Consider the following 72,089-nt stretch of genomic DNA (forward strand, 5'->3'; position numbering starts at 1 on the left):
ACTGAATCTACATACTTAATGTGTTTGAAAATTTGACACTGTGAGTGCGTCTACACTAGCCGACTACTTTGAAGTAGCCAGCATGACGTCGAAAGAGCATGCGTCACATCTACACTCGCTGTGCGCTATTTCAATGTTGAAATCGACATTAGGCAGCAAGACATTGAAATTGCAATTCCTATCCGAAGATGGGAATAGCGCCCTACTTCGATGTTCAACGGTGAAGTAGGGTGTGTGTAGACAATCCGTGTCCCGCTACTTCGAAATAGCAGGTCCTCCATGGCAGCAATCAGCTGAGGGGTTGAGACGTTCTGTCCAGCTCCTGTGGGGCTCTATGGTTCCCGTACGCAGCAGCCCTGAAAGCACCATGGACCCAGATTTCCTGTGGCAGAAAGCTGAGAGCGTGCAGGCAGCAGCACACAAATATGCTAGCCCTGCACGCTCTCCAGAATCCCCGAACATCCCAACCAGCACCATGTAATCCAGCCAGCTCCCAGAGCGCCCCCAGGGCTCCCCCCCGAAGGGACCTAGGCACCCCCAGCAGCCAAACTGGGGGCCTGAAAGAGGCAGGGCCCCTCCTGGTTGGAGGCCGAGCTCCGAGACCTGCTAGGGCTCTGGGATGAGGAGGAGGTGCTCCATGTGATGGGGAGCAAGAGGCAGAACACAGAAGTGTTCGCCCGACTGGCCGAGGGCCTGGCCACCCGGGGTCACCCTGCCCACACTCCAGATCACATGCAGAGCAAGGTGAAGGAGTTGTGGCAGGGTTACGCCCAGCCCGAGATTCGGCCAGCCGGTCTGGGGCCACCCCCGCCGCTTCCCCTATTACAGGGAGCTCAGGGCCTTCCTGGGCCCCCGGAACACCTCCTCCCCCACCCAGCCACCCTTGACACCATGGCCAACAAGCCCCAGCAGGTCTCAGAGCTGGAGTCCAGCCCAGAGGCCAGCCCCACACCCTGGGGCAAACCCAAGGAGCCCCGCCTCGGGACGGCGGAGGAGAGGTCCAGCAGTGAGGAGGGGAAGCTCCTCATAGACCTCCCCTCCTGGAGCACCAGCCAGGTGTCTGCCCACTGGGGTTCCCCCGACCACAGCAATGGATGTCAGGTACATACCCCACAGGGCACACACCCCCGGGCCACAGGGCAGGGGCACCAGACATGACTGGGAGCCTCACACACCCCCAGTGGACCCCGACCCACAACTGCCCAGCCACAGCATGGTCCCACGATGGCAGCATAGCCATCAGTGCCCATCAGCACCCACACTCATGGATAGCACTGAGCCCTAACCCAGGGGGCGGGGGGACCATGCAATGGGGACAGACAACAGGGACATCACACCCACCAATGGGGATGGAGACCCAGCATCCAAAGGGGGGCGGGGGGAACAGGCCATGGGCCAGGGTACAGTACTAACAGCCTTTCCTCTCCCTCTTTCCCTCTCTCCAGCTGCACCATCTGAGGCCCCAGGCAGCCAGGCATCCTCTGTGGTCCCCAAGAACCCACCAGAGATCAGCCACCACCAGCACCCAGGGACACCCTCAAGGCCAGTGGGACAGTCACACCACCACCAGACCCAGAGGATGGCCCCTGTGGACCCCCCAGCTCCTGGCGGCTCTCCGGCAGTAGATGGAGGTGGCTGGAATGAATGGGTGTATTCTGGGACATAGCTGGGTCGATACGGGAGGCTGTCACCTTGCTCCCACCCCCCACTGCCTCCCATGCTGCCCTCCCTGCTGCTCCACCTTATGCCCCCCTGGCACCCCCCCACCTCGCCACCTGCCACACTGCCTGCCTCCCCACCTGCTGCGCTGCCTGCCGTGCCGTCTGCCAGTCCCCCAGGACCGGAACCCACTGGGGCTGAAGACCAGCTGGTGGAGGCATCCTGGCCATACCTGCCGGTCCTCCTGGCCCCCAGCCAGCCATGCTGGGGACCGCGGACAAGGTGGGGTAGTGACCCATACCCGCCGGGGGTCGCGCCCTTCTACACCCACCCTGGCCTGATGGACCGATGGCCAAGCCATCCACTGGGCCCCCATTATATAGTTGTCCCCCTTGTGTATAGTTGTTCTCCTAGTTGTCCTCCTTTGTATATTGGTCGCAGTTTTGGTTGTGCACATAATACAGTTACCAGCTGTCAATAATACACAGTTTTATTTTCCAAAGAACCTGAGACGTGTGCTTGGTGGGGGGATGGTGTGCGAGCAGTGGGGGCGGTGTGCAGGCAGTGCAGGCAGTGTGTGGGGGGCCTTCCGGGGAAGGCTAGGGAGGTGCTCAGGGGTCTCCCTGATCAAAATGGGCCCACAGGGCCTCGCGGACCCAAACCCCCTTGCGGTGGGCCTTGCAATTGGGTGTGGTGGCCGGCTGGGGAAAGCCCGTGCCAGTGTTGACTGCCCACCCTTGTACAAAGGCCTCCCCCTTGCTCTCCACGATGTTGTGGAGTGTGCAGCACACGCCCACAACCTGGGGGATGTTCTGGAGGCCAACGTCCAGGCGGGCAAGGAGGCACTGCCAGCAGTCCTTCAGGCAGCTGAAGGTCCTCTCCACCACCTGTAGGACCACAGAGTGGTAGCCCCGGCGCTTGATGTATCTTTCCCCGCTTTGTCCGGGGCGCGGATGGGGATGTGGGTCCCGTCCAGGGCCCCAAAGCAGTTCGGGAACCCCATGGTGGCAAATCCGGCAATGGCTGCATCCAGGTCCCAGAGTCGGATGACCCTCTGGAGCAGCATGGCACTAAGCACATGGACCACCTGTGGGGAGGGAACACAAGCACCCATGAGGGTGTGCAGGGAGCCTGCCGCCCAGCCCCTCCGTTCCCAGCACCCCTCCCTCCCCAGTCCCACACCCAACCCCTCTCTCCCCCGCACCACTCCCTCCCCAGTCCCACCCCCCAAGGGGTGCTTGCCCAGGCCTCCTTACCTCCATGACGACGGCCCCGACCGTGGCCTTTCCCACTCCAAACTGGTGTCCCACGGAGCGGTAGCTGTCTGGAGTGGCCAGATTCCAGATGGCTATTGCAACCCTCTTCTCGACGGGGAAGGCGTGCCGCATCCGGGTGTCCTGGTGCCTCAGTGCTGGGGTGAGCCACTGGCAGGGGTCCAGGAAGGTCTGCTGGCGCATGCAGAAGTTCCGCAGCCACTGGTCATCATCCCACTCCTGCATGACCAGCTGCTTCCACCACTCAGAGCTGGTGGGGTACCTCCGGAGATGACAGAGCACCCAGCGGGGGAGGAAGAGGGGAGCCCAGTGGTCTGGGGCATCCCCGTCTGCCCCCCGGGAGGGTTCCTCTGCCAGGAGCTGATGGGCGGCCTCCTGTGCAGCACCTAGCTGGGTGCTTGCTCCCTGGAGGGTTTCCAGCTGCTGCTGCTGCTGCTGCTGCTGGGAGTCTATAGCTGCTGTGCGTCAGTCTGCAAGAGTGTGGCTAGCACTCCGCAGACCTCGTGCTGTGCGGGCCGGGTGTGTCTGGGAGGGGCCCTTTAAAGGAGCGGCTTCCTGTTGCCCCGGAAGGGCTAGTCCAGCCTGTGACCCCATCTGAGGGCTTTACTGGCCCCTTATTTCAATGGGGAGTGCTTGTGTGCGTGGACGCTTCTCATTTCCTTCCAGGGCGGCTCCTTTCGACGTTCCCCGTCGCTACTTTGATGCTGAACGTCGACGGCACCAGCCCTAGAGGATGTGTAGATGATACACGTCAAAGTGGCCTATTTCGATGTTCTTACTTTGAAATAGGCTACTTTGACGTAGTGTGCTAGTGTAGACATAGCCTTGTGTTTTTTTAAAATAATTAGTGTGCTTCTGTCATTCAGTCTTCTGTCTCATAAAGTCATCCAATAAAAACACTACCTCAGAAAACATCTCAGTAATGTCTGAGTGCTTGTTTATGAAAGTGCACTATACATATTGGGATAGGTTGTAGACAAAAACAAAGAGATCTCTTGCCAAAATAAAAATGAGCGTTGGCTTAAAACAATGCATTTCAATTTGTAGTTTGCAGGGGTTCACAAACTGGGAGCAGGGTACAACCCTGGGGGGCGGGTACGGGTACGAACCTCAAAAGGGCAGCACAATAGGCTCTCCTTCCCCTCCCGCTGCTGCATCCCCTTATCTTCTGTGCACATCTGTGCTCTGCTCTTGTGCTGCCTGCCTTCCTGCCTGCAGAGAACCAGCTTCATTTCCAGTCCCCCACTCCCACAGTGATCCTTGGTTCCCTTCCTGCAGCTTCTCTTGCCTCAGCTGCCCACCTCCCTGTTCCCTGTACTCTCTACCATCATTTCCGGTCCTATACCCACCTCACGTATTGCAGGGGCAGTTGAGTTGGGGTAAGCTTTTTACTGGCACAGCCACGGTGTCAGTTTCCTCAGGAGAGTCCAAAGCTTTTTTTTTTTTTTAAAAAATACAGTATGTTGATCATTTGTTTAGTTCTTTTGTTTACTTTAAAAGGCTGCCCCAAAGGGCTGGAAAAGGGTGGTGGTGGGCGGGGGAGCTCTTTGAACAGCAGGAGCTGTTGTTACTCTTGATAACTCCCTTGAACTGCTGAAGTTGGGAGGGCTTTTTAAACATTTTTATTTTTAATAGCTGCTTGGGAGGGCTGGGGAAAGTGGTTTTTCAAACATGCTTTGCCTCCATCTGCATAGAGAGTATCCTCTCTCCAATTGCAGTTTATGTTGCTGCCTCACATGGACTGGCAAGTGCCAAAATATTTTTTTTTCTTCTTGTTTGAACACAACAAACATTTCAGTTGGTTTTGATTTTATTAGACTGGTTGGGGGGAATGGGGCAGCTAATTGCAGGGACAAAAAGTGGGGCCCGATGTAAAAAGCTTTCTCACATTGGTTTAATACACAGTAACCTACACAAATATGTGGGAGACAGCAGTATAAAATGTAATATTATCATCATGTTATTTACTTTTTAAGTGCATCTCCACTTGGAACTAACTTTGAAATTAGGCACTATATTGAAGTAGCCAGCAGAAAAGCTACACACATTTTCCCTTACTTTGACCTTCGCTTAGAAATAGGGAGGCTGACTTTGAAGTCTTTACTCCATTCCCAGGAATGGAGTAGTGCCCTACTTGAAAGATATTTTTGTAGTGCAGACACAGCCTTTATGTTTTACATAATTTTCTTTGCCTATAAAACAATGATTTTGAAACAAAATTAATTCCTTCTTTTTCTTCTATTATAGCCTGCACTGCAGTAACACTACTGGGAACACTAACTATAACTGTAGACAGAAACTGTAAGAATAGGCCAGTAGATTTCTGAGGGAAATAAGAAAGATATAAAAAAAGAACTCTGTTTGTATGTGTTGTTTTGTCCTCTGCCTGCTGAGTGTCTTAATGATCATTTAGAACTATCAATGCTGTGCTTCTCTTGGTTTTTTTGTTTTTTAGTTTGTAAACTAAAATGGTAATTCATATTAAAGTATTGATTATTTTTGTCTAACACACCATGGCCATGTCTACACTAGCCCCAAACTTCGAAACGGCCATGCAAATGGCCATTTCGAAGTTTACTAATGAAGTGCGGAAATGCATATTCAGTGTTTCCTTAGCATGCGGGCGGCCATGGCACTTCGAAATTGATGCAGCTCGCCACTGCGTGGCTCGTCCCAACGGGGCTCCTTTTCGAGAGGACCCCAGCAACTTCGAAGTCCCCTTATTCCTACGAGCAGATGGGAATAAGGGGACTTTGAAGTAGGCGGGGTCCTTTTGAAAACAAGCCCTGTTGGGATGAGCCGCGTGGCGGCGAGTCGCATCAATTTGAGAGTGCCGCGGCCGCAGGCTTGCTAATGAAGCACTGAATATGCATTTCAGTGCTTCATTAGTAAACTTCGAAATGGCCATTTGCATGGCGATTTCGAAGTTTGGGGCTAGTGTAGACAGAGCCCATGTGGAATAACTCTTAACATATGGTTGTTTCAAACCTTATCAAATACATTACATTGCCTACACACTACTAAGACTATGTCTGCCCTACAAGATGCATTCAAATTGACTTTGTCACCCTGTGTTTTATATATTTGAATTGGAGTACCCTCACCTCCCCACAGGCTCCCCACAAAGTCAACATTGCTGCCACACTCAGTCACCAAATGTTGACAGCTGCAGCAGTGAATTGTGGGAACCTATCCCACAGTGCCCTCAGCCCCATAGTATTCTGGTTATTTCCACTGGTGCAGCATGGGAAAAAAATGCCCCACACGTTGGTGCAGGTATGTGATGGTCATCTTCCCGCATTGCATTGCTCTCATTCCCCTCGTGTGAAGAGCAAAAGGCCATTTTTCCAGTAGGAAGGAAGAAAAAGTCGGGCATCAACAAAGATCACCAAATTAACTGAAATCTCTTGCTTGTAAAACCTAATTGCTTTTTATAACTGTAGCTGCAACTGAATTGTCAAGGCTGTTACAAAAAACAGCAGGTGTCTGAGTCTTCCCAACTGATCCTCCAGCCGCCGTTCCTCCACCCCGATTACATATGATCCCTGAAAAATAATACAGGAACAATGCCAACCTTGAAGACAGAGTAGGATAGTAAAGGTTTTAAAAAAAAAAGAGATGTTGGAAAACAGGGATTTTGGCTTCCCAGACCATTACACAGCTTCTGTCCCCTGGGACTACCCAGCACTCTGTGTCTTCTCCATTGGCCCTCCACCCACTCTTCCCTGTGGGGAAGAGGGATAGGAAAAACATTTTGGGCTTCCAAAATGGGATGGAGCTGAAACCTCTATAATTTATAACTGAAATATCAAAAATTTTACAAAAAGCAACAGGGTCTTCAATGGGCTTACAGTGAAGCAAGGTATCTGTCCTGTGTCTTCTCAACTGGCCCTCCACGAACTCTTCCCTGTGTTAAGAGGTGCAAAGCTTGAAGAATGATGATTGGAAAAGTTAGGGAAAAGATTTTTGTCTTCCCACTACACTACACAGAGTTGTCCAACATGGGGGATGGGGTTCACCAAATTTCAACAAGTGGTGGTGCTCAGGTGTGGTGGGGGCATCACCGACTGACTATCAGGGTGCTGGACCTCCTCATTCCATGGGGGGTTAGGTGGATTGGAGGATGATGGGACAGTTGAAATTGTTCCCTGAAAATATTTTTCAGTGGGGGGATGTGGGGTCTGTGGCTGCAGAGGCAGCTGAAATTGTACCCCAGTGGCAGCAAGCCCCCAAAAATCTTAGCTGCTGAGGAAGTCTTCCTCCCAGCAGCAGCAAGCCACCCCTAATATTTTTTGTAGAGTTGGGGGGCCAGTTGAAGCAACCCCCTGGGGGCAGCAAGCCCCTCAAGATCTTTCCCATCTTTGGAGCTCTCTCTGCGTGAGAGCCAGGATATGGTGTTGCCTGGCAGCATGGGCCACACTAAACAGTAGGCACATCCTTTTGTTTCGTCAGGGGCTAACCATGTGATGTGGTTGGGCGCAGGAAAGAGCCCAACTGCATGGCACCTGGGAGGGAGGGAAGGCCTCTGCACAAATGTAAACCACAGAAAAGAAGTTTCTCCACCTCTCTTTCATGCATGACATCCCCCCATCTCCCCCTACAGCCTAGCTGCCACATGGTACAGAGGGGCAAGGGCTGGCACCAGCACTGAAAAAAAAATAATCCAAGTGCTCAGCTTCCAGAAATGGAGACAGAACCATGAACTCTTGTGTTGGGGCTATTTTGAATGGGTAGATGTACTCACAGCCTGATTGCAAAGAAAGAAAAAAGGTTCTCAGTCTCTCATACAGGCCTGACTCCACAGCCACAGGCTTCCTGGTGACAAATTCAAATTTGTGAGCTTCCTGTTACCTAAATCCAGAGTACCTGGGCAGCAGCAGAGAAGGAAGCAGCCAGAGCGGAACACTGTGGGGCCTTGCAAGATACATACAGGACACCTCTGGAGGCTAATGAATTAACTTTAAGATGAAGCACTTCCACACTGGCCTTTGTTCAGACTTTTAAATTCAAATTGGACTCTACACCCAGCTGGTTTTGATGATATTATATCGGTATTAGTGCTCCCTAAATTGAACTAATGGTATTTATTGAAGACAGCAATGTTGTAATGTAGCAATAATGACGTAAATTCAAATTTATCACGTATTGTAGATGTGGCCTAAGTAAGTCAAGACCCCTGTGTTATCTAAAACATTATAAACTATAAATATGGATAGCAAACATCCTATTCCAACATTTTTGGTTTAACAAGATGTTTGTAGAAATCAAAATTTTGATTTTTCTCCCACACCAGTGTAAATACAAAGCAATGCTACTAAAGTACAGAGTTACACCAGTATGAAACCAACCTAAAATCAATTAGAATAAGGCTCAGTAGATGACAAGGCAAGCCACTGAGATGTTACTTGGCATCATTTTACTACTAGCTTCAACATCATTAATCAGCCACTGAAATTTTACTTTGGTATTTGGTACAATGGTAGCAAAGCTTCCAGAGCCCTCAGCTTTTGGACCTCATCCCCCAGTGCCAGCACTATAGTCCACAGAAAATTGAAAACATGTGGAGTTTGTTAATTTTTATGGCATATTGCAACAGTATGTCAGTGATACTCACAGCTTGAAACGGATGTTCTTTTCAGTATAGTGCAAATCTGAACAAATAATATTTATATTCTGAGAGTTGCCAATGTGGAAAATATAGTTTCCAGAGTTTACAATCTCGAGAGATTGGTTCTGCTTACTGTCAGATGACCAGATCTCAAATTTTAATGGAAGTCATTCTTACATTGAAAACTGAGTTCTGCATTAATTTGGTGGACTCTCCTTTACGAGCCACTTAAAATAACAGATTTCAGAATGATAATACTTGTTGATGTCCATATGTGAAGACTTAGGGAAACCAGTCTGAACCTGCTTTAAGACCTTAAAAATGTGAAAAAAAAATTCAGAGAACTCTGAAAAATGTACTACAGGATTAAAGTACATACAACTAGTTGAGGATGTAAAAACCTATCTTGAAATTACACCAGTTGTAGTTTTATGACTCTGGTACAATAACAATTTATAAATTTCCTTTCCACTTGAAAGGCTATCAGGTGTGATGTTGTGGCTGTTTCACAGTACACTGCAAATCAGTATACCACATTGGTACCTTATCTCAGGGTATGATGAGGCCCAATGCTGGAAATCAGAGGTCGAAAAAGTAACTAAAAATTTACCTAAGTAAAGTACAGCTGCTTTCACTTTTACCAAAGCAGTTTTCTAGAGGGACTCCGGTGACTTGCACTTAATTACATTTTCCCCAAAGCAGCTGTACTTTCACTCAAGTAACTTTTAGAGTACTTTTTCCACTTCTGCTGGAAATGCAATCTGTGGTGTTATTGAACTTCTACGGTTAGGGCCTTATGCTACTGGAGCTCCCAGATTCAAACTACAGTGCAGGTGCCCAAAGGGGGAAGGGAAAGTATAGTACAGCAGACTAAGCATGTGGCTGAACATCAGGAGACCTGGGCTATATGCTCCATTGTGCTTCACTTCTTTGACTAGGGACATGCTTCTTTCTCAGCTATATCTTAAAGATTGTGTAAAATGTTCAGCCACATCAGATTTCAGAAGTCTATGTATACCACTGATTAAGTTGTCTATAGCTGTGTATGTTTCGTCCTTGATTCATTTGAAATTTTTAGTGACTGGATGTGCAGCAGAATTCACAGATTCATAGGAATCTAACAAAGGCCATAATATGAATGTTTCTCATATGGTGAAAGAGAAAGATCAGAGCACAAGGACAAGGTGCCCAGTATACAGTTAAACAGGAATAGACAAATGATTCAAATCACAAAGGGCTTGTCTCACTTGTTTTGGGAGTAAGGGCACTTTGAAGGGGCATGGGTATTTCCAATGCCCACAGCTACACAGCTTGCTAGAGCTCTAAAGTTATCAACTTTGAAGTTCATGTGGCAAATATTAGCCTAATGAAGTGCTGTATATGCATCGCAGCACCTCATTGTATTCCCCACTCAGTCTGATTACCATGCCCCCTTCGAAGAAGGGGGCTAGTGTAGACAGGCCCAAAGGATATGACTTCTGGCAAGGAATGACTGAGGTTATGGAATGAAAGATTATGTACAGTCAGTCACACTGAAATAGATCTGGAGCCCCAGGTGGAACTTCCTGGAGGGGACAAACTAGACTGGTCAATGAAGAGATGCTTGGGCTGCTTACACACACAAAGTGGCAGATCCGTTTCTACTGATCAAATGACCCTAATTACATGTAAACATGCGAATGCAAGGAACTGCAAATCATGGAGCACCTGCTCATTTGCCAATTCCTTGGGAAGACTTGTACAAAGAAGAACCTTGCTGCAGGACAGAAAGAGGCATTGCTTGTGTGTGGTTCTCCAAAAATATCAAGATGTGAGATGAACATGGTAGGAAGTCCTTGACTGAACCTTATGTCACTTAACTGTGTCTTTTAAATTCCTTCACTTACCAGGTTAAAAAAACCCCCACAAATGTTGAAGTGATTGAAATACAATGGTAACATCACTCACAATCCAAGTAAGAAAAAAGGCTCATTATAAAATCACACACATTTGCTTGGTAATTGAAATGATCATTTCAAGTCTAACTACTGCAAAAATTTTCTTATGCCATACATAGGCACAGAATTTTACATCCGTGGTTGGTTTATGCCAGGATGGACTGTTAGCAACTGGGGCAATCATTTACACATAGGGAGAGAGCTGGTGAAAGAAAGAAAGGGATATTAACAAAATATTTAATCTATTGCATGTCTACTCATCTAAAAAGTTTCTATTAATTAATTGACTGTAGCTGTGCCAATATCCACCATTTAAAATATGAATACAGAACGCTGTGCACTATTGAACCTAATGGGAGTCTCCTTCTTCTCAGCACCATGCAGGATTGGGGCATAAATATGGTGTAATCATTCTATAAACACAGTTCTGTGTAGGAAATGGCAAGCCATCTCCAGGTACTAATGAAGAAATGTTATATATTTAGCTATTTTAAAAAGCCATTAACCTTTTCATAAAATCTAACTGAAATTTTAATTAAATAATATGATTGTAAGGCAGACTTACTAGAATAAATTAAAGTGACAAACAAAATAGAAGACATGTATAATGTCCAGAGCATTTGTTCTTAAAATATCACATATGACTGAAAACATCTTTAAAAACTCAAAGCTTCTAGGAAGCTGAGTGTCTTTTCTCGTTCTTGGCTTGATTCTTTTATGTGATGCATGCCCATGCTTTCCACTAAATCCAACATAAGTTGCAGTAGCTAGCTGCCTCTCAGGACCAGTCCTAATGGCCAAAAACCAGCAAAACATTAAAGTTCATACTTACACCTCATTGAAACTGATGGCACCTCATCACATGCATCCAGCTGAATGAGTGTTTTAGTGCATAGCTGAATAGAAGTGGGTGGTTGAATCTAGGTCTAGATCAGGAACCATAGTTCAAAATACTCCAGTGAAAACTTTTGAAAATAGCTATATTTTAGTTGCACCCAAACTACTTAATTAGACAAATGAAGAATTGAAATCTTTAGAGTACCCTGCATTTATACAAATAAGAAATTAAAGTTCTAATTTTAGTTTAGTAAATAAAATTGACTGAAGACTAGATAGTCATGGGAGTTATAGATGAACCACATCCCCCCCTCCCAACAACCAAGAGCTGAAAATGTGTATTGTAGCTTCTTTAAATATCCTAGGGCTTGTCCAGATCATGAGGTAACAGACATTATGGGGATATAATTTCTAAAACACACTAATTCTTTAACATATCTCTGTTTTTTCATGCTAAAACACATTACAGAACCTTCAGTTTGTGCCAGCAGGGTCTACATGAACTAATTAATGTGAAATATAACAGAATACTTTAGAAACTATACCCTCAGAGTGTGCACTATCTGTCCCCTATCCAGACCCGCCATAAGTTAAAGCCTGCCTATGTAGTAACTATGGATCATTCACAATAGAAACCACACAGATGAAGAATTAGGTGTTACAAAGTGTTTGTGGTCTGCATTCATTGCAATACAACTTTCTATAAAATGGCTGATGCACCAATGCTATTTGACTGTGTTAACATTTTGAATTTGTTGTGTCCACTAACTTCTATAATGCAACTCCAGCTGCTTTGAAACAAACAAATTTGTCAACTCTACATTTAGCTTTTTAGTAATAAAAGCTGTCCTAGGCACATTAATAATACTGACAAGAACAGATGGCATTTTCCACTTTTAACTATTATTTTTTGTTAGCATTAATTACTTCAGCTTAATTTCAGTTGTGATGTCCACCAGGCATTTGAGAAGGTAAGGTGTTCAAGATCTGCCTGTATATTTTCAGTTAATGATAGCAATGGGATGCTTATTGAAACTCAAGCTCTGCTGTCACTGTAATTAACACATTAGGGATGCATCCAAATTCATCATTATTGATAGCTATTTCAAAAGGTTTTCTAACACTGTAAAATGAGTAGTGACATCATATCTTTATTGCTAATCATATAGCTGTATTTAAAAGTAGACATCCATAAAGATAAGTAAAATACCTGACTCACATAAATCATGACCATGTCTCTGGAGCTTCTTAAATGAGCTGATAAAACCCTAAACTATTTTTTTAATATAATCTTTTGCCTTCAATTTCACTCTGATGAGCATCTGCAGTCCAGAGTACATGGTTGATAGTTACTGCTCATTTTTACAATTTTTTCAAGTTAATTTGTCTAGTAATTCCTGAAAAGGATGCCTTAAAGACTGAGGCTGTGGCTACATTACCCTTCCCTTTCAGAAGAAGCATGTAAATTATGGCCATTTGAAAATGCAAATGAGGTGCCAATATGAATATTCAGTGCCTCATTTGCATGATTCTAGCCACCCGGCCCAGTGAAAGTGCTTATTTTGAACTAAAAACAACTGTGTTGCCAGGGTTCCTTCGAAAGGGTGCTCAGATTTCAAAAGCAATCTTCTTCCCTCAAAAAAAATGAACTGTAATACTTACCAAATGAGTAGAGTGATAAAGAAAGTAAACTATAGCAATAGAAGCTTCAATTAATATTTCATTAGCACAAATTTCAGCAGAGGTTGGAAAGTTGCCAGAGCAATATTTTTATTTTTAAAAAGAGCCTGGAGGCACAGTTCAAGCTTCTGACTAGCAAAATATTCCCCTCCCACTTGCCCAGAAGAATGGGAGATATGTTTTGTTGTATGTGTTCGTTTTACAACGGAACTTTTTATTCAATTCAGGGTGAAAGTTAAAGCTCTTGAACTGTATAGGACAGGGTCAGCAACCTGCAGTTCCTCTTAAAGGAGTTAGTTGTGACTCTGGGTGCTCCTGCTGCTGACTCCTCTTGTGGCTACCTGCCCTGCCACCACTGAAATAATGGAACTAAATACAATTGGTTTAATGGGCAGCAGGGCAGAGCGAGGGATCCGTCTGTTAAATTAAATTAAATTTAGTTCCATTATTTGATCAGCAGCAGGGCAGGGAACCACCCATGCTGCAGGTGGGGGAAATGCTTCAGAAGAACTGTGGGGGGTGGCGTGGCTGAGTCTGCTCCTGCTGGAGCCATGCAGCCCTGCTGAGAAGGAGGTAGCAGCCAGGGAGGAGCAGCGACAGCGTGTGCAGCTGGAGGATCTCGTAAAATGAGGTGAGTTAATCCAGGGGATGGTGTGGGGAGAGTTTGGGGATAGATGAGTTAAGCCTGGAGATGGGGAAGTGGGTTTACAGGATGTTGGGGTAAAGCTTGGGGGTGGGGGGGATGCAGATTTGGGGGCTGAGGCGGGTTAAGCCTGGAGATGGGAGGTCGGTGGGTTTGTGGGCCAAGTGGGGTGGGAGTGAGCCTGGGAATGGGGTGGGCATGGGGGTTGATGCAAACATTGCTCCTTCCTACTTAAGAGCCTATCCTCAGGCACAGTGTTTCCATTGTTCCCATTTGCTCTCCAATCCAGGGGTGAAAATAACAAACTTTGTAAATGGTAAAAATCATAGTGTGTGCGCTGCTCTTAAAAATAGGGGCTACAAAAAAGTAGAGTTTGACTTTGTTTCTTAAGGATTGTCTCATATTCACATATTCTTGAAGTTTACAAAAAACAAAAGATGATTAAAATGAACTCTCAGAACTTGAAACTCTCATCAACAATCAGGCATCCACACAAGATCCCACAGAATGAGACTTTACTAAAACTAAACAAGAAATCTATAAAACACATTTCCAGTTCCTACAAAAAAGAAAAGACAATAGATTATCTAAATTACTTCATACCTCGAGATATTACAACTATAAGAACCACAGGTCAACTAACAATATTATTAACCTTTCCAGCTATCAACTCAGCCCAGCAGAAGAGTCTCTCTTATCCCAGGGTTCTTCCTTCTGTCGCACTTCTGGGGTCTTTCCTTCTGCCCCACTTCCTCCACAAACTTCATACAACTGTGCGGTGACCTTGAAGCCTTTTTCGCTACCTCCATCTGAAGGAATTCCTCCAACACACCTGTGAACAGCAGGCTGACTCTCTTGACCCCCCACCCACCAATACCAAAATAAGAACTCTATGTGGACCCCCCCCACCCCGACGGTCGTAGTGAAAGTCTGGATTTCTACGTAAAATGTTTCCACAACCATGCTCAGACTGACATTATATGCAAACAATACCAACTGAGACAACTATGAGTTCAACTATGCTGAACGCTATGCTGTTTAGAGTCTCAAAAATAACCCAGACATTATAATCAAACCAGATGACAAAGGGGGTGCTGTTGTCATCATGAAAAAGTCCGACTATGGACAGGAGGCAGCCAGACAACTCTCCAACACCAAATTTTACAGACCTCTCTCCTCTGATCCCACTTTGTAATTCCAAAGGAAATTACAACAACTACTTGAAGAACTCCCTCCTTCTACTCGGGACCTCATTCACTCAGACACACCATCTGAGCCCCAACCTGGATTATTCTATTTACTTCCCAAAATCCACAAACCTGGAAACCCTGGACACCCTATCATTTCAGGTATTGGCACCCTTACCACCGGACTATCCAGTTATGTGGACTCCCTCCTCAAACCATATGCCACCAACACTCCCAGCTATCCCTGAGATATCACTGACTTCCTGAGGAAATTACAAAACGTCGGAAAACTTCATGACAATGCCATCCTTGCCACCATGGATGCAGAGGCTCTCTACATCAATATTCCACATGGAAATGGATTACAAACAATCAGGAATACCATCCCTGATGTCACCACAGCCAATCTGGCGTCTGATCTCTGTAACTTTGTTCTCACCCACAATTATTTCCGATTTGGGAACAATTTGTACCTCCATATTAGTGGAACTGTTATGGGAGCCTGCATGGCCCCATAATATATTTGCTAATATAATTATGGCTGACCTGGGACAACGATTCCTCAGCTCTCGTCCACTATAACCCCTCCTTTACTTATAATACATCGATGACATCTTTATGATTTGGACGCATGGTATAGAGACTCTAGAAGAATTCCACAGAGACTTCAAAAATTTCCACCCCTCCATCAACTTATGACTCAACTATTCCACACAAGAGATACATTTCCTGGACACTACAGTACAAATCAAGGATGGCCTGATCAGTACCACACTCTACTGGAAACCCACTGACTGTTATACTTACCTACACACTTCTAGCTTCCATCCTGCACACACAACTAGATCCATTGTTTACAGTCAAGCCCTTAGGTACAATCACATTTGCTCTGATCCAACTGACAGAGACTGAAAACTAGAAGATCTCTACCTAATATTCATAAATCTGAATTACTCACCAGGAAAAATAAAAAAAAAACAAATCAACAAGGACAGATGACCAGAGTACCCAGTACCCAGAGACCAGCTACTCCAAGATAGGCCCAAAAAGCCAAAAACAGGACACCACTGGTCATTACCTACAACCCCCAACTCAAACCACTGCAACGCATTATTAAAGACCCACAACTTATCCTTAACCAGGATGCCACACTCCAGAAGGCCCTAGGTGACAGGCCTATTCTCTCCTACAGACAACCTCCCAACCTTATGAGGATTCTCACCAACAACCACAGCCTATACCACAGGAATACCAATCCTGGAACTTTTCCTTGCAACAAGACCATTGCCAACTTTGTCCACATATCTATTCTGGAGATACCATCACTGGACCTAACCAGGTTATTCACAGAATCACGGGCAGATTTTCATGTTCCTCAACTAACATCATATATGTCATCATGTGCCAACAATGCCCAGATGCTTTGTATATTGGACAGGCTTCAAACTCTCTTAGACAAAGAATTAATGTGCATAAAACAGACATAAAAATTTTCCTGATTCACACACCTGTCAGCCAGCACTTTAATGGAGTGGGCCATTCTGTTAATGACCTGAAAGTCTGTGTTTTACTTAAAAGGAACCTTATCACCCATTTGGAAAAAGAGGCTATTGAACTCACTTTTATATTCAAATTCAACACATCAACACATTGTTTGAACCAAGATGGCAATTATCTGTGTCATTATAAGGACTCTTTTACATACCTTACTTTATCTAATTCTTGACTCCCCCCACCCTTCTGCCTCTTTGCTCTCTGATTTGCTCACCTTGATAAAAATTTTTCTGATTTGTCAACCTTGATTACTATTTTTGGTTCTCTGTGCCTTAAATGTTGAGTCTGTTCTGGTACAGCTAAGATCTAAAGAAGTGGGTCTGTCCCACGAAAGCTCATCACCTAATAAATTATCTTGTTAGTCTTTAAAGTGCTATTGGATGCTTTTTTGTTTAGATTTTATCACTGAAATTGTAAAAAAAATGGCTTTCCTCGCTATTTTGGTTGCAGACCCCTAGTATAGGATAATATCACTTTGATGAATGTTTCTGAAACATCGTTATGACTTTATACTTCACAAATGTCATTTGTCTGGCATAAAATAGGTAAAGAACAAGTTAAAATTACTTAAAAAAGTTAGATGTCTTCAAGGCACCTGGGCACCTATACAGAGAAAATCCTCTGCTGGGTTATTGAGATAGGTTTACATATGATATTTTATAACAGCTCTAATACAGTTAAAATATATATCCTAGAATACTCAAGGTGCTGACTGAAGAGATAGCTGAGCCATCAGAGATTATCTTCAAAAAGTCATGGAAAACAAGATTGATTCCAGAGGCCTGGAAAAGAGCAAATATATACCCATCTATAAAAAGGGGAATAAAGACAGCCTGGAGAATTACAGATCAGTCATCTTAACTTTGGCCCCAAGAGAGAGAATGGAATAAAGCAACCAATTTCTGAACACCTAGGATATAATAAGGTGTTAAGTAACAATCAGCATGGATTTTCAATAACAGATCACATCCAACTTACTGAATAGCTTTCTCTGACAGGGAAACAAGCCTTAGGGATGAAGGAAAGTGGTAAGTGTGGTGTACCTTGACATTAGTAAAGCTTTTCATATTGTCCTGCATGACCTTCAGACTTGCTGCCAGATCCCATGTTGAAGGCAGTTGGGGGGATATTTAGTAAGATTATTCACATACATACAGACTCTTCTATTGTTTTTAATATATGTTCCTGTAGTGCTTTTACCCTACAATAAATATAGTTATATAGAATGTGCAGTATGGTGACATAACTGTTGGCAATTATTTTATTTTTGGATGCTTAGGCAGACTATCTTTGGCTGGGAATAACATAGGGAAGTATATAGCCTAGAAACACTCTGTTAAGGAAGGACAGAAAGCAATAGTTGGGTAGCTTTAGCCTGAAGGCTACTGTACTTTCTGCCAGCTTCCAACATACCCAAGGGGTCAACCAAATAGACAAAGCGCTCTATGATGTAAGTATACCCTAACTACCACCTCCAAGACATACCCCTTTTGTGGACACAGGAGACATAGGAATCAATATGATGCCATGTGCTAAGTGAGAATTTCTCTGTATAGAGAAAATCCTCTGCATGATTTCTATAGCAGCCCTAATATAGTTAAAATCTGTCCCTTAGTGCTAATTACACTCACTACTAATGTCTTAGGGAGTTTAACTCAATGTAACTTCAGGCTCTAAACTTACTCCTCCATATGCTCCTTGACAAGTACCTTAGACAACATCAGTAGAATACCTATAAGTAGCTCAAAGGGGTCTAACTTTCAAATCATCCCCATTTTAGTCCTTTACCTAGAAACCCCAGAATAAATGATGACAGGCACAGCAACCCAAATAACTAAGTATTATGCAGTTATTTATTCAGCCATTCATTTGTTGTTGAAGAAGGCAACAGTGTACATTTTTTGCAGTGGAGGGAACATATTTCCAATATGTTTAAGTTAACAAATTTTCTTTTGCTCATACTCAGCTGTTTGTTTTCAGACTGGATTACAGAAGGTGCTGCTAATCAGAAAGTGTGGTCCAGTGGATCTGATGCAGACTTCTTGATGCAGAAACTGCTAAATTCTCTCAACAATAGCAAAGCAAGAGAAGGAGTGGCTTGTCTCTGAGAATACTTTGCTATTACGGCAGCCATCTCATGCTGTACCCTTTGTAGCTTATGCATGCATAATTATAAACCACAGGAGTGGTTTTCTGAGATTATGCAGTTAACAGTGGATTGAAAGTGCAATCATGGTCTATGTCTACACCAGAGAGTTTTGTCAACAAAACTGGGGCTTGTTAACAAAACTCGTGGAGCATCTATACACAAAATGTGTTTTGTTGACAAAAACTCTCAACAAAAAAGCCCTGTCAGTGGTCCAGGGGCTCTTTTGTCGACAGAAGTTTTGTCAGGACATCTCTTCTGAGAATAACTTCTGTAGACAGATGCTTCCAGTGTAGACATAACCAAGAAGAGTCCACAAAGCTGTTATTAAAATCAACATCCATTCACTAACCATGTCCTGATGAAGATCATGAAATTTAGCTCATCTAAAAAGGAAGTACAAATGTTTTTCCCCCATGGATTGCCTGACCTTTCACAGAAATGTTTGGGTTCACCCCCAAAGCACCATACAACCATGATATCAACAGAGCTATGACTATAGATATCAACTAAGGATCTGTCCCCATATGTTTAAACATGAGATGGGGGTTAAGTCATATTATAATTCTAATTTTTGATGATGATGATGATGATGATGATTTACATCCAACTATGTAAAATATGACAGAACAATATTTCATAATACATAAAATAATATCCATTTGCAATGAACTGGGGACATTCAGAGATGAAAGCATGTGTCTCTATAGACAACTAAAGAGAACAGAAACAGACTTACATTCTCAGTGGCTTATGGATGCTTGAGACATACTGACTGGAGGCACTTAACTAACTGATCTACTCTACTGTATTGCCTCCTCCTTTTCCTAAAATAGAAGTCTTGTTTCTGATCAGTTCATGTCCAAGTACTTTTCCATCTCAGATAGTCTGGATTTTTTGAGTGAGGGTGTATGTGTGACTGAGGTTTCATATGAAGAGATACAGAGGACTATGGATGTTTGGGAATTCCCATTTAATTGCTTTGGGGAAGGCTTCTATACTTTTCAAAACCTGACTTAAGACTAACGATAAAATAGCTGTATGCGGAAGAAGAAAATAGCACTTGAACAGCAAAGAAGTTGTGATTAGAAATGTGGTTCAATCTGCAGGAAAACAGAGATGAAACCCTGGGTATGGCTGCCAAGCTGTGGGGGTTGGTCAGAGAAAGGAAGGAGGAAGTCAGAGAAAGACAAATTCAATCTTTACATGAACTTGCAGTATAGTAGTTTTAGAAGAATTGCCATGTTTGACACCACCCCCCTCTTTATTATCACTGCTCCCTTTCTTCCACCCAGGATCCTATGAGCAAAAAAGTATGATGCTAAAATACATCAATGTAGGCCAATACAAATGCCACCAACCTGCTTCAGTAGGTGACACAACTTGTTGGGACCCGGAGGTAAAAGCATCAGGGGAGGAAGACACTCACTAAGGGACAATAGGTAGTACTGGAATCCATTGACAATCAGAATAGCATGAGTGCACATTGGACAGCATTTCCAGTCTCCCAGGACTTAACCCATCGCAGATGCCATACGGAACCTCTGACAACTCAGTTCCCGTAGCCCCACTCTATCCATGTGACCCATGAATAGGAATCTAGCTTGACAGATGCTGTGGAGCCAGCCCTTTGCCTGGATGGAAGTGTTCAAGGACGAGACAGGTCTTTCTCCTCCATCACAGCACCTTCAAGCTGAAGTGGGACAAGTGGGAATGCACTTAGTACCTAACTGAGGTCCTTGAGTGGAGTTATTCATTGCAAATTGCACCTGGTTTCCAGTGTGCTTAAGATAATAAAAAGAAACAATTCCCAAAAGTAAAAGAACTGGAATTTGGAGCTCTTTGGATAGTTTGAAAATCTGTAGAGTTTATGGGCCAAGGTCAGACTCTGTGGCCCTTCCAGATGTCCTTCTGCAACCACTAGCCTCCTTGCAGGGTATGTCTACGTGCATGAGGATTCAGAATTAAATTTTACAAGATAGGATGAGGAGACCATATGCCAAGTTATAGGTCATATTGTAAAGAGCCCTGTAAACTGTACAGAAATCAATCAAATGCCCAGTAGAGGAGAATAAGGGTGATGGCAGGTAGTGATCATCCTCTTTGTTAACACTTAACAAAAGTTGCAGTCTGTTACTTAAATCTATGCATATGTGTATTCAGCTTGCTGCTGTGTCCACAGCAGTATGCATGAGTATCAACCCCACCCCCAGGGTATTGAAGAATTTCAATAAAGTATCTCTGCAACAGATATGGGCTCCAATATCACAGAGAGGAAGATTAACCCACTCTCGTCCTGTCCTGTTCAGCAACTCTGTATAGCTTGCCAGTCTATCTCCTTTTTAAAAGTTGTGTACTTGTGTACACTATTTTTTCTCCACTTATCTCCTCTGCTGTGTCTAACCACAATCATCACAAAGTTTCACTGTAATTTCTGAAAAGTGATATTTATTTTTTAAGTATCACATATTTTGGAGTAAGGGCAGAAAGTGCATAATTTGGACATTTTAATGACTTGTGCCTGAAAGAGCTTCCACACAGTGAGTGGTTTGAGTCATTAATTGACCTGTTCCTCATCCAGATAGTTCTGATGGAAGAGGTGCTACTTCCATGATCAGGTCTGACATGAAGGATGCTATGTAGACAGAACATGTGAATATGATGGATTCCACATTTCATCCCTAATTGATTACATAACTAATATATAATTCCAACAACTAAATTTCTAATCAAAACTTATTTGCTGTTATATTACTATATTTCTACTTTGTGTAGCTCTTCTATGAATGTCTCAAATTAGTGTAGGACACTGATGTAATCTTGTCCAAAAGCAATTAAATTGGGAACTATCTGTGAATGTTCTAGAGTCTACATATTTTTGTATTATCAAATGTCTTAAAAGTACACAGAAATAAGCAACATTGCACCTGAGGCAGTCTAGCATTTAGCAGATGTTCCTGTACCCTACTGTATGAATCCTATTTGTCCACTGATAATACAGCACTAATATAAACACATGCTTTCAGTACTGATGAGGCTGTGTGAACAGAGTAAGAGTATGTCTGGCCAGACAGATTAGTATTCCAAATGAATGAAAAAGCCTATACAGTTTAAACTGGAGACCAAGTTTTAAAAAGGGATTTAACTTGATTTCTAGTACTGAACATAAAACCATATGCATGTATAATTATTCAGGAAGCATTCCCCCAATGTCCATCAGGGATGTTTACTTGCCAGCCAGCTATGCACCTACCACAATGACCCTGGGGCAGTTGACTTTGGGTGTAATACACTTTTAAAAACTGTACCCGCTAAAACACATGAAACAGAAACACATGAAACCTTTTCAGAATCACCTGCTTGATCTCCTCTTCAGTTCCACAGGGTCAGCAATGAATAAAGGTACTTAAAAGATGAAGAGGGGTCAGCCAATAAGGTAAAGAGGGATGACATTTCCTATCAAAAGGAGGGTGGTGAGGGATGATGGTGTGTGTGAGAGAGAGAGAGACAGAGAGGAGAGAAAACAGCCTCTTAAGAACTGAGAAAGAGGGGCAATAAATTTGTGCCCTGGGGCCCATTCACATTTTTTTACATTTCTGTATAAAATGTCAGAAAGAATCTGACAAACCGTGACATACAGCATTGATGTAATTATAAAATCTGTAACTTTGCTGTGTATGCTACATAGGCCTTAGAACAGTAATTTGTAAATAATTATATAACTAACATATATATATAAAATAAAATGGTTATATACCTTCTTGGAGACTTACTATTCTACCTCTTTGACAAGGGAGTGTTTTATTCTATTACTGCAGACATTTGAAGTATTGTTGTAAGGATAGGTATAAAATAAACTTCAATCTTACAGACATGCTAAGTGATTTTAGCCTCATGTTCTGTTTCTGGAGCTCAGAGACATCATGGAAATTAAATGACTCAGAGAATGATTAATTGTGAGTGCAGTTTCTCAGTTTTTCCATCTCCATTGTGCCCTTTTTGTCCCTCTCTCAAAGGCTTAATGGTTAGGTTATTCATATCCCTTACCAGTCCTCCTAAGAAGCAGACAAGCTCTGCTGATTGATCATTTGCAGATTCGGCATACCATGGTCATATACAGGTTGACAGGGTAGCCGAATCTGCCTTCTGCTTAGTTACATTATAATACATTTCCTCCCTGGATAGCATAAGAGCTCTGAAAGGATCCTATTGTTGAGTAGTTGTTAAGCTATGAGTTCAATGTAAAGATTGTATAATCAGTAGCACACAAGACACTCAAACTTGTACATGTTAAGAATCCCTTTGACCAAAGTCATTATGAAGTTGTTACTCAAAACCTTTACGCTAACTGAAACAACTAATTCAAGGGGGAAAAATGGATTCTGACCCACTTTTTATTTGACTGTGACTAGAAACCAAATTAGATTTAATTTTTAATTTCTCATTACAAATGCAATTGAAGAGAAAAAAAATGAATGTCACAAGATCAATGACTAAAGTAATCCCAATTTAACTGAAATACCTAAAATCCCTTTTCATGTTGCTTATTATAGAAAGACGACTTCCAGAAACTACAAATTCCAAAATCTTGCAAGCTATATAACATTAAAGGAGGAAAGCATCAAATATGTGAAGGAGTTGTAACATCTGAATGACTGTGAAAAGGCAGAAATAGTTTATATAGATATAAAGGGTTTTAATTATCTTTTTCTCAATTATAGAAGAACTATAAAAAGACCTAATTTAAAACTCACCATATTCGTTATTCTTTGGTATGGTTCTTGAAAGCTGGGATTATAACTGAATTTTAAGAGTCTAAAGCCATTCTAATACTTATGAGTTTGAGAGGTGGATCCCCCTGGTATCCCTACTATAAACATGAATGGGGCAATCAGTGGTATCAGTTCAACTACTTAAGAGGATCTTTAACTCTTGGTGAGGCAAGGCTTTCATCCCTGATTTATTATTGTTGAAATCAATGAAATTACAGAAAAGATTAACTTAGATTCACCCACCCTCTTACATTAAGTACAGCTCACGCATCACCTTTAGGAAAAAAAACACCTTATAACTCCGAAGACCCTTCCTGCATTTACCCAGCAAGGGAGGCTGTTGAGCAGCACCTAGTGACAGGACTAAAGTATACATTTTTTTTAATATGTTCATGTCTTCTATGCACATTTTTGTGACACAAGCATCTTTATCAGCTTTGTGGCACAAGCATCAGTATCAGGCAGCCTGCATAGCAGTGTGAATCACTGCTGCCTTCACTGAATTAATGTTTATTTTTCCTACAAAACTGATAACAAGTAACAAAATTAGAATTTACAGGTTACTTTGGTTGCAGGGAATGTAATATAAACAATTAGGAATGTTAGGAGACATGTATTGCTACCACTTGTTTAAATCCATTTGAATGGTCCAATCTGTGCGAATTAAACTCCAAAACACCTTATACTTTTTATGGTATTTGAAAGAAAAAAGGTATCTAAAAGAACACCACTGCAACTGTACATATCAGATACCAGCTGCTTTTCACTTCTAACATGTTTTTCATTCTCTTCAAACAATTGCGCTCAGTCCATTTTCTCTTCCCTCCATCTCAGTGATTACGGTTCTAACATGGACATTGAGTTGTGTTACTAAAGAAAAAGTATACCAGTAAACATTTCATAACAGTGAAATGGTAATTCATATACTGCACTCTCTAGCTAACATCTAAATATTATGTCCTAGTTTGAACAAACTTTTATTATTTTCTGACATTAACTATTTAAAAGACAGTTTTCCCCTTTCCATAAGAACATAAGAATGGCCATACTGGGTCAGACCAAAGGTCCATCCAGCCCAGTAACCCGTCTGCCGACAGTGGCCAATGCCAGGTGCCCCAGAGAAGGAGAACAGAAGACAATGATCAAGTGATATATCTCCTGCCATCCATCTCCTGCCCTTGTACTGAAAGCTAGGGGCACCATACTTTACTCCTGGCTAATAGCCATTTATGGACCTAACCTGCAAAAATTTATCGAGCTCTTTTTTAAACCCTAATAGAGTCCTGGCCTTCACAGCCTCCTCCAGCAAGGAGTTCGACAGGTTGACTGTGCACTGTGTGAAGAAAAATTTCCTTTTATTAGTTTTGAACCTACTACCCATCAATTTCATTTGGTGTCCCCTAGTTCTTGTTTTATGGGAAAAGGTAAATAATTTTTCTATATTCACTTTCTCCACACCATTCATGATTTTATATACTTCTATCATATTGCCCCTCAATCGCCTCTTTTCCAGACTGAAAAATCCCAGTCTCTCTAGCCTCTCCCCATATGGGACCCGTTCCAAACCCCTAATCATCTTAGTCGCCCTTTTCTGAACCTTTTCTAATGCCAATATATCTTTTTTGAGGTGAGGAGACCACATTTGCACGCAGTATTCAAGATGTGGGCGTACCATAGTTTTATATAGGGGAAGTATGATATCTTTTGTCTTATTATCTATCCCTTTTTTAATAATTCCTAACATCCTATTTGCTTTACTAACTGCCGCTGGACACTGCGTGGATGTCTTCAGAGAACTATCCACTATAACTCCAAGATCCCTTTCCTGATCTGTCGTAGTTAAATTTGACCCCATCATGTTGTACATGTAATTCGGATTATTTTTTCCAATGTGCATTACCTTACACTTACCCACATTAAATTTCATTTGCCATTTTGCTGCCAATCACTCAGTTTGCTGAGATCTTTTTGTAGTTCTTCACAATCCCTTTTGGTTTTGACAGTCCTGAACAACTTGGTGTCATCTGCAAACTTTGCCACCTCACTGCATACTTCATTTTCTAGATCATTGATGAACAAGTTGAACAGGATCGGTCCCAGGACTGACCCCTGGGGAACACCACTAGTTACCCCCTCCATTGTGAAAATTTACCATTTATTCCAACCCTTTGTTTTCTGTCTTTTAACCAATTCCCGATCCATGAAACGATCTTTCCTCCTATCCCATGACCGCCTAATTTACATAAAAGCCTTTGGTGTGGGACCGTGTCAAAGGCTTTCTGGAAATCTAGGCATATTATGTCCACTGGCTGCCCCTTGTCCGCATGTTTATTAACCCCTTCAAAGAATTCTAATAGATTAGTTAGACACGACTTTCCTCTGCAGAAACCATGCTGACTTTTGCCGAACAATTTGTGCTCTTCTACGTGCCTTGCAATTTTATTCTTTACTATTGTTTCTACTAATTTGCCTGGTACTGATGTTAGACTTATCGGTCTGTAATTGCCAGGGTCTCCTCTAGAGCCTTTTTTAAATATTGGCATTATATTGGCCGTCTTCCAGTCATTGGGTACCAAAGCGGATTTAAAGGATAGGTTACAAACCACTGTTAATAACTCCGCAATTTCACATTTGAGTTCTTTCAGAACCCTTGGGTGAATACCGTCTGGTCCTGGAGACTTGTTACTATTCAGCTTATCAATTAACTCCAAAACCTCCTCTAATGTCACTTCAATCTGGGAGAGTTCCTCAGATTTGTCACCTAAAAAGGCTGGCTCAGATTTAGGAACCTCTGTAACATCCTCAGCCATGAAGACTGAAGCAAAGAAATCATTTAATCGCTCCACAATGGCACTGTCTTCCTTAATCGCTCCTTTTATATTTTTATCGTCTAAGGGCCCCACTGCTTTTTTAGCGGGCTTCCTGCTTCTAATGTATTTAAAAAACATTTTACTATCATTTTTTTAATTTTTGGCTAGCTGTTCCTCAAAATCTTTTTTGGCTTTTCTTACTACATTATGACACTTAATTTGGGAGTGTTAGTGTTCCTTTCTATTTTCCTCACTAGGATTTGACTTCCACTTTTCAAAAACTGCCCTTTTCTCTCTCACTGCCTTTTTAACATGGCTGTTAAGCCATGGTGGTTCTTTGTTAGGTCTCTTACTGTGTTTTTTTATTTGGGGTATACATTTAAGTTGGGCCTCTAGTATGGTGTCTTTAAACAGTTTCCATGCAGCTTCCAGGGATTTTAGTTTAGTTACTCTACCTTTTAGTTTCTGTTTAACTAGCTTCCTCATTTTAGTGTAATTCCCCTTTTTGAAATTAAATGCTGGAGTGTTTGACCACTGCGGTGTTCTTCCCAACACAGGAATATTAAAAGTTATTATATTGTGGTCACTATTTCCAAGAGGTCCAGTAACAGTTACCTCTTGGACCAGATCCTGCGTTCCAGTCAGGACTAGATTGAGAATTGACTCTCCCCTTGTGGGTTCCTGTACTAGCTGCTCCAAGAAGCAGTCATTTAAGGCATCAAGAAATGTAATCTCTGAATCCCGTCCTGAGGTGACATGTACCCAATCAATATGGGGATAATTGAAATCTCCTATTATTACTGTGTTTTTTATTTTGATAGCCTCTCTAATCTCCCTTAACATTTCAGCATCACTATCACTGTCCTGGTTAGGTGGTCGGTAATATATTCCTAATGCCATATTCATATTAGAGGAATGAATTGTTATCCATAATGATTCTATGGAACATTTTGATTCCTTTAGGATTTTTACTTCATTTGATTCTATATTATCCTTCACATATAGTACCACTCCGCCACCTGCACGACCTGTTCTGTCTTTCCGATATAATTTATATCCCGGTATGATAGTGTCCCACTGATTGTCCTCATTCCACCATGTTTCTGTGATGCCTATTATGTCAACTTCCTCCTTTGATATGAGGTACTCCAGTTCACCCATCTTATTAGACAGACTCCTAGCATTTGTGTAAAAACACTTTAAAAAACTACCACTATTTATATGTCCACCTTTCACAGACGTGTTGGATTTTTTTATATGCGATTGTTTCACATCTGATCTTGCCCATATATTATTTCCCACGTTCCCTATCTGACTAACTTCTAGGGAATCCCTATCTATGGAGCCTCATGTAAGAGAAGTCTCCGTCCGATCCACGTGCTCCCCCGCACCAATCGGCTTTCCCCCATCTTAGTTTAAAAACTGCTTTACGACCTTTTTAATGTTTAATGCCAGCAGTCTGGATCCATCTCGATTTAGGTGGAGCCCATCATTCCTGTATAGGTTCCCCCTACCCCAAAAGTGTCCTCAGTTCCTAATAAATCTAAACCCCTCTTCCCTACACCATCGTCTCATCCACGCATTGAGACTCTGAAGTTCTGCCTGTCTATCTGGCCCTGCGCATGGAACTGGAAGCATTTCAGAGAATGCCACCATAGTTGTTCTGGATTTCAGTCTCTTTCCTAGTAACCTAAATTTGGCCTCCAGAACATCTCTTCTACCCTTCCCTGTGTCATTGGTACTGACATATACCACGACCACCTGCTCCTCTCCAGCACTGCCCATAAGTCTGTCTAGATGCCTCGAGAGATCCGCAACCTTCGCACCAGGCAGGCAAGTCACCATACGGTTCTCCCGGTCATCACAAACCCAACTATCTATATTTCTAATGATTGAATCCCCCACTACTAAAACCTGCTTCTTCCTAGCAGCTGGTGCTCCCTCCCCCGGAGAAGTATCCTCGGCGCGAGAGGATACCATAGCACCCTCTGGAAGAAGGGTCCCAACTACGGGATGGTTTCCCTCTGTTCCCATTGACTGCTCTCCTTCCCTGAGCCTTTCATCCTCCATAACAGCAACAGGACTGTCAGATTGGAGGTGGGACAGCCCTACTATGTCCCGGAAAGTCTCATCAACAAACACCGCTGCCTTCCTTAGCTCCTCCAGTTCAGCCACCCTGGCCTCCAAAGCACGCACTCGGTCTCTGAGGGCCAGGAGCTCCTTGCATCGAGCGCACACATATGCCACCCACCCACAGGGTAGGTAGTCATACATACTGCACTCGACACAATAAACAGGATAGCCCCCACTCTGCTGCTGGGCTTCTGCCTCCATTTCCTACTCTAATTATATATGAGGGTTTAATTAAATGTTTCAGATAGAGGTTGTTATAAAGGATTTAAGTTTAAGGGCAATAGAAGTCACTGGCTCCCTCCAAGCTCCCCCCTCTAAACTCCCCTCTCAAAACTCCCTCCTGTTAGCACTCACCCTGCTCGCAAGCACCCGGTCGCAAAGCTCCCTGGTTGCTTACTAGCGGGGTTTAAGTGCTCGGCCTCCCTGATAGCTCCTCCCTCTGCCTACAGCTCAGCCAATCAGCACACGGTGTTTCGATTCAAACCTAATCAAGACTCACAGCTTCCAACTGCTTGCCTGCTTGAGCACACAGCCTTTCAAACAAACACTCAGCTCAGCACTCCAAACTCCAAACAAACAAACAAACACAAGACCAGAACCCCCAAACACAAGCAGCCACTTACCCCAAGGTGCTTTAGTTTGCTCCTTCCTTCTCCTCCTCCAGGAGAGCCTTTCAAAACTCCCTCCTGTTAGTACTCACCCTGTTCGCAAGCACCCGGTCGCCAGTTGATATTACAAACAGTTCCAGTTGATATTACAAACATTAATACAAAATACATCAGATTAAAAGTAGTAAGTACTGTTGGTAGAAGTACATTTGTTTGTAGTTGCCTAATAAGGTCAAAATTATATAGCTCTTCTTATTTATGATTATCAGCCTGTAGCCTCCAGGTTCATCCTAATGAAACTCCTTGCTACTGGCAAAAAATTTCAAGCTGTCAAAATATGCAATTGAAACAGAAATGAAATATAAGTGTACTTAATGTGCAGGATGAATCCAGCACAAGACAGAAAAGCTAGCAAACATTCCTTTAACTATGGAAACCCAGAATCTGATGTTCATTCTCTTTACAGAATAAACTCTTTGCATTTCCAAAATGATAACCACTTTATGCCAAAAAGGTGTTCAGTCCACAAAATGCAAAGCCTTAATTTTTGATGCATTAGAACTAGAGCGGGATGTCAATTTACTATAAAATTTAGTCATTTTTTCTTTTCATGAATTGTCTGTGAAATATTTACTATTCAGAAATGCACTTGTTATTCCAAATGTGTTGGGAACAGTTTATGAAAACCCATTTCAGCTTTTGTATTGCTTCGAAATTATTTGCTGCCACCCATTGACTGAATATTTGCCATTTGTTATTTGCTCTTTGTGTAGTTGATTGGCCACTTAATTCACATGATAATTTTTCTGTTCTCTAAATCAGAGGTGTCCAAAAGAAATTGAATGGATTGCCACACACCCCCCACCACCAAAGCCAGGTGCTGCCCCCTCTCCCAAGCCAGGTGTGCCCCCCTGCCATTGAATTACTCACTGGAGCTGCCACATGGCTGGAGTCACCACCCTGCAAGCCATGCAAGGCTGCAGAAGTCCACACCCAGAGTCACCTCGGCCACTACTGCCACACGCTTGTCCAACCAAGTGGCGGGACATATGTGTGGAGTGGCAGGAGGGGTGCCCCGCCTGTGTGGCTCTCCTGAGCTACATTTCACCACACCCTGCTGCCCTGTTCACCACATGAGGGAACAGGGAGCATACTGAATACCGCAACTCTAAATGGATGACAAAAAACACATAAAGGCACACATTAAGCATAATATACAAGAACATTAAGCAGTCCTATGGCAATTTAGAGACTAACAAATGTATTAGGCCATGAGCTTTCATGGTTAAAATCCACATAACTTTAAGCCAATTCAACTCCAAGCTAGAACTCTCAAAAATAAACATCAGAAATGGCCAATTACGGGAAGTCTTAAACAGAATGGAGATGAAGAGACAAGAAAATTAAATCTCCACCTTTTGACTCTCAGCATAAACTTAGAAGTGAATGAGTTTGATGAGTGAACTGCCTACTCAGACCAAGTCTGAAACATGTTGAGGGACAGACATATCAAAACACATATTACAACTTTAAGGTTTTCAAACCTTCCTCTAAGAAAATCAGTATTCAATATTTCAGAGACAAGATACTGGACTGTGTGGTCCATTCATGTGACCCAATAGGCCACTTCCTATGTTCCTTCATATTAGGATCCCCAAATAGTCTGACGGACATGGGAAACTTGAACTGCTAATGCTTGTTCATAAACACACCTGACAAAACGGGCAGTATTTTCAGATACAAAACTGGACTAAAATTTTCTAATACTTCACACCAAGTGGCTAGAAAGAACCTGTTAGAATATACTTAATATTTAAAGTCTCTGACTATTAGCTTTTTCCATTTTTAACATTTAAAAATTTTAAATATTTAAGATTTAAAATTACTCAGTGTCTTGAAATGCAGCTGTTCTACTGTCAAAATATAAAGTGTTTCATCACGTTTAAACTCCTGAGGAGTCCCTATTTATGGGATATAGATATATTATTACACTACTTCACATTTCTGAGCCTGAAGTAAATTTCTTTGCAATCACTGACTTTTGATCTCATAGTAAGTGATGGAGAAATCTGTGGAAATTTGACAGTACACTGAAAGAACTGAGGTCATAACTGAAATATCTATTTAAATATTGGTGCACTTCTGTATTGACTAACTTTTAATTAAAACTTTACACAAATATGTTACTTCAGCCAGAAACTCAATTATTGTGGCCATTTATTCCTATTAGTCACATCCTCTGAACCTCCAGAAAAGAAGATTCGTACATGCTTTTGCCTTTGAGTAGCAAAATGTCGTGTGATTGTATAAGATACTTCAGTTTGAAGTATTTCATCTCTCATCACTGGTCTTCCAAAGTGCTGCATTTTTCATACCAGTAAATCATTCACTTCATTTCTACTTAAGTGCACAGATTTAAACTTCAGTTATTTTCAGAATTTCAATTTTGCACAGCAGAAGTATGGGAAGCATGGAGAAGAGTATAGGGGCAAAATGAACTTATGATCTATCATATCCACATAATTTTAGAGATGATCCCTTCCACTAATCACTGGTTGGCTTTCGGTAAGGACCGTCCCTGACAAATCTATTTGAGAAATGTTTACTGTTATCTGTACCAGGATAATGTGCCCGTCCTTTCAAAAGACAAAAAATTAGACACATGCCATATCCCTGAACCCTATAAGGCCCTTCTTTTCACCCTAATCCTGCCCCTTCTCTTCTCATGATTAAATGTCTGCTGCTCCTCTTTCCATGACCCTGAAGCCTGCACCCAGCCATGTTAGAAGTCAGAGCCAGCCCTGGAAAGAGAAGCCCAAGAAGGTATGCTGTGGGGAGCCCCAGACTCTTCACCAGCCCTGGCTGAGGGATGCTGCTCAGGGAGTTTAAGGGTCTTGAGCTTCCAGAATGGCTCGCGCTCATTGGGTGCTTTTATTATTGCCTGGCTCTGGCTTTAAGCCTCTGGGGGAGGAGGAGGAGGGGCTCAAATACCCAGTGATGGAGTGAAACAGGAATAAGTTCCAGAAAAGGTAAACAGCTGATATGAGAAATGAGCAGTGGTTTTTTTATCATTCTGCCTAAACATATCCAGCTCTGGAGTATAAACTTATACTGTTGTGCTGCTGTAACACATTTGAATCCTATTCAGTCATTTTAAAAGTATGGATGAAAGATAAACAGTTTGTAGGTTGAATACACAGTTCAACTTTGTGTCAGTGCATACACAACCCACTTCTAATCATTGCTTAGTTACAAAAAATATAGAACCAGATCATCAGCTGGTGTAAATCACTGCAGCTTCCTTGATTTCTGTAAAGCTATATTGATTACACCAACTTATAGCAAAGGAATAAATAATTTACACAAAAACTCAGCTCTGATGACTGTCTCTTCCCTTGTACATTGGGCACACATTCTGGCCATTTCCTCAGATTTCTGCGAGGCATCTAGAAAATATCTGCAACTATGGTTGTGGGAGTAGTAGTAGATATTCCAGAATTTACAGCTTTCACACACGAAAAATCAAGACCCCAGTTCAGAACCGTCAAAAAAAAGCTCGTATAGCAGGGTATCATATTTCTTATCTTGCTAGAAAAATCATAAACATAGATTTTAACATTAAAAAATTAGTGTAGTTCTAAAGCTAATCCTAAAAATTCTAAATACCACACATTGAACTATTCTGGTTAGAAGCTATGTCACAAAGAAAATATACAAGTCTTGGTAAGTGAAGAAATACATGGAAACCTATTACTTCATCATGAATCAGACACATAACTTGAAGGACAGATTCAGAAAAGGAAGTCCAAACAAGAGAATGATAATATAAACATTGTTTAACAGTTACTTGGGGCCTGAGTCAGTCAAAATGAGACACCCTTACATGACAAGTCAACTTGACAGCTACCCTTTGACAGGATAACAAGCTTTTTGGATACAGGGCAAAGGGTAGATGCAGCGTATCTAGAGTTCAAAGTTTTTTCTTCTCTTTTAATACAGTCTCACATTACCTCATTAACAAACTAGGGCAATATAACCTACGTGAAGCTACTATAATAAGGTGGGTGCAAAACTGGTGGGATAACTGTTCTCAAGGGAAGGAAAAAAACCAAAGATAAACAAATGTAATGCAATTACATTAAGTTTGAATACAGACGTCGGATGGTTATCTCAGTACAAAAGCATTTTCCCATCCCTTGGTACTCACACCTCCACCTCAGCTGCTGGGAGTAATCCACACTGACTGAATTGGCCTTGTTAACACTGGTCTGACACTTTACAAATATCTCCCTTCTTGTGAGATACATAGATAGATCGATAGATAGATTGATAGATAGTTAGATAGCCCTGCAGTAGAAACCATGGATTTTTTTTTCTCTCAATATTTCATATGAGGAAGTTGGTTTTGCCCAACCAATGACCCAAAAATGTGTTAGTCTCTAAGGTATCACAGGGCAGCTTGTTATTTATGAATCTACAGACTACAGAATTGATCCCAGAGAGTAGTTATCAACAGTGCATAGTCCTTCTGGAAGAGAACTATGATTGGAGTTCCATAAGGATCTGTTCTGGTTCTGATTCTGTTGAAAATCTTCATCAGTGATTTAGGTAATGGCTTAGAAATTACATTTATAAAGTTTGTGGAAGATACCAGGCTGGGAGGGGTTGAAAGTGCTTTGGAGGATAGAATTATAATTCCAAATGATTTGGACAAACTGGAGAAAAGGTCTGAATTCAATAAGGACAAATACAAAGTTCACTTACAGAAGCTATCTAGGGGTCATAATGGATCACAAGCTAAATATGAATCAAGAGTTTAACACTGTTGCAAAAAAGCAAACCTATTTACAGGACTGTTGTAAGCAAGAGACGACGTAATTCTTCCACTCTGTCCCACGCTAATCAGGCCACCTCTGAAGTATTGTGTCCAATTGTCGCAGAAAACGTCCAAAGAAAAATTGGAAAAAGTCCAGAGAACAACAACAAACATGATCAGAGGTTTAGAAAACATGACCCATGAAAGAAAATTGAAAGAAATGAGGTTGTTTAATTTGGAAAAGAAAATATGAGAGGGAATATACTAACAGTTTTCAAGTACCTAAAAGGTGGTTACAAGGAGGGGGAAGAAAAATTATTTCCCTTGATATCTGACAGTGGAGGAAAAAAGAAACAATGGGTTTAAGATGCAGTAAAGGGAGTTTGGATTGAACATTAAGGGGGAAAGAAAACCTTTTTCAAGGTGGTTAACACTGGAATAAATTGCCTCAGGAGTTTGTGAATTCTATATTATTGAAAGATTTTTAAGGGCAGCTTAGACAAACATTTTTCAGGGATGGTCTAAATGGCATTTGGGCCTGCCATGAGTGCAGGGGACTAAACTTAATGACCTTTCAAGATCCCTTTCAGCCCTATGATTTTGTGATTCACATCAAATCCATTTGCCTCCTGGGTTACGCAGCTACTGAAGCTGCTCTTCATGGAAGCATATTTACCCTTGAACTGAAGAAAAATATATTTGGCATCAGAATGCATTCTGAGCACTATTAGTTCATATAGAAATCTGATTATTTTAGATACAGTGAAGAGACCACAAAGAACACTTAGCAAGTCCCCAGTATCTAAATGCACTGAAATACTCACCATCTCCTATAAAGGCTGGATATCAGGAAGGGATTCTTTCTTGTTGAGAGCTCTGTTCTTTCTAGCTTGTTTAATGCAAGTTATGTCAGCCATTATGCAGAGCAAAACAGTCAAATGGCCCTCAACATGGGAAGAGAACTACCCCATAAGCCCAACAATGGGTAGAAAATATTGCAGAGACCCACAGACAATAAATATTCTTCACTTCTTAGAATCTCCAATTCCAAACTCAGGCAGGCCACAAATTGGGATCCATCTTCTGCTATGGCACTCTCAGATGAAGGTGACATTACATGCGAATTACTCTTTAGTTAAACTTTTTTTAAAAATGAAACCAACTCACACAGCTAAGTATGCCACTTGCCAAATCATCCAAACTTTGCTCACTTCTGCTTGAAATGCAGGTATCATCACTGATGGACACTGCTGGAAGATCATTTGCATCAAGTAGCAAGATTGCTTAACTAGTCACCACTGTCACCAGTATTGAAGCAATGATCCTCATGCATCAATTTTACTGGGCTGGATATTGTGTTGGGCGCCATAGCCTATAGACTCTGCACATGGAAAGAGAATGATTTTTTTACTCCCTTCAAAATTTTCATTATTTTCAGCTGTAGGCGTAATGACAATCTTCTCTTGAATACACCGCTGAAGTTTCTTCCAAGACACTACACCTACAAGGGACTTGAGGATGAATCTTTCATATTGATTTCACCTCCTTGTGATGCCTTGAGGTGATCTGGAAATTCATAATTGATCAAACAATGTGGTGGCCTGTTCATCAGTCTTAGGTTCCATGCATGTTCCTCATGAGGCAGACATCCTTCCTGTCTCAAGCTCTAACAATAAAGTCAAGAAGGTGCCAGTGCCTGGAGTGAGGGGTCTTCCTGGTGGTCTTACATTCCTCACTTTGTCTAACTAGTCTGTTTGTGATGCTCAAGCTCTGTTCTAAACATTTTCTCAGGTGGAAGATGTGGTTGGAGTTAGCCTTTCCTACTCCTTTTCCAGTAGTGCCATTCCAGAGATCTGATTCCCAGGAAAGTCTTGCATTAAAATCTCCCAGGAGAATCATTGAATGCTAGGACTGAGAGGGACCTTGAGAGATCTTTGTGTCCAGCCCCCTGCCCTCATGGCAGGACTAAGTACTGTCAGAGCATCCTTGATAGACACTTATCTAACCTGTTCTTAAATATCTCCAGAGATGGAGATTCCACAACCTCCCTAGGCAATTTATTCCAGTGTTTGACCACCCTGACAGTTAGGAACTTTTTCCTAATGTCCAACCTAAATCTCCCTTGCTGCAGTTTAAACCCATTGCTTCTTGTTCTATCCTCAGAGGCCAAGAAGAACAAGTGTTCTCCCTCCTCTTTATGACACCCTTTTAGGTACCTGAAAACTGCTATCATGTCCCCCCTTAATCTTCTTTTTTCCAAACTAAAGAAGCCCAATTCTTTCAGCTTTTCTTCATAAGTCATGTTCTTTAGACCTTTGATCATTCTTGTTGCTCTTTTCTGGACTGTTTCCAATTTCTCCACATTTCTTGAAATGCGGCGCCCAGAACTGGACACAATACTTCATCTGGGGCCCACTCTGCACTGGCTGGATAACCGTACTCAGAGAGTAGTTATTAGTGGTTCTCGATCCCACTGGAAAGGTATAACAAGTGGGGTTCTGCAGGGGTCTGTATTGGGACCGGTTCTGTTCAATATCTTCATTGATGATTTAGATATTGGCATAGATCATGTGCTTATTAAGTTTGCAGATGATACCAAGCTAGGAGGGGTTGCAACTTCTTTGGAAGATAGGGTCAAAATTCAAAATGATCTGGGCAAATTGGAGAAATGGTCTGAAGTAAACAGGATGAAGTTTGATAAAGACAAATGCAAAGTGCTCCGCTTAGGAAGGAACAACCAGTTTCACACATACAGAATGAGAAGTGACTGTCTAGGAGGGAGTATAGCAGAAAGGGATCTAGGGGTTATGTGGACCACAAGTTAAATATGAGTCAACAGTGTGAAGCTGTTGCAAAAAAAGCAAACATAATTCTGGGCTAAATTAACAGGTGTGTTGTGAACAAGACATGAGAAGTCATTCTTCCGCTGCACTGTCCACTGGCTGTAGAGTGCAGAGTTGTGCACTCACCTTATAGGAGTCCCATCTAAGTTGTATTTGCCTAGTTTATTGATAAGAATATCATGCAAGACCATATCAAATGCCTTACTAAATAATAAGGCTGTCCTTCTTCGAAGTGCTAGTCAAGATTTTGTCAAGCTCTGTATAAAGATGTTCCCTAATATCCTCAACAGAATCAAGTACTGGAGCATGTGAACTGAAGACAGCAGTAGACTGGTTGTTACCAACCTCAGAATAAAGAGGCATAAGATGTCCATTGATTCCTACAAGAAATTCTGTATGTTGTTTGAGAAACTTATTTCTAATTGCAAAACTTAAACCATGAACATATCTGCCCTCTGAAGATTTTTCTGTCTAAAAAAGGTGTAGTCTTCACCTTTTCCTTCAGTTAACCTTCATCCAGGCACTTTGCCTCACTCAAAATTTGTATTGATTAAGCTCTCTGGCTATGATAGAAATTTTTTTTTTCCATCCATATATTACTCTTACTATCCATCAGGGTGCAAACATTCCACATAGAAAAAGGTATTGTCATGCAGGCAGAGTGATCTTACTGGAGTCAATCCCATGTATGAGACAGCCTAGATTTAGGGAACCTTTCTCTATCCCTTTGCCTATGTGCAGTGAGTGGACAAGATCCTAAAGAAGACAGTTCAGTTGTGACAGTAGCTGCTGAATTGCATCTCTGTCTCAGCCCAGGTACAAAATGACCATCATTCTGCTACTGCCTACCTGGCGATACAGGGCTAAGGACTGCTAGAGTGGACTTGGAAGATTGGTAAGATGTTATTTCCACTGGCAGAAGACTACATGGCTGTGTCTACATATGCCACTTCTTCTGGAAGCGGCATGGTAATGAGCCGTCCAGAAGATGCTAATGAGCCACATATGTAAATTTCTGCACCTCATTAGCATATGGGCACACAGTTCGGAGTCTGGAAGAAGCTCTTCTGAGCTCCAAAATACACGTGCACACACACAGCCCATGGAGATCTTCCAGAAGGAAGGTTTTGAGGAAGAAGGGGCTTCCAAAAGGAGGGTTTCCTTCTGGACGATACCCATGGCTGTGCATCTGCACTTGTATTTTGGAGTCCAGAAGAACTTCCTCTGGACTCCGAACCACGTGCCCATATGCTAATGAGGCATAGGAAATTTATATCCATGCCTCATTAGCATCTTCTGGATGGTTCATTACCATGCCACTTCCAGAAGAAGTGGCATATGTAGACACAGCCCATGTGCTTTCTTTTAATGTGTGGGGAGCTAGTGTGTCTGTAGCAACCAGATGATTATGACAAGCTGGAGGTCTGCAGCCTAGGGACAGGGAAAGTTCAAGATAACTGAAGATCTCCAACTTGCTACAACCTTCATTTGCTTTCACGCCACAGAGATCCAAGGACCTTCTTTCATCTACTCCTCAATATATTGTAATGATTCTGCTGATGGACTATATCTTCTTGTTTTTATTGTATTTTCATAACCCTCAAGGGGAAGTATGTAGATTATAGAAACAGACAGGTAGTGAATTGGGGAAAACTAACCTCATCTATACTTTTAACAAACCACCTGCAGCTCTCTTATTGGAGAGGCTTTGCAAGCAGCCTTGGGAACAATGAATATTCCTCAGCAGGGTGTCAGGGAGAACATTCTATTTTGTTAAAGCTTGTGTACTGTACCATACCTGAAACAGACAAAAAGTGTGAGACACTCTTTCTACAACCTTTTCCACCTTGGAATCCACTCAGGCAGAGAAGTGTGAGAAAGCAAAAGGTAGAGAGTCCTAAAATTAGAACACTTGTCTGACAAAATCAACCTTTTTGCAACTTTCTGAACTCTTATTGTGGAAAAAAAAAGACTTTACAGGTATTACTAGAGCCTTCAGCTTCTATTCTTCAGTAAAGGAGGCAGGGGGTAAAGTGTATTTTTCAAATCTAGTTTTCAATGAAAAATCACGGAAAAAACTACAAATGAGAAAAGGACAAACCATTGAAGACATAAAATAATAAATAAACTTCTAACTGTACTTAGTTTGTTAACATTTACGTGCGTGCTTCCCAGATACTGCACAAATGCCTCCATCTATGCACCATGGGTAGGTTCACATCATTCAATAACCCAAATTCACCCACTACTCTAGTATATATATTCATTGTTCCCAATACTGAACATTGTGAAAGCAAAGAAGTCTACTCTGTCTTAGAAAGCAATGTTGTACCAATATGAACAACATTTTGAAGTATAGAACAATTAACATTTTAAAGCACTGCAGAGAATTCAGTTACAGAAGTGGTATGGATAGTTCTTCAGCCAATTTGAAAATTTAGGGTGAAAGAAGATTGCTGATTATTTTAGGCTAACACAAGCAGTATCTTATATGTTTCAGGCTACGTCTACACTAGCACACTACGTTGAAGTAGCCTATTTCAACGTAAGGACATCGAAATAGGCTACTTCAACGTGTATCGTCTACACGTCCTCCAGGGCTGGTGTCATTGATGTTCAATGTCGAAGTGGCAATGGAGAACATCAAAAGAAGCCGCCCCGGAAGGAAATGTGGAGTATCCACACACACAAGTGCTCCCCGTTGAAATAAGGGGGTGGCAAAGCCCCAAGCCACTCCCTTAAAGGGCCCCTCCCAGAAACTCTTGGCCTTCACAGCACGAGAGCCACAGAGCCGACAACTAGTTGCAGACCCTGTGCACGCAGCATGGACCCACAGCTGCAGCAGCAGCAGAAGCAGCAGCAGCCAGAAGCCCTGGGTTAAGGGCTGCTGCATGCGGTGACCATAGAGCCCTGCAGGGGCTGGACAGAGCGTTTCTCAACCTGTCAGCTGATGGCCGCCACAGCGGACCCCGCTATTTCGAAGTAGCGGGACATGGATCGTCTACACACGCCCTACTTTGACATTGAACATCAAAGTAGGGTGCTATTCCCATCTTCAGATGGGAATAGCGATTTCGATGTCTTGCCACCTAATGTCGATTTCAACATCGAAATAGCAGATGGCGCATGTAGACACGACATATTCTATTTCAACGTTGTGCCGGCTACTTCGAAGTAGACGGCTAATGTAGACGCACCCTCAGTGTGGTAAAATTTGCCTAGATATGTTTTTCAGATTTCTGAATTAATGAAAGTTTAATGTTTTCAACTTTATCTAAATGCAGTTTAGAAATCTTCTCTGGTATTGCAAATACCTTCATTAAAATGTTCCATTGTACTTCTTTGAGTATATTCATTTTTAATTCACAGTGCAATACAAGTGTCAAAAGTCAGTTGAATACTGTCTTGCTTTCCTGGATGGAACACATCTTTACAGCAGTTTATTATACTTCATCCTTCAGTAAATATTAATTTACATAAAACATCTGATTTTAGAGGTTTTGATTTATGTTTTTCCTTTTTATATTTTACTCTTGACTTGGTCTGACTTACCCTTCCCACTAAGGAAAGAAAAGCATATAAAGTGAATTATTTTAAAACGTGTTTGCAATTTCAATTTGATAGTAGTTGTACAGTAAAAATATGGAATTATACTTTCTAAACCAATAGGATACTATTATGTTAAGATTAGAACACCAGATAAAATGGATAGTGGATTTCTGTTTATTACTCTTTGTCACAGACACTGCATATATGAAACCTTAAAACAAAAAGACAAACAAACAAACAAAAAAAGCCTTCTTTTTTGTATGTGCCCAAGATATTACCTTAATTAATAAACAAATGTTATTTATAGGACATATTTAGATAACATTTCATTTGTATAGTGCATACCTTGTTTTTTAATATACTGCTTAATATTATTTTTCAGAGGTGCGTACAGTATCTTGGTAAATGAAGAAGGGATACAAATTTAGCCTAACACAACATACTAGCAGAGAAACCAAGTGTAAGAAACATGCATGCTGGTTCGTGTATATATGAATAGAAATAAATTGCAATGCACTCAGGAACATTATCCACTTATGGTAGCAGTAAAACTTACAAAATAAGAATTTTAAAATCTTATATACCCCATAATTTTTTTTCAGGAGACATAAAACTTTTTTCATAGATTTAAGGGCCAGAAGGTATCATAATGATCATCTTGTCTGATCTGCTATACAACACGTGAAAAAGCACTTTCCCTGAAACATTTCCTTTATCATAACTTATAGAAAAAATCAATCTTGATTTAAAAATTAATCAGTGATAGAGAATCTAGCATGAACTCTCATAAAGTGTTCCATTAGTTAATGACCTTCACTGTTCAAAAATATGCTTTATTTCCAGTCTGAATTTTTGTAGCTTAATTTTTTTTGCCAATGGATTGGGTTATATCTTTCTTTACTAGTTTGAAGATCTCAATATTAAACATTTGTTCCCTATATAGATACCTTTAGAGAGAAATCAGTTCATCCCTTAATGTTCCCTTGTTAAGATTACTAGATTGATCTCATTGAGCTTCCACTATAAATCAGGTTTTCTAATCCTTCAATCACTCGCACAGCTCTTCTCTGAACGCTCTACAATTTATTAACATGCTTTCTAAACTGAACAGTACATAGTATTCCTGAATCAGTTGCAACAGTGTCAAATATTGAGACAAAATAACCTCTATATTCCTACTAAATATTGTCTAGATTATACATTCCCAGATTGTATCAGGTGTTTTGGCACAACCTCACACCAGGACCTCTTGTTTAGATGATTGTTTACCAACAACCCAAAATATTTTGTATAGTCACTGCTTCTCAAGATAATTCTTCATTTTGTAAATATGGTCTATGTTCTTTGTTCTTAAATGTACACATTCACATCTAGCCAAATTTAAACAGGAAAATAACTAAATGGAAAAACACTGACTTTTTCAAAACTTAACTGTAAATATGGCTATAATTTCTGAGCTTCTAAAATCTGTAAGAAAAAAGTACTTTATCCTAAATAACGCAGTTCACAAGATAGGGGACTCCTTTTGCAAAACATTAATCACATGAGAAGGAATTTTAAAGGTAAGACACTAAGGCTACATCTACACGTGAAGCCAACATCGAAATAGCTTATTTCGATGTAGCAACATCGAAATAGGCTATTTCGATGAATAACGTCTACACGTCCTCCAGGGCTGGCAACGTCGACGTTCAACTTCGACGTTGCGCGGCACCACATCGAAATAGGCGCTGCGAGGGTACGTCTACACGCCAAAGTAGCACACATCGAAATAAGGGTGCCAGGAACAGCTGCAGACAGGGTCACAGGGCGGACTCAACAGCAAGCCGCTCCCTTAAAGGGCCCCTCCCAGACACAGTTGCACTAAACAACACAAGATCCACAGAGCCGACAACTGGTTGCAGACCCTGTGCATGCAGCATGGATCCCCAGCTGCCGCAGCAGCAGCCAGAAGCCCTGGGCTAAGGGCTGCTGCCCACGGTGACCATAGAGCCCCGCAGGGGCTGGAGAGAGAGCATCTCTCAACCCCCCAGCTGATGGCCGCCATGGAGGACCCAGCAATTTCGACGTTGCGGGACGCGCATCGTCTACACGGTCCCTACTTCGACGTTGAACGTCGAAGTAGGGCGCTATTCCTATCTCCTCATGAGGTTAGCGACTTCGACATCTCGCCGCCTAACGTCGAAGTTAACTTCGAAATAGCGCCCGACGCGTGTAGACGCGACGGGCGCTATTTCGAAGTTGGTGCCGCTACTTCGAAGTAGCGTGCACGTGTAGACGCAGCTAAAGTGTGTTAACAGCCATCAGTCCTGGCTATTATTTAGCTATATTATATTCTTAAATATCTTCTAAGAGGCCAATAAGCACTGGAACTGTTGGCAATGCCACTATATTATATTGACCTCCCATGATCCAGCAAATTCTCTCATTTGGCACTGGTCAGGTCCCACAGATACTGGACTAGAGAGGATCAACCTGGACTGCAGATTCTCTGGAATCATCTGTTCATGGCTTCTAAAATACCTATGAGATTACTTTGTACTCGCTGTCTTACAGGATGTAGTCTAGAAAGAAAACAAGTGGGTAGCTTTCAGATACAGATTGGATTGAGTGATGCCTAAATGGAATGTGCTGTTTTCACAGGAATCCATTGTCATTTGACCCAACTCTTATGGGAGCAGACACTCTAGAGAAATTTTTTTGGTTGAATCTGACTTCGAATTGAAAAACTGGAATGAAACTCTGGCCCTGCTGAAATCAATGAGCATTTTACCACAGATTTCACAAGAGGCTAGGAGTTTTACCTCAGATCTCTTTTATTGTTTGCGTTAGCTGCTGTGATAAGCAAACGGTATCTAAAATCCGAAATAAGTAAAATGTGTGATAGTAAATACTTTATTAAAGGCTTTTTTACAAAGATCAGTTAAGGTTTATACTCCAAGTTGACACACTTTCTCAAAAATATAAAAAGTAAAAAGCAGCAACACTACAGATGTTATTTAGTACCTGTCATATTGGGAGGAAAACTGAAAACAGGATTGTTGTATGGTTACCACAGAGGGGCAGCATAATATACAGGAATAAAGGAGAGACCTGTTCTGCCAGTATGAACAGATAACTGCGTGAATACAAAACATTGTTTTAAAACTTGGCAGTCCTGTTCAAAGAAATGCAAAAGATGAAAATTCCATTATATTACTATTCATAAAAAAAAGGCTTTTGTGATTATCTGGGATTTAGTTTTACTCTGATGGATGAAAAGTGTTAACTAACAAAATCTACATTAAAGCTCATATATGAAAAATCCTTCCCACCCTCTAGGTTTCTTGGAATATTAATCTCTTTGTTAACACCTCTCACCCTAGAAGCTACATTTGGGTGATTTCCTACATGATGCTATTCATATACATCTCTTGGTAAGGCTTTGTATTGATGCTTATAGTATTTTGTGAGCCAGAGTAAAAGTTTTTTGTAACTGCAGTGTACAGTTATCTTTATATAGATGTTTTTAAGCTCATATTCTGTTTCATTCTGCATGTATGAGGTGGGGGTTCCCTTATGAATCTCTCGGTTGATTACAACAAGATAAAACTATATTATATGCAACATAAATTTCCTGCATATTTTTGAACATTTTACATTTGCTTTTTCGAAAAATTTGTCAGGTCCAGTCATCCTCCACACTCTTCTACCTGCTCATCACCTTCTTCTCCCATGTGAAATAAAATAGTGGAATAAAATTTTGTGTATTCATCATTTCTCATGAATTACTTGGTTGTGGACAGAATACAGGGAGGCCCATAATGAGTGACATGTGGCCTTTCTTCACCTGACAGAGAATACTTCCTTGATGAGCCCTTTAACAGTGAATTAGCTACTATCCCTTTCAGGGGGCTTAGCTGTTCCACTGCCTCTCTCACAGCCTAGATTTGTTCTGTGCAGACAGTTAAGTAACCTCCTTCCTACCTCTAGCTGTGAGCAGCGCTGATTTCCTCCTGCTATGGGCCTATGAAAAAATATAGCAAATGAAACTTCTCCCTCTCAGAAAATAACTGAAAATGGCATCTATTAAACTTTAAGACTATTGAGGGTTAATAGATGTTAAGGCCAGAAGGGACCATTGTTATAATCTTGAGACTTATCTGATCTCTTCTATAATACTGACCATAGAACTTCCCCACAAAATAGTCCTTGGAGAACATTCTACAGCATGAATAAATCGAACAATAAGAGAAACACGAGAGCCAATACCAAGTGAATTATATGACCAATCACAACAATCTTGTCAGTTCATATTTCAGAAAGGTAGCACAAATTACACCCAAACAGTAAAACAACTTACATAAATGTTAAAATTCTGAAATTTCTTACAATTGCTCCAATGTTGGGAATGTTTAGTAAATACAGGGAAATTTTTAATGAAAAATCATTTTCATACTGACATCTTCTCTCCCTTGATGTATTTCAGAGAGCACAATATAAAAATGTTATATTACCTACATTAATCTTTGCATGAAAGCTGGTTGGAAAAGAAGAATCACTGTTATGAAAATATTTGCAAAAAGTTTGTTTTATCTGTCAAAAATTTGAACCTTGTAATTTTTCAACCACAGTTAGAAATTAGTATTTTTTCATTAAAATATAATATCCTATAAGATAAAACACCCTATAAGATAAAACAGTTATCAACTATGTCAGTGAAAAAGGTTTCTTAAATAATTTCCTGTAAAATACAAAAAATGTGTTTATTAATTTCATTATCAAATACAATGTTAACAGATTAGGCAGACTTCTTATACAACGCATTGACTTACTAGCAAATGTGAAAAACCATAGTTATAAAATATTTTAAACAACAGAGGAAGCAATTCTTCATTTTAGCAAGCTGCTTGCTTTCACTAAGAATTTCAAAGGAGCATTGAAATACTATTATAATATCAGGAAAAAATACACAGTAAAGTATAGGATAAACAGTATCAGCCCTGTGTGTCGTGGGAAGGGGAGGCAGTCTTCTCAGCTCAAATTTCTCCTCTTAGGTTGATGAAGGTCAATTGCATCTTCAACAATTTGCATTGGTAACATGTTTATTTATGGTGGTTAATTGGTTCCTGGTTCATGACACAGGTTTATATTTTGTGAGTGACATTTGTAATGGAAGAGAAGCTCCTTTTACAATCAATGACTAAACCATAATATAGTGGAAATAAATTGTTTGGTTCTCTCCCCAGGGAAAATTAATTGGCAAATGCATAAAAATATCACTTGTATCAAGTCAGTTTAATCAATCCAGAGAGCCATTTCTCAAAGAAAGTAATAGAATAGTTCACATTTATGTAATACTGCTCTTTAAACACGTCGTACAATGGTGGCATCTCCAGTGTATATATGAAACGATATAATGTAAGTATCAGAGACGTAGCCGAGTTGGTCTGTATCTTCAAAAACAACAAGAAGTCCTGTGGCACCTTATAGACTTAACAGATATTTTGGAGCATCAGCTTTCATTGGCAAAGACTTGCTTTGTCAGATACACAAGTGGGGGTATTTCAAAGGAGGATTTAAAGAGGGAGTCTCAGTCTCACCGACTCTTTAAATCCTCCTCTGAAATGTCCTCACTCATGCATATGATGAAGCAGGTCTTTGCCCACGAAAGCTTATGCTCCAAAATATCTGTTAGTCTATAAATTGCCACAGGACTTCCTGTTGTATATAATTTAACAATACTTTAACAGAGCTATCTTGCTAAATTAATGTGGATGTTTCACAAACTCCTTTTAAAAGGAAATATTCTTTATCATCCCAGAAGACTGAAAAGATGTACGATCAAATTAGTAAACAAGAAGAGTGAAACCGGGAGGGAACTACAAGTTTTATAATGCTTGCTACCTGCCTCAGACTTCAATGTCACTGACAATAGATTTAAATGGTTGACTAGATGTTACTGATGGGCTCTGAATCAATACAATGCCATATTTTACAGAGAGGTTGCAATTACTGAGTTGGAAAGCTGTGTGTCATTTCAATATTAAGTCAATGTACTAAAAGCTTCTATTTTGATCCATGTTATGCTTGTTAAAATTAGGATATTTAAGCTACTACTTAGGACAGGTTTATGAGTATATACAGAATTTATGAGGACAAACAGTGGTTAAAACAGAAATAAGGTAGAAAACTCCCAAAACACTGTTTCCATGTAATTTCAAAATTTCCAGATAAAAAGATGGAAAATATCTTGGATGCAATAGACCACTAATTTTCTGTTACACCTCTCTAGTCCAGCACCCTTGGGATCTGACTGGTGTCAAACGAGAGAATTTGCCAAACAATGGGAGGTCAATATTGTCTAGCATATTACTAACACTGCTTACTGGGCTATTAGAAGACATTTAAGAGTGAATTTCAGCTAAATAACAGCTCAGAACACTGAGAACCAGAACTGGTGGCTGGAACCAAACTTTATGGGATAACAGAAAACTTGGTCACATCCATGGTAAGTGGGAGTTCAGGTAACTAAAAGCGTGCTGGATTTCGGCTGTTTCCAGACAATAGCGTTCTGGATTAGAGAGGTTCAACCTATACCCCTCTTTCAGAAAATCATCTAACTTTGTGTATATAAATTTAAAAACACAGTCAGGCAAAGCAAATAATACACCCTAATTATATGTTTTGTTATGAGCAATCTTTTAAACAGTGGTGTTTGGAAAGTTCTATGTTTACACAAGATAACATTTTATCAATTGAATATCACTCAAAATATTTTCCAGAAGTTCCTAAAAGCAGCCCACCAACTATTAAAAATTCTTATCTTTACAACAGTGGGTTACGTCTTCATAAATGTGTGTAAATTTTAACTAATTATCCTCACAAACAATTATCTAAGATACTTGCCTCCACTGTATGAGACATAGGTCAATTAAACAAACAAACAAACAAATAAAAAAGCCCTAAACAAATAAATAAAAATATAGTTCCATGATGTATCTATTCAAGACTTCAAGAGCCCCTTGCTCCTTTCATTTCAGTATGTCAAATCTCATTGAAAACATGAAATATTAGTCTCAGAAGGATTAGATTTATGTCAATAATTATCAACTTAACTGCGCACACAACAAAAATCCTTTCGTAGCAATCAACATCTATAGATTCAAAGGTAAGAAAAAATGCTGTGATAAAGTAAGGTGTGCAGGGATTTTACTCCCCTGGTTAGATGGCATGCATTTCCTGATGTCCTGCAGCTCATTGCAGTTTTCCTAAATTTCACTAGGCAGCGTCAGTGCATAGCTGTAATGTAAGCCAACATCTGACACTTTCTTCCCCAGTAAACAGGACAAAGGAAAGGGGTGGAGCTTGGCCAGTTTGAATTAGAACTGGGAGTTGGAAGGCAGGTAACCCGGGCTGGGGGGAGTGAGACAAAGGGGGGAGCAAGGCCCTGGCTCAGAGCCCACCATTGGGGCCTTCTATCCCTAACAGGGATTGGACTGACTTTCTGTTTGCTGTAGTGAAAACTCTGGTCTGCGCTGTACCCTTGTTGACTAATAAATCTTCCGTTCCACTTGCTGAGTGAGACACTCCTGACTGTGAATGGAGGGCAGAGCTTGGAAATCCCAAACCCTGTTACAAATGCTGATTAAGATCTTTTTAGAGTTTTATTTAAGGATATTTACTGTGTATACTTTGACATATGATGTTGATAGATTTGTTTTAACAGTTATAAAGCTTTATTTAATCTCAAAATCTACTACCATTAATTATTGTCTTCTCTGACCCATTTTCCTTTAACTGTGAGAATTTAAACAAAATAGAAAATGTTTCAAAAACAATGCTGCCAAAAATAAGAAAAGCTTACTACTAGGGCTGCTTGACAATTTTCATATTTATAAATTCTATGATTAAAATGGACAGTTTTTTCTGAAAATTGTAACCATTTCTGTACCAAGTCAACTCAAAAGACATTTTTACATGAGTAAGAGATATGCAGGAAATTAATTCAACTGAAATAGAAATGCTTTTGGTGAAAAAATGTTTAACAGAGCACACTATCACTATTAAAGAGTTTAGAACAAGTAGTGAAGAAGAATATTATATCCCATTTCAAATGCAGTGGAGTTGCTTAGGATGGCAGAATGTTTATACCAAAGTTGGAATTTGGCCAAGATCCAAAATTTAAAGCTTTTACTTAGAGAGAGAGGGAGAGAGAGAGAGTGAGAGTGCACCATAGGATTTTCATCAGTTACACTGGGCAGAACACTAGACCATGCATTTTGCTGTAACTCTGGTGACTTAAATGGAGCTATCATAACTTAAAGCAGCTAAATTTGTGCCCCAGAAACTTGACTTTGTCTCACCTGAATGGAATATATATATATATATTTATATATTTATATATATCAAAATGTTCAGCAATACGGAGTCCCCTCAGACCATAATATTCAGCAATTTTGAAGAAAGAGTGCCACCTACTGAGGCCCCAGATCTGCTAAGAACTTTAAACACCTTTACCTTTCTTTCATTGACTTGCTTTGCTGAATCAGAGCCTGACTCACAAACATCACTCCTGGCAGCACCTTGCCCTTCCTGAAATATTTCTCAACCAAGTAATAATCTTGATGAATCCTGTATATCTTGTGATATTTGACAGCATAAGAGCAATAAGACTGCATGACAAGTTAGAAGGAAAAAAAATAGCCTATTTTCCAACTTCCTGTTTTTAGACACAATTATTTTAGATAATCTTTGCATTTCACACAGGCCTAACCTACTGATGTGCAGTTGCTTCAGCCGCAGCCATTCTGCAGACCACAAAAACACAAGTACCGGATATGTGTATACATCTATCTATATATCCCAAAAAGCTACAAAAATGGAAAACACAACAAAATGATGAAAACTGCACTGAACACCTATTTTACAAGAATATACTTGTAATAATACTCCACTTCATTATTTTAATGACACTATGTCCCTTAATAATATTCAAGGCTAATGATAATAGGGCACAACATTTGTACTCGGCTACCCCACACGGTCCTGGATTGCCAAACATATAACAGAGAACCCTATCTAAATTAGATGTGACCTGCTGCATAAGAACATAAAACCTCTAAACTATCCATTATAATGCTGGTCTGTTCTCAGTGGGGAGAAAGTGGCTCAGATACTGTATTAAAGGTGCAGTATGAGAGCCTGTAGCCAGACAAAGTCTCCCCCTTACAAGCCAGCTTGCTCACTGCCCCTCCCCCCCACTGAGGAGCCTCACAAGCACACAGGGCATGGAAATAGCTGCTGACAGGACAGTCTTTGATGCCTCTCATGAGGCCCAGACGTGCTAGCTTATTGTGACCCTGAGAAACAGAAAGTACGGATAAAAGGCTAACAGGCCAAACTGTCAACAAGAGAGGGAGGGGGACCTCAGGAAATCACCCCAGCTGGCATTGATGGATATAATGACCACACAGCCATCCCAGAAGAGGAAGTCTCCGCCCACACAAAAAGAATGTCCTGCACTCCTAAATTGCTTATCTCCTGTCTTACAAGTGCAAATTAAGTAAGAATTGCCCTTGTAACAAACTGGCGTCACAAAAGACAGACCGGTATGATCCGGCACCTTAGATAAGAAAGAGAATACGTAACCAAAAGGGGTATAAAAGGTGGGCCCAGCAGAACTCTAACTTTGAGTGCATCTCCACCAACTACCTGCTGGTCGGGTCAGGTGATTGCCTCCTGAGGTCCGCAACTGGGGACGCCCAACCTCGTATTCGTCTTTCCGCGGAATTGAGTGACCGATCCGGCTTGGCTACGCTGGTATCGAGAGACGCAGAGAAGGTAAGATATACCCATGCAAGGTCTCCTTTCTTTTTGTGCACAGTTAAAGAATTAGAGCTCTGTAACTATATGTCATTGTATCAAGATATCATTGTGTTAGATGGTAACAGATATCTTTGTATTGGATTGTAACGTAACTTGTTAACACCTGTACTTTGCTAGCATATAAGAAGTAGACAATAGCCTTTTGTAACCGCACGCTTATAACTGTAGCTTAGTAAACTTGTAACCAGTTAAGTTCTAAGCCTGACTGCTGTTACCCTTTTGTCACTGCAACACAGCCGGCACTATAAAAAGAACTTTAACTGTTTGGTCACCACAGCCTGGCCGTAGGTGACAGTGCTAGGAGCTCCCTGCTCTAACAGTAAAAAACTGGGTTGTTTAGGACCCAGGGAATCCGTCAGCCTGTCCTGGCTGCTCACAGCAACAAGCTCCCTGCTCTCGCAGTTTAAGACTCAGATGGTAACAAGGGCATAGTTGGTACCTCACCGCACATTACCCGGCCACCGGCTAACAGAGCCTGAATAGAAGAAAACAAAATGTCATGTGTAAATTGACTCCCCTGCCTCTCATGTTCTCACAGGCCGTTTCTCCACAGGCCACTTTCTTCGAAAGTGGCATGGTAATACACGGCCCAAAATATGCTAATGAGGCACGGATGCAAATTCTCCATGCCTCATTAGCATACAGTAATGAGATTTGGAGTCCAGAATACCATTCTTCCAGACTCCAACATGCCGTGTAGAAGCATGGCCCCGCAGTAGTTTCTGGAAGGAAGTCCTTCTTCCGGAGGCCCCTTCTTCCCAAGGCCTCCAGAAGAAGGACTTCCTTCTGGAAGACCCCCTGGGGGCTGCGCTTCTACACGGCATTTTGGAGTCTAGAAGAATGGTCTTCCAGACGCCAAATCACGTGACTGTATGCTAATGAGGCACGGAGAATTTGCATCCATGCCTCATTAGCATATTTTGGGCTGTGTATTACTATGCCACTTTAGAAGAAAGTGGCCTGTGGAGAAATGGCCACAGCGGGAAGAAGATGATTCATCTTCCCATCTCACAGTGTTAATAGCTGTTTCCGCATCCCAGGGCTGAATTAACCCCTGTGTGTAACTTGACCTTTGGGATACACTTTGGAGGAAGCAGGAACCTTTTGCTACTTACTCACCATATACTGTTCATGGAGGTTTTTCCATGCTCCACTTTCTGGTTGGAGAGATCCTTCGTTACTTAAGTTTGAGAGATAATAGTGATGGCCAAATGTTTCCTGCACAAATATGCCATTTCTCACCTTAGCCAAGAGTATCATTTTCCAGGCTACAGAACGTTTAGATTTCTTTCCTGGCTGAATAACATTCAAACTCAGATGACTGCATAATGCAAGGGGAAGTTAAGTTTTCCAGTAGACTCAGGAGATTTCAAGGACAAAACTTTGAGTTTGCAAGGTTCTTTGGAGTTTAAGGGATAAATTTACAGAGGGCTAAGCCTCCAATTTTGTAAGGACAAAATGAATTGCCAGTTGAGATCTGTCTACTTGCATCTCTAACTACCTGCTGTGAACCTGACAGCAAGACAGTTGAGGCCAATCTATTTTAATAACTTTCACCTGCATACATACAGCCACAGCTGAGGAAACATGGACAACTAAAAACTAGTTTGAAAAAAAGCTTTACTGAAAACTTGTCCAGACAGAAATATACAAATCAAACATCTGAAATGCCTTGCTAAATTGATTTATTTCACTGTCGCTCCATAACAAATGTGAAATGTCATCACCAAATCCATTCAAAGCCATTGAAGTTCAGAAAACTCTTAAGTAAACACAGGGTGAATTTATACAGGGCAGCCACTATTCATTTAGAGAAAATGAAATTGCTAAATTTTGCTTTTCTGCCATTGATTGCCCAGTGTTCCTCCAGTACAGCACTGACAGGAAATGGCAGAAAGTAACAAATTTCTATCAAAGAAGGCAAGGGGGAAAAAAACAACCCAGTAGGGAACTGAAACACATTTTCTTCCTCTACCACCCGAATATTAATGCCTTTATTGGAGCTGGTGAAGGAAATTCCCCAGATTCTAATTCCGTAAGAAATACTAGATAAGGCTAAAACACTTCACCCTGCTTCCAGTGGTAGCATTAATGAAGAGATGAATCAGGAATGCTATTTCTGTTCAGCTGAATTTGTGCTATACCATGCTGTTTGTACCAGAATTGTTCATCATCATCATCATCAGCAACCATGGGCTCAGCACCTGTTGGTGTCTGATGTCTCCCTATATCTTTCAATCTTTCCCTGTCCAGCATGAAGTGGCTTGGTTTTTTAGACTAGTTCTGCACCAATCTACTATATCATTTTCCCATTCTCTGTGGGGTCTGCCTTTCCTATTCGAACCACCCATTACACCAAATACCAGGGTCTTAATTTTTCGTTCATCATTCATTCTGCAGATATGCCCGAATAGCTGTGAATTCTGTTGTATGACCTTCTGCAAGAAGTTCTCTTTCAGCTGTCTCTTCCTATATAATTTCTGAACCCATCCTATTCTCAGGATCTTTCCATAACAACAACTCTTGAATGCCAATATCCTTCTCTACAAACTTTTCATTATCACTCATGCCTCACATCTGTACAACATGCTGAGGAATACATGTTTTCAAGATGTTCAGCTTCATATCCATCGCCTTCAAACTCGCTCTTGCTTTCACTATTCTAGTCGCTATTTCCTTCTTACAGTCTAGGTCATACATTAAATTGCTCCCCAGATACGTGAACTTCTCTACATTCTCCAGTTTGATCTTGTCTACACTGATCTTCATATTTCCTTATCTCCAAATGCCACGGTGTTTGTTTTATCAATGTTTTTAATCAGTCCGTACTATTTCCCTTCCTCATTTAATACCTGCACTGTTCTTGATAGCTTCTTTTCATCTTCTTCAATGATAACTATATTATCCACAAACCACAAGTTGCTGATTCTCATCCCATGCACAGATATCCCTTCTACCTCTCTCTTGATCTTGTCCATCATTCTTTCTAGGTGCATGATGAAGATACTTGGTGATAATGGATCTCTTTGTCTCATACCTCTACTTGTTCTAAATGAACTTCCCAACTCCCCGCATGGTCTCACTGCTGCCTCTTCATTGTCATTGATATCCTTCAACAACCATACCAGTTTGCTAGCGACCCTGTTCGACTCCAACACCACCCAAGTTACTTTCTGATCTATACTGTCAAATGCCTTCTGAAAATTGAAGCAATTGTAGATGCTCTTGTTCTTTCGTGAAGATTTCTCCACTATCAATGTTAGTACCAATATCTGCTGTATGGTACTTCTATCTTTCCTGAATCCCACTGTTGCTAGGCTCAGAATAGGAAGGATGATGAAAAACCCCTGCTAGAAAGAGGGTCCATTGAGATAAAGCGCTCTAAGTGCTCTAAGAACTCATTTTTTGAGATTATAAATGTTTTTCACTAGAATATTTTTTTATTCCCTTTGTGTACATTGGTTGCTTACATTGGGGTCCTCAACCTCATCTGAGAAATTTCAGGTTTTAGTGAATTTCAAATTATGACTAATACTAATACTAATAGGAAATAGAAACATGGCCGCCCTGGCTGCAATACTGCAAAAATTAAGATGAGCAAGAAACCAGCTCAGAGTAGGGGTAAATGGGGAACAGAATCTCATATCTCCTTCTGAATTATGAGATGCAGACAGAAAACTAATCAATACTCTCCTATTTTAGAGAGCATCTTCTCAGATAAAAGGTTTTATTACACAAGCTGTCTAAAGTTTTACCACAGTGGGATTACTATCACTTCTTCATTTTTATCAATAAACAATGACTCTCTGATAGAGTGAATTGTACCACAGAAAGAGGTAGATGAGTATGTCCACAGAATTGGTGTACATATTATTCCTTTTACCTTAAATCTAATGTTCTTATTAGAGCAAAAGATACTCAAGTTACACCAATCTGTAAAAGTGTGATACATTTGGTGCACGAGAAAGACAAAGATATTTTATTCACATGTATCTGAATAGATAGAGCCTGGCAAATCCACAGATAGCTGCTTTATATCTATGAATATCCACATCCACAGCTTATTTTTTGTGGATACTGATGAAGATGCAGATACAAATTTTGTATTTAAAACTCTGCAGATTTGCAGATATCCACCTTATCCATGGATGTCCACATACACCAATGTCAATGCAGATATCCACAGCTCGTTTTTATGAATACAGATGGGATGTGGATACAAATTTTATATCTGATCAGGTCTCAATGAATAGAGTAACCTTCCAGGTCTAATTGAGATCGGTGATCCTGATTGTCATTATTTTGTTTTCTTGCTTAAATTGTAAGATTAAACAATGACCAACCTGCACCTTTTAGCTGGCTTGGCTGAATGAACTGAACAGTACTTTATGACTATAGGGAAGAAAAGGTGAAAACTGTTGGAAAAAGTAGTGTGTGTGGGGGGGGGGGGGGGGGTGTCTCTCATATCACCTGGGAATGCAGAGTTTTAAAAGAACAGCCGTGGTGGGGGAGGCTCCATTATACACAAACCAAGGCTGATGCAGGATTGACTCTACCCAGCTCCATGTGGACAGAATTGTGTGACAGTAGGGAAAAAAGAGGGGGGGAAAAGCCTCCTACTCACCCATTTCAGTTCCCGGATACAGCCAGGAGCTTGCTGGAAAGTTTCGCCATACAACTTAACTCAGGTCCAGTTCAAGCAAGTTGGTGAGTGGGGACAGGACTAAAATGGCAAGGGAAGAACAGCCCTCACCGCAGTTCCCGAATAGAGGAAAGAGCATGGAAGGCTCAGCAGGAGGGCCCCAAGTACATGTTTATTCAGCTCTACTCCAGGTGAAAGGGGAGGGAGGTGGGAGAAGAAGGAGAATGCCTTCCACCCGCATGGCTCATGGCACACATAGAACAGTGAAAATAGGGGAATTAATGGGAGGATTATTTCTCAATTTTTTCCTGGGCTGGGTTGGGCAAGGTAGGCAAGGAATCACAAAGGAAAGGGGCTAGGTTCTGTTCCAGGAATACAGACAAGGAAAGGGAGTTTCGCTTCATCTCATGGCAGCTGTGCTGTCCATGAAGGTTTAAGGAATAGTTTCTGGTGAGGCAGGAGACGGCAAGGTGATTAAATTTTGTTTCTCTCTCCCTGCTGCTGTTGGTGTTACAAGGAATTGGGGAGAAATCAAACCCTGTACAGGGGGGATGGAGTGCAGTAATTTCAGATGGAAGAACTAGGTCTCTGTGGCAAGGGTGAGGGACTGGGAAAGCTTTTGGCAGTGTTTTTGATTATCAAGGGAAATCTACCAGCTCTGGGCAAAGGAGCGGGTAAAGGTGGTGCACTCATCCCAGCAAGTAAGATGGCTGCATTGTATGTTGGCACAGTCATACAGATAGCATTTTTTGTGCCAGTACTTGCCAGTACTGAGTACTGGTCCCTCAGCAGCCCCACACATGGGACTAGCTGTGGGGAAGGGGGTGGGCATGGGTAGGGCAAGGGAGCCGGATGAGTACCAGCATCTCCCTTTTTTTTAAAGCAAACAAAAAAAGCATTGCACATAAGTATTGAAGATTATTGTGTCTGAGGTTGTTTCCACACTTTTGTGGACCCAACAAGCTGAAAGGGTTTGCCTGGATGTAATACATTCCACTCAGAAGATTTCAGGACATTCCATTCATAGGTTGTGTCTAGATTGCCAAGAACTGTTGGCAAAAGGTACTCAAACTGCACAATCAAAACAAAAAGCAGTCAAGTAGCACTTTAAAGACTAGGAAAATAATTTATTAGGTTATTTTGCTTGTCTTTAAAGTGCTACTTGACTACTTTTTGTTTTGATAGTATATAGACTAGCACAGCTTCCTCTCTGTTACTATTCAACACGCAAGGCATTAAATTGCACAATGCATTTGCATATCTTTTGCTGATGGTTTAGTCGGGAAAGGCTATTCTAACGTTTACCCCATCCACATGGGGCCAAATGTTGGAGAAAAAATCCACTGTCAAGACATCCATTTTTCCTCATAGAACAAGGTATACAGGGATGTTGACAGAATGCTCCAAGCTGGCAGATCTTTTCCGAGAGATCTGCTGTCTGGACGTGTGCTCTGTCGACAAAACTTCTGTGAACAAACGTTTTGTGGAAAGAAGCTTGCAGCCTAGACATAGCCATATAGACTAAATTAAGGTTTTCACAATGTCTAGGGACCCAGACAGAAGCCCAGCCTTGTTAGGTATATCAATTTAAAGAGGAAAGCGTTAAACAGCTCTTGATAACTGTACATCTCTCTCTCTTTGTTGTCTTTACTAACCAATAATCAATACACCAATCAAGTTGATTTATCCAAGGTTTGTTATTACTAAACTAGTTGGAACTCAAGAGAACATCTTTGATTAAACATGTCATCATAGTTACATTTTTATCAGCTATTTATGAGCAATTAATTGGTTGTGTGCCAAATTAATAATAGATAAGCAATAGTTTTCTGATACTAATCTAAAAATGGGACATGAGAGAAAAAGAACAACTGTGCTTATGAGTATCTATGTCTGTAGTTTGATACAGTCATAGCCTTCAATGGGATCTAACATATAACTGATGAAAACATCTTTTATTGCTTTATTAAGAGTTGACTATGAGTGATGTACTGTAAAGACATACATAGATTAAAATGTAGAAAGTGAAAACATATCAAATGTGTGAATTTTTATACTTTTGTAAAATTTCCCATTTCATACCTTTCCAAAGATCTTGAGATAAAAAGGAGAGAGAGACTCTCTTTGGATGTACAGTCTGCATTTCATGAGAACTGGCATTCTGCATTTTTTCAGGATTTTTTCACAGAAATATATGTGAATTTACTCTAACCTTTTGTAATTACTTTCCACAAGTATCCATGAGATTGACCATTGTTAGCACACAACCAAAACCCTGATACATTCCTCCAATCATAGAACAGAAAGAATATCATATGCCTTACCTTGCCTAAGCAACACAAACTGAATTTCAACAAGCCAAGAATAAATGGAATTTTCAGTAAAAACCTGCCAACTATTAATTTAAAGAGTTATGCATGAAAATAATGATATTCTTGTGAGCATTCCAAAACCAGAAAAGATGCAAAAAACAATTATTTACTATTATTTTTTTCAAAGCCAACCATTTAAGAATTTTCATTATGAATTTATGATGTTACAATTTATGCCTGTTGGTCTGAAACAACTGAAGAAAAATAAAAACACACTGAATATTTCTGACTGAAGTCTTCAATGCATACCATTCAGAAGAGTCAAATTCAACAGAACAGCCAACCGAGGAGTTAAGTGTGTGTGAGAACACCTGTTCTTCTGCATTATTATTATTACATTATGCCCTCCTTTTAAAATGCTTCATATGAAATTGTTATTGAACATGAGAAATACATCTTTTTTCTGCAATTATTCAATGCAGAGCTGATGGTCCAGATATTGCCTATATTGTCATGTAGCTCAGTGACAACTCATAAAAAGGTTGAATTGTGTACAAAGTATCACACAAAACACATGCAGATTGGATTCTATCCATTTTCATGTTTGTACTTGAAACTTGTAATATTATTTTCCACTTTGCTGTTAAATATGTAGTAGGTAGCAGGAGATGAAGTTACTGGACAGAAAACAGTGTCATAAGAAAAATAATGTACTATGTGCCGTACTAATTACACAATTAAGAGTTTATTTAATAAATACCTCTTCAAACCTTCAAAATATAGGATGCATTTAAATATTTATCTACAGCTCGGTGCATTAGTTCTGATATTGATATCCAGTTTGCAAGAGTGTACATAATACCATATCACAGAAGATCCACTATTATTTTTATGCAATGCAATTTTATACTAATGAGTGATAAATGTTAGATATGAGAGTACATGTGATCCAAGATAATTTATCAAAAAGTTACCTCACAATAACAACGAATTCAAAGGATATTTGTGATTCTAAGAGATGACATCATAACAGAACCAATAAGTGATATGAGGCAACGCTGTTCAGAGGTTCCACAGGATATGCGCGACACTAACATTGTAACGTTGTATAAGAACAATGGAGACAGAAGCGACTGCAACAACTGCTGTGGAATCTCCCTCCTAAGTGTCACTGGAAAACTGTTCGCTCATGTCATCCTTGGCAGACTCCAGAAGATTGCTGAGACGGTGTAACCTGAATCACAGTGCGGATTCCGTGCAGAGAGGTCTACTGTTGACATGGTCTTCTCTCTAAGGCAGCTGCAGGAGAAGTTCAGGGAGCAGAGGAAGCCACTCTACATAGCCTTCACCGACCTGACCAAGGCCTTTGACTTGGTCAGCAGGGATGGTCTGTTCAAACTGCTCCACAAGATAGGCTGTCCTCCACAGTTACTCAAGATGATCCAGTCATTCCACAAAGACATGAGAGGAACCATCCAATATGACGGTGCATTATTGGATGCTTTCAGAATCAGGAGCGGCGTCAAACAAGGATGCGTGCTTGCTCCGACATTGTTCGGGATCTTCTTTGCACTCCTCCTGAAGCATGCCTTTGGATCTTCAACAGAGGGCATCTTGCTGCACACAAGATCTGATGGGAAACTGTTTAATCTTGCAAGGCTGAAAGCTAAGTCTAAGGTGCGGGAAGTCCTCATCAGAGACATGCTGTTTGCAGATGGTGCTGCTGTAGTGTCTCACACAGAAGACCAGCTTCGAAAACTGCTGGATCAGTTCTCCAAAGCATGCAAGGACTTTGGGCTTACCATCAGCGTAAAGAAGACAAACGTACTTGGTCAGGACGTTGCTGAACCTCCATCAATCAGCATTGACAACTATATATTAGAGGTCATCCACGAGTTCGTTTACCTCGGGTCCACCATCACTGACACCTTGTCGTTGGACACTGAGCTAAATAGGAGGATCGGAAAAGCGGCCACAACTCTGCCCAGACTCAGCAAGAGAGTGTGGAATAACAACAAGCTGTACACTCACACCAAAATGCAAGTCTACAGAGCCTGCATCCTCAGCACCCTCCTTTATGGTAGTGAGACTTGGACCCTGTATGCCCGCCAGGAAAAGAGGCTGAACGTCTTCCACTTGCGCTGCCCCAGGCGCATCCTTGGAATATCATGGAAGGACAGAGTGACCAACACTGCCGTCCTCGAGCAAGCTGGAATCCCAACCACGCACACCCTCCTCAGGCAACGTCGGCTCTGCTGGCTTGGCCACGTCCACAGGATGAATGATGGAAGGATTCCAAAAGACATCCTGTATGGTGAGCTAGCCTCTGGCAAAAGACCTCCCGGACGCCCCCAGTTGCGCTACAAAGATGTCTGCAAGAGAGACCTCAGAGAGGTAGACATCGAGCTGGACAACTGGGAAGAACTGGCAGACGACCGCAGCAGATGGAGGCAGGGGTTACACAAGGGCCTTCAGAAGGGCGAGATGAGGATCAGACAGCTAGCAGAGGAGAAGCGAGCGCAGAGAAAGCACACTAAGGACTTGACAGACACCCACCACATCTGCAAGAGATGCAGCAAGGACTGTCACTCTCGTGTGGGTCTTCATAGTCACAGTAGATGCTGTAAATGAAGCCCTCAATTGAAACTATAAAGGGCGCGATCCATAGTCTATGCAGACTGAAGGATGCCTACTACTACTACTACTACTACTAAGTGATATGATGAATACCAGCAAGATATAACTCTTAGCCCCTAGATAATAAAGACTGACTTCCTGATAAAAACTGCTGATTCACATTACTATTCAGACTAATGGATCTGATAAGGCCAGGTTACATCTGTAACAACTGTACATAGATGAAAGAATACCATTATGATAAAAATTACCCTGATGTGTTTTAATGCATTTGAAATTTCATTATCAAGAGATTACACTGGCTGCAATACAACCAGGGTGGATTTTTATTCCACCCCCATCAGAAGCATTTCTGATGTCCAAACATAATTAGAGGTTCCCCATAATTTATTAATTTTGTATATTCTTCTATTCAGTATTAATCAAATCCACATTTCAAACTTTACAATGCACCATTTTAGTCCAATACTAAAATGAAACTATACACACTCTTTTGAATACAGAGCAGATTTAAAAAAAAATAAATCTCAACTACTCTTCATCGAATATAAATTAGATGCTAATATAAAGTACATTTCACATATGTATCTAGCTAATTAATCTGTTATTCATTTATCCCATAAATGCAATACTCTAAAAAGTCTTCACAAGAGAAAAAACCTGAAACAAAACAAACAAAAAAACCCACCATGTTCGATATTTTACAAAAGTCTTACCACCAGACACACAAAAACAATACAAATAAAAGGCTAGAGCATGAGCTACGTGGATTTATACCACCTAGCGTCTGGCGCACAATATTCTGTGATAGTCACACAGCTATAGACTAATCTATACAGGAATTTTCCTTTATACATATAAGAAATAATGTTTTGTCCTTTAAGATGTCAAGTATTCTAATTCTAATGTGATATATTATCCTTCTCCATATCCACCCACAACCTCTTTTGTAATCTCTTGAATTACATTAAAAACATTACAGTGTTCCAATCCTTGCCAACAAGGCAAATGTCACTTTTTGGATAAAAGCAGTATTTTAACCTAAGAATGTGCATAATTATGTGTACAAAACCACAAAACATATAATGAACTATGTACTTATACTCCAATCTAACTCAGATTAGTTTCACTGGCCAATGGAGATAGATCAGTAAAATTGGTGTAACTGAGAAGAGAGCCAGAACACAAAACTACATAACTGATATTAACAAAATCAGCATTTTTTCTGTTCTCAGTTTTCCTTAACTAATGTAATAGGTGCTCTGAATATAATCTTCACAGCTCAGTTAGATATTCCTCTTACGTTCCTTTCCTACTTTTACAGCTCTCTGGGAACATTACATCCTCTCCCACTGCAACACAAATTCATCTTTTGCTTTGTCCACTGTGTAGTCTCAAAATGTTACATGAACTTGTTTTATGTCACTGTTCTTGTTACCCTTTCCTGCAAGTTTCATATCTTTATAAAGATAGGCAGTTGTTGGAAGTCTTTACCCATGAAGGTTCATTACCAAATAAATCAATTAGTTAAGTTTTAACTTGTTACAGGACTGCTTGTTATTTGTTCCTGGAAGACCTAAGCTTTCAAACTTCACGAAAGTTGATCTAAAAAAAATATTACCTTATCTACATTGACTTTCTTTTATATTGGGACTAACATGGCAACAACACCATTTGAAGTAATATCTCAAATGAACACTGAAGGCACATATCCTGAAAAGAACGAAATAATTCCACAGAGAGCCCATGGATATCATGCAGTTCCCTGATTCCCATTTTGGTTTCCTATCTTTGGAACAACCTTCTCGAAAAGAAAGATAATGAATTATACAGAACGTTAAAAAAAATCTTTACAATCAAGGAAGTGTGGAATAATTTTGCAAGTGTTGTCTGAAAACAATGAAAGACAAGGTACTTTTTTAAATTTTTCTTACCTGCAATAGAAATTTGGGATTTATGTCCAAATGAACAAATGTAAGAGCACCAGGTCTAAACTAGGAGATTAAATACAATTTAAGAGTCTTAGGTAAATTTTATAAACCAAATCTTCACAGTGCTCAGTAGGTTGATCTTAAGGGGCTTTAATGTTTGCTTTTGTACTGCCAAATTCACTGGGAGTAACTCCTAGAAAGCGATTTTTTTCAAGGTCAACCTATGAAAGTGAAGATGACAGCATTATTAAAATTGATTTTATTAGCCTCTGAAACTATCTCCCAATGCCCCTTGATGTGTTCTTTCTGGTCATCATTTCACCTCCACTGCTCTCCGGGTGGGCAGGAACGAGGTGACAGAAAGCAGGGGTCATCAGCCCAGGAATTTGAATTCATATCCTTTTTACTCTGGTGAGCATGGTGAGCAGATATCAGCAGCACACATCTGCAGCATACCTATTAGCCTTGAGTTCCCAGGGTTACAAAAGAGCCCCAGCATGGAGCTGTCAGGAGATCCCGGACCTCATTGCTGTGTTGGGGAAAGAAGCTATCTTTAAGCAGCTCAAATCCAGAAAAAGAAATGCTATATTTATGTGAAGATATCGCAAGGTATGATTCAGAAACGGTACACCAGGGACACTCAGCCGTACCACATTAAAATCAAGGAGCTGAGGCAAAATTATCAAAAGGGCAAAGAAGGTAATGGTCATTTTGGGGCATCTCCCTAGAAATGCCACTATTATGGTGAGCTTCATGCTATTCTTGGGACAAGCACAACCTCTTCCCCCAAAACACTCTTGGACTCCTCAGTAAGTGTTGCTCGATAGGATGATGAACTAGGATCTGAGTTGGTGGATGAGGAGAAGATGGACAAGAACAGGGTGGACAACAGCTCTTCACAAAGTTCCATGAAAGTGGTCTGATGCACATGGACATTTTGCAGCTACTGGTGGTTGTTTTATGATTGCAAAACTATGTGGCCCCACCAGTCTGAGCTGGTTTCACAGGTCCAGAACCTGCACTTCATGGTGTACAGTAACTCCAGTGCTGCCAACAACTGTGTTCCTACTCTCCAGATCTTGGCATCTGTCAGTGCGCCCCACACCAACCAACTCATTCTCCACTGACATTAAATTCAGTGTATACTGCATCGCAGTGTGGGAAGTCATCACAAAACATTGCACCAAAAATTGAAGCATCTTGGGATCCAGGTTATACCTTGTAATGGTGGGTGACACTCCACGTAAAAGCGGCACAAAAAATCCCTTATCCATTTCTTTTCAGTGGGAAGCAAGGGAAATGCTCTCTGGGATGATGACATCCGACATCAAGAACCACTTGCGGTGACTTTTTTTTCCATAACACACTGGTACAGAATCCCCAAATGCAATGGGTCTGCAGGAACTGTGGGACAGGCACCCACAATGCACTTCTGCCACAGTCAAACTTAGGCAATATGATGGGGACACAATAAGTCAACTTTGTGAGCAGTTTTGGACATTCAACTTCAGATTTAAAAAAATCTAGTGTTGAAAAGTCGACTTTAAGAAAACTGACTTTACTCCCAAGTGTAGACATACCCTCAAAGAGAGGAAAACATAAAAGAAAATATGAGTGAGAGGGGAGGAGGGAGTGAGGAATGGGAGTAGAAGGAAATGATAATGGAGAGTTGCCCTTGAGCAGGGAAATATGAAGTGGAATATTTTTTTTCTATTTTATTTCCAAAATATTAGCCAGTAACATCAAGATAAGATTTGATTTGATTGAGATGGAGGCTGTGGCTACACTGGCCCCCACCTTTTGGAAAGGGCAAGGCAGTGAGCCACTTTGGCAGATGCTAATGAGACACTCCCATGAATATTCAGTGTCTCACTAGCATAAAGGCAGCCACATGCATTTCGAAAGTTTCTCTTTCGAAACGCACACTGCCTGTATAGATGGAGGAATTTCAAAAGGACCCCTCGGACTTCAAACACCCCTTCTTCCCAAAACCAAATGTGAAGAAAGGGCTTTCAAAGTCCAGAGGTCCTTTCAAAAAGCCCCCATTTACACAAGTGGAGTGCGTTTTGAAAGCGGAACTTTCGAAATGCGTGTGGCCACCATTATGCTAGTGAGGTGCTGTATATTCATAGCAGTACCTCTTTAGCATCTGCCTAAGTGGATCATTAGCATCCCCCCTTCTGAAAGGTGGGGGCTAGTGTAGCCATGGCCCCACAGAAAAATATGTTCAAAAGAGAAATTCCAGACACTTAATAGGAGTATCTCACAAAATGACTCATATCCAGTCTGTGAACTCCCACAGAAATGTTTTTTTACTGCAAAGGTCTCAGGGTCTCTGGGTAGCCTTTAAGCAACCAATATTATGCTTGTATTTTATACCTTTTCATTCGCTTGCACTCAGATCCTTAAGCCTATATCACAGCTATCACAATTCTCGCCACATCATGAACATGGAAAGAGGCCCAACTTTCTGTTCAGTCTCATTCTTGACTTTGTCACAGATGCTCGCTAAGGAGTTAATACTTTATCCAAGTCAAGTCAATGGCAAAATTCTCACCACACTTCAGAAAATTTATCTCAATACTATTATCGCTCAAAAGCTAATAGAGAAGACAAGCACGCTAAAATTATTGCCCACTGTCTGTTAAAAGCTGATTTGACAATCTTGTCTCAGACAAACATTTAGCGGGCAAAACATTCTGCACCTTAATAAGCTCATAATGCAAGCATGAAAAAGACTGATGGCTCAGCAATAACAGTGTGGCATCCTTACGCTCTTTTAACACATTTACAGTGTTTTATATTGACAGATGAGAGTTTAAAAGTCTTTGGAGCTGTCTTATTGGGATTCATATTTCCCAAACTATTTTACCCAGGAGATTCTACTTCTTCAGCAATGAGATTAGATGTTTTGGTAAAAAGGACAGGCTTTTGTTTACCACTTTGATATCACAGACCTTTGAAAAACATTACCTAATATAGTTTCAACGTTAATGCACCAGAGAAGACATCAATATCTCTCAAAATAAACAGAAGAATTCTGTTAAAGTATGATTAATTCTGTACAGATCTTAATTAACTATTATATACAGTAGGGACTGAAATTGTCCACATGCTTGACTATGCTATATACAATTTTGTCAACCAATGAGTACTTTTAATTATATTTATAAGTAATTTTCTTTCTAAGCGTTATGTTGTGAGGATCCCACTGTTTAATGGTATACTGAATGAATAACTACCCTTTCATCAATGGCAGTGTATAGCATGATTGTTTCTTGGTCTAAATTAAAAGCAGGAATGAATTAGATAGTCTCTAATGTCTCATTTCTGAACTTCTAAAAACTCACCACAGAGGTCAGCACAACTGGCATTCATGTATTTTCTATGGAAATTCACATCTAAAATTACAGGCACAGTGCAAATTATTACAGAAGCGAGTTTCTAACTTTATCTTGCAAAACTTATTCACTCTTTCACATGGCTACCAATTCATTGTCTTATGTACACGATTTTCATGCCTCCTAAAACATAATTGTTCTTCAAGCAATCTTATTTTCTGTTAAATTTCTTCATAAAAATGAAAATGTGATCCATTTATGTTCTGTATAAATATCAGATGGAACCATTAAAAGATCACTCATAAACCCCAGTTAAAGGGAAACAATAATTTTAGAGAGTATACAGCTTCTAAACATAGTTAACACAATGAGAAATTCTGCATTATTATTAGAGCTGGCTGAATTTTTTCTCCACTATGAACAATTGTGATTTTTTTTTGTCAAACTCACAAAACAAACAAACAAACAAAGCTTTTCAGTATTCGGTCTTTTTTTTTTTTTTTTTTTCAGTTTTCAGCCCAAAGGTTACAATGTAAATCTCAATGTTTTACACAGAAAGCAAAAACTTCTCATGAAAAATTAAGTAAAATTTTTCCGTCAGATTTGCACAATGTTGCTGCAATGGTAAGGAAAATCACCAACCATAATTGTAGAAGTGTTTCCTCTAATTTTTTCCATCTATGGGGAAAATAAATTTTGTTAGGTGCACCAAGGCATGTGAGGATCTGCATCACCAATAGAAACACAGGCTGCCCACTATGGGCACTCTGATAATCAGTTGGGCAGTACCTGAATCTCTCCCAGGCTGCTTACAGGAAAGACTGGAATGCAATGCAGAAATTATATTGAAATGAACTTGCCAGTGAATAGAATTTTGAAATCACAAGCAGTCCTATAGTGCCTTAAGGTAGCACTTCACAGAACAGTTATTTCAAAATAGCAGCTGTTATTTCAAAATAACTAACCTGAAGTCTACAGTCGTTTCTACACACTGCATTTTTTCAGGAAGATGATCCTCCAGAAGATGTCTTCCAGAGGATCATTTTCCAGAAGAATGAGTCTACATGCTAAACAGGCCCCCAAAAGAGCCGCCCCTTCTTCTGGAACAGCGCGTCCACACATGCACTGGTGCTCTTCCAGAACAACAGGGCAGGAAACGCCATGGATGGGGTCGCACGGACAGGGAGCCCTTCCAGGGCTGCCAGCCGCATGGTCCTTTATAGGGCCCCACCTAAATAGCCCCTCCCTGCACAAGCTGCTGAGGCCTGTCTTATCTCTGCACAGCAAGGCAGACCCAGGTCCCTGTCCAGTGAGGGTCGACCAGGAGGTATGGACCTCCAGCAGCCGCAGGACAGCAGGCTGGCCTTTACCCATAGTCTAGCCATCCTCCTGGCCACCCTCCTTGGCCTCCTGTGGCAACAGAGATCCCAGGCCCATGGATCCTGACCCCCCACTGCCCATACTGTTCCCCACCACCGGCCATTCAGTGCATCTGGACCCATACCACCAGCATGTGCCCTGGGGGGATTACTAACCCCCCACCTCCCCCACATGCCCCCGCACATACACACCACTCGGTCCCAACTCACTACCTTCCCCCACAATAACTAGGAACATGCAGGGGTGCAAAATGTAAATATGTATTCAACAAACAACATAGAACTGTAGAAAACATAGTGTATGTAGTAACTAGGAAATAATAAAACTATTGTCTAATAACCCAAAACAGATTAACTATATACATGGGGGTTGGGGAACAGGGGCATTTGAACTGGGATGGGGCCTGGGGCAGGGATGGAGGGGGGGCTAGTCAAGGGACAGGATGGAGGGCCACAAGCCCTTGTGCCCACAGGTGCCGCTCCCACGCCAGGTGCAGGGTCCCCTGTGGGGCACTGATGGGGCTGGGAGCACCTGCAGGTAAGGCTGGTCTACAGCTGGCCCAGCCTCAGCAGAGGGGCTCAGGGGTTACAGGTTGCGACTCGGAGGACCCTCCACAGGGCTCCCTGTGGCCACAAGCCATGCTGCAAGGTCCCTCAGGGCAGCCACGGGCAGGTTTGGGGCAGTAAGGTGGCCAGGGCCTTGGGATAATGGGCTGGGGGGGGCCAGGAGCAGCCGAGGGGCCAGCAGGAGGAGCCAGCAGGGGGGGCCTCAGGGGGACTTGGGGGGGGGCCTTGGGGGAATGGTCCGGGGGCAGCAGAGGGCGCTGGGAGCTGCTCTGCAAGGACCCTGCACTGTGCAGAACATCCCCACTACTTCCGCTCATGTGTCCCACTTCCACCGCAGCTCGGCTTCATCAAGGGCCAGCAACCTCTCAGCCAGGATGTTCTGGTGGTGGAGGGATGCGGTGTAGGTCGCAGCCCCATCCTCGTGGCCCCTGTGCCTGGCCCAGCGCACCCGTGGCTGCCACACTGTGGGAGCTGTGGCTGGTTCGGGCCTGGCTGGTGGGTTGCTGTGTCCTGCAGCCAGGATGAGGCTGCCAGGCCTCAGGCTCCTCGTCTGGTTCCCCAGCCCTTGGAAGTTGCTGCAGTAAGAGGGAGAGTGTGGGGGGGCGTGGTCAGTGCCACAGTCAGACCCTGGGTAGCATGGCCCCGGACTTCCTGGGTGGTTGACCCCTCCTCAGACCCATGGGACGGCCATGTAACATAGGTCCATGTGCACTCACCACGCCGGCCCCTCAGGCATGGTGCTGGGGCTGAGGTGCTGTCCGTGGTGGCCTACCCCATCAACGGACTTGCGGGCTGGGGGGGGGGTCTCCACAATGGGGGGTGGTCTGGGTGCAGCTATTCTGCCTGAGGAGCCCTCAGCATGCTCAGGGGGCTCTCCACGGGGGTGAGAGCCAGATGCCATCTGCAGGCATGGGTGTGTCCTGGGTCCTGGGTCCAGTGCTGCGGCCCGGGCGTAACCCTCCCTGGCCTGGAGCTTTGCCATGGAATGCACTTAGCCAAGGTAGCCTCGAAGATGTCAGGTGATGCCTGAGTGGAGGGGGCCTGGTTGCTGGCAGTGGAGGGCAGCACAATGAAGAAGGAGCCATCCAAGAACTCCCCGTCAGATGAGACATCTACAGTGGCAGGGCCATCCTCCCTCTTCAGTGTGGCAGGGGGCTTGGGTGTGGCCATCTCCATTGTGATGTGGGCTGCCAGGAGGTCCTGCAGCTCCTTGTAGAAGGGGCAGTTGTCTGGGGCACATCTGGATCTGCGGACGCTGTCCTGGGCCCACATGTACCCCTGCCATGGCTCCTTCACTTTGCACCTCACTTGCTCAGAAGTCCAGGAGGGGTGGCCATAGGCAGGCAGACCCTGTGTGAGGCAGGCAAAGGCTGGGGCACTCCTCCGGTGCCTGCTGGTGTCCCAGAGGACCTCCTCATCATGCCAGAGTTCCAGGAGGTCCTGGAGCTCCGGCTCAGTCCATGAGGGGGCCCTCCATTTGGGAGCCCGGTTGGGGTCTTGGCTGCCCTCGTCCAGTTTCCTGGGGCTTCCCTGGATAGTTCAGGGTGCTGGCCTGCTGGCCATCTCTCAGAGTCCGGGTTTTGTGGGATGCACAGGGCCTCAGATGAGTGTGGCTGGCAGCCCTGCACGTTCTGCCTGTCACACTCTCAGCTTCCTGCCACAGGGTCTCCGTGTCATTGCAGCTTTAAAAGCCACAGGATTCAGAGACCTTAGAGGCCCACTGGGGTCATCTAGAGTGTCTTTGCTTTCTGGCAGGCTGCCACAATGGCAGACCTCTTCTTCCAGAAGAAGCAGTCCGAAAGCATCTATGCATGCTTTCTTTCGGAAGGCTTCTGGAAGAAGGCCCTCCTCCTGACTCTGCAGTGGAGTATGGAAAACAGGTGATGGGCACCTTCTTCCACATTCCTTCTAGAAGAGTGCATTACATGTGTAGACACTCTGTGGATCTTCTGGAAGCTAGCACCAATCTTCCGGAAGATCCTGTATGTGTAGAAGTAGCCTACATGACACCTCTGCTATTTTGAAATAAATTCAAAATAGTGGGCCTCTTATTTTGAAATTGATATATCTCATTTCATGAGGAATAGCACTTATTTTGAAATGGTTATTTGTGTTGCAACCCCATTTTAATAGGGTCCTCAGAGCCAGTTTTACACTTACTGAGGCCTGAGGCTGAAGCCAAAGTCCAAGTCAACTGCTTAGGACTGAAGCTAAAGCCTGAGGGGTTCAGACCTAGAAAGCAGAGCTCAAAATTGGACCAGCCCTGGCACAGTGCTGATCAGGCTTTGACTGTAGCCCTGGATGACAGGGGTCAGATTATAGTCCTACTCTCTGGGACTGAAGCCATCAGGCTTCCCCCATCCCAGAGTGGAAGGGATCAGGATTCAGTCCTCCTTCCCAGGGTCATGGTGTAATTTTTTTTTCTGTGAAAAGGTGGTTTTGGTGCACTGAAGTTTGAGAAACCCTGATACAGAACATAGGGTTTTCAATATTTAAAAATGAATGAAGATCATCAAGACCATAAAAATGTCTCCTGCAAAGCAAAACCAATGGAAAAACAAAAATAAGTCTGATAACAGAGAAACAGACGAAAAGTAATTTTGTGTTCATGTTTTTTCAGCCATGCTTTCGTTTGTTTGGAATAACTCTTTGTTGGTGATTATGACAAAAGATGGCAGCCACATAGCATTTGTTTGGAAATTTAAGTAGTTGATGCAGGTAAAGATATACATGAGTGATCCACATGAAAACAAAGAAGGGGGAAAAACCACCCATGCATGCCTTTCTTGCTTCTCCTTTTACTCCTGGATAATGTTATTCCAAAACTTGATTTATATGCCCTATGATTGGAGTTTGGAGGGCTGAACAGTCTACAGGTTAGCAAACATGACTTCTGGCCCCTTGCCTCTGTCAGGGGCATAGAGGTCGTTAGTCTCTGTCCTATGCTGGAAATCTGATGTTCATCCACAACTGGGTCTCAGTCCTTAAGAGGATGAGATTAAAAGACCACCCATATAATTGTGATGTTTACTCCTTCCCAACAAGCTCCCAGGCCAGGGCTCTGTGCGAAGTCACACCAGAAAGATCCCAAAGAATATCTTAGTGTTTCCCAGTGTTACTTCCTACCTATATTCCCTTAGAGCCCAAAGAGTCATTCATTTAACAAAAAGTGTACAAAGAGCAAGGCCAAGCAGGTTTGCAAGGGATGGTGGTTAGAAAAGACTGCCTGTGGGCCTTACCCACTCTGTGGTCCCTTCTCAGACTCAGCCCTCCACTTGTTTTCTTTGAGAATGATTCCTTGATTCTGTGGCCTGTTTGCCATGATCTGCCTGAGGTTCTTAGCCAACCAGAGCAGATTTGGCTTGCCTTTTAATCCTTTCAGCTCAGAGTGGGATTTATAGAACCCATTACATGTCCAATGGGTCAATGCTCAATCTCAATATTGAGGTTAGTAGGGCTGCTAACCATCCAGGATTCTCCAGAGCCTCTATGCATTAAAAATTAATCTGTAATGAAAGGTTATGTCATGTGATGAAATCTCCAAGAATAAATGTAATCAAAATTGACAACCTAAGGCTATTCCTTTTTGGAGCACTTAACACCAAATGTTGAGGGTCTCTAAACAGCTGTAGAAAACTCCAAATGTAGCATATATTGTGCATGTCCATTTTGCACAGGTACCAGGCAGTAGAACACACGGATAAGGCAACTACAGTATTCTTGATCATGACACGTCTATGAGAACATTAAAGATGAGATAGGTGACAGTAGGTAGACACATTGAGCAGTACAAAGTACAGTAGGCCACACATGCTACTATAGTCAACAGGATAAAGTAATGCCAACAGTTGAGCTGAACTGGTGCTGTAAACTCCAGTCTCTGTGGTTTCAACATAAAGTCCATTTACTTTCAGCCCATAGCCTCCTATGCTGTATATATTCAGTTCTTTAAATTGCATTCACATTCATAACCTTAACCATAATTTCAGATAGCCTTTAGGTGGCAACACAGTGCATATTTTTAAGGCTGATGGACCCAGTTCAATAGCAGGTGGGACTGAACTTGGGATGTTAGGAGTTAAAGCCACAGACCTTTACCACATGTGTTAAAAACCAACCGGCTCTTAGCTAAGTCTTTAGAGCAGACTTCACTCTCTCATCTCAGTGTTTCCGGGGTTTGTGTTTGCAGTGAAAACCAATCTATCTGTACAATATCTTCATCTTTCTGGAGAGCTATTTTTCAGTTTGACTTAAAGAACTGTGTTTGTGTATGTGGAGTGACACAGAGGGATGAATTGGCAATGCCAGTGGGGCCATGAGTAATCAGAAGGAATATAGACACAGTCCGAGAGGGAGTTTGGATGAGGGCTCCGGGCTGGGGCAAGGCATCAGAGTGCAGGAGCAAGCTGTGGGCTCACATATGGAATTCAGACATGGAATGTTGGTGCCTACTTTGGTCATCTCACAAAAGCAACCAGCACACGTCTCTAAAACTTTGTGAGCATCTACACAACACACATGCTATTCAGAAATAAATTCAAAATAGCAGGCACGTTACTTTGAATTTCATAAAGCTCATTGCAGGAGGCATAACACCTATTTTGAAACAGGTACGGTTAAGACACAGAATAGTGCTATTCCAAAATAAGTCATAATGGCATCCAATGGCACTATTTTGAAACATGCACTATGTGTCCAGACATGCTATTTCAAAATGCATACTTGTGTGTAGCTCTGTAATTCTGAAATGGGCTCTTTTGGAATAGCTATTGTGGAATGCATTATTTTGAAATAATGCTGCTGTGTAGACATAGCCTAAGAGATGGGGCTCATTTTCAGAAACAGCTGAGACCAGTTCTTGGCTCAATATTTTTGTTTTTATTGTTTTTGGAGGTTTTTCCTCAATCAAAATTCAACCTGAGGCAGATATCTGGAATGGAAAATTTCACCCCAAATGACTGGAGTTTGCAAAGTTATTAGCAACTATATACATTGCTTTCCAAAGGACACCAATGATAGATTGCTGTTGCTTTGGAGGACAGTATTAGAATTCAAAACAAACTTGAAAAATTGTTGAATTCGTTTGAAATCCATCAGATGGAAATTCCGTAAAGACAAGTGCAGAGGACTTCACTCAACTTTACAGCTGCAAAATGATGAATAACAGAGCTGCCCCTAAGGTACAACAAATCTGTATCAGAAGTAATACAGCAGAAATGTTATCTAGGGATTATGGTAGATCACAAACTGAAAGAGTCAATTATGTGATGCAGTTCCAAAAAAGGCAAATATCATTCTGGGATGTTTTTAACAGGATGGTTGTAAATCAGATGTGTCCTACACTCTTTGGGACTGAT

Source organism: Carettochelys insculpta, chromosome 4 (assembly GCF_033958435.1).
Source record: "Carettochelys insculpta isolate YL-2023 chromosome 4, ASM3395843v1, whole genome shotgun sequence".
Taxonomy (NCBI): Eukaryota; Metazoa; Chordata; order Testudines; family Carettochelyidae; genus Carettochelys; species Carettochelys insculpta.